The sequence below is a fragment of the Dreissena polymorpha genome, chromosome 5 (genome assembly GCF_020536995.1).
Source record: "Dreissena polymorpha isolate Duluth1 chromosome 5, UMN_Dpol_1.0, whole genome shotgun sequence".
Lineage (NCBI taxonomy): Eukaryota > Metazoa > Mollusca > Bivalvia > Myida > Dreissenidae > Dreissena > Dreissena polymorpha.
Genome location: NC_068359.1, coordinates 62735317 through 62801768, shown reverse-complemented (window position 1 = coordinate 62801768; position 66452 = coordinate 62735317). Strand labels below are relative to the sequence as shown.

Here is a 66452-nt window from a genome sequence, read left to right as displayed (position 1 = left end):
GGGATACCGCTCCCCATGGCATGTAGGAGGGCTGCGTAGGAGTTTGTTGGGCCAGAAATTGAAGATGCGGCTGCATAATCGTTCCTGTCACAATCGGTGTACCATGGAGTGTTGGGGAGGCTGCAGATGGGATATTTGCAGGTGATGTATTGGTCGCCATTTTGTGTACTTTGTCGGGGTGATCATTTGCGGAGTTTGGCGACGCCTCATCCTTAGAGCGTTTTTTCCCTGATTTTCCCATGACCACCGATCAGGGTCCGGTTTAATAAAAAACTACAAATCACGACTGTAGTCGCGCGACTGTGCAGTCGACCGACGGTTGTCGGCCGCCAACTGACAAATTGTCGCGTTCACGGAGAATTTTGCCGCGACTGTGGTCGCATGACTGTGTGGTCAGTCGACTGCGGTCGTTGTAGTTGCTATTTTTAGAAAATTATCACTTCCGCCATCAACATTTTTTTATTTATTGTGCGAAAACTCATATCACGAAAAGTAAATCTTAAATTTGTTAAAATAATATGATATTATTTGTTTAAACAGAATTCGCTTGCGGATTCTTCGTCTAAGGTGTGTTTGTAATAATATTCATTAAGTGTTCAATGTTCAAATACAAAATCTGACGCAATGAAATAAAATCTACTACTATGGTTCACGCGTCTCTGGACAATGGCCTTTCGCGTGTCAAAATTGCAGAACCTCAAACATACTTGCCAACGCAGTTTCAAGATGTTGGTACTAAAGACCGTACATTTATATGAATATTCACCATATACCAATATGAATTGGTGCGCTCGTCAAATCGGACGGAAGGAAGGATCGAATGAATAATGCTCGTAGATCGAGGAAAACGCGTGCAAAAACTGCATTGTGGAGTCTGGATGTCTACGGAAGTCTTTAAAACCAAATAACGGGTTTGCAATCAGCTCTGGAATTCACTAATGATTATGGACGTAATGCTGAGACATTTTTGTTAAAATGTTCTTTTATATCTGGCTTCTAAATCTGCCCAATAATTATTGCACTTAAAGTTTTGATACATTGCATTATCGTCTGCAAAATTCATATTAATGAGAATCTATCTAAATAAGGTTGATATTTCACTTTTATAGGATTGAACTTATGACACTTTATCTGGGCAATGATCGTTTTGTTAATTATTTATATTCCATTGTAAATTTCACTTCAACTTGATACACATACTCGAATTATATGTATGGGACTCTGCTAAATAAATCTAGGTACATGGTGCCGAGAAAATGGTATTTCGGGGAGTTCGTTCCTGCATATTTTATAATACTGTCAACATATCTGAGATTTGCTTTATTGATACCATGCTGTTTTGTCTAAAATAAACGGTATTTTTATACAGGATATATTTCACATCTGATCTGAAAAAAACGTCATGAATTCGTATTGTCGGTACTAGGAGATTAATCAAATGAATATTTGAAGCATCTGTCAGTATTACAAAAAAAAGTTTACTTACACTTATCTTGTCTGTATTTAAGATATTAGTCTAGTTATTGATGGCTCGCAACTGATCTAGTAATCTGAGTGTTTTTTAGCATTATTTTTGTGATTTAATTTTATTATTGATGTCTTTATCAATATATCATTTTATTTCTCAACCTACAAAAATGACGCAATGATTCATGAGGGAAAATACTTATCCTTTATTTGTTGATATTTGTTTCTGTTTTTCCCTTCATTCGTTGTAACCACAAATTCTTTCTTCTAAAAGCCATTATTCATTATTAATATTGATGTAGGTTATATGACTCATTCAATATTGTTATTACAAAATTAAATTGGTACTGTTTCTTATATATAAACACGAAGTGATGAAGCTATTGGTGGAGTAACATTAAAGTTGTGCACATGTAACTAAGTATCGACACCATTTTACTTTACACTTTACTGCATGTATAAATCATTTGTGCGTTAGTATAAGTTGTGCCGTTTTTTATACCATGATGTATTTTTACAATTTTAAAAGAATGCTATCAATATACATGTATGTTGTCATTCCATATAGTTCAGCATATATATGCGCCGTACTCTGTCAAAAGTGGGTTTAATGCATGTGCGTAAAGTGTCGTCCCAGATTAGCCTATGCAGTCCGCACAGGCTAATTAGGGACGATATTTTCTGATTTTATGATATTGTTCGTTTAAAGAAAGTGCCTCCTTAACAAAAGTCTATTTTAGGCACACAGTGTCGCCCCTGATTAGCCTGTGCGGACTACACAGGCTAATATTGGACGCTACTTTACGCACATGGATTAAACCCACTTTTTATAGAGAACGGACCATATGTAGAGTAATGCGTCAACGGGACACGTTGAATGTAAAATCAGTGCCTTCAACTGAATTCATCTCAACGTACGTGTACAATTTGCAAATTATAGGCCAAGATAAGTTCCAAAGAAAGTTGCCCGTAATGCGCAATTTATTAAATGATATTGGTGCACATAAACCCGGGATTATTTGCGCGTTGCCTTCCTGTGGGACTAACCTTTAACTTTCAGTGAACAGTTTGCACTCCTCTCTTGTATTAATACTACTCTTTATAAGCCGGGAGAAAAATAAATGACGCGACGTTTAGCATCATAAAACATATTTATCCCATTGTTATTAAGGTAAATCAATTAAGTGCATTTAATCTAAACTACTGTATATGTATTACTTTCCCTTGCTCGAGACATCCGTGTATTGGATGGGAAATACGCATATTGATGAAACAATATTGTATAAATTTCGGAAACGTATTCTAGATCTACAGCAAAGGTGTCTATGAGCTCCAATAGCTCTCTCCTTGGTACGCGAAATCGACGAAAAAGTTCATCATCATTGTACATGTCTAATGGATTTAACCTATCTCTAAAAACTCGCTCTCTTCGAAAATGTCTTCGCATTCGATGAACAAGTCGCATGGAGGCCGCCATGATTAAACTCGAAACTATCCGCGTTCATTTTGCACGGGTTTTGAATGCCGACAAAGCGTCAAGCGACGAGCAGTCGTGGTGTTAGGGGTAGACTGCGGTCGCTCGACAATATGTCGAACAACGCGCGGTCGATTGACGACCGTCGCTCTCCATTAAACACGGCTATCGTCGCACGACGATTATTCGTTGGTACAACCATAGTCGCCCGACCATGGTCGCTCTCATTAAACCGGACCCTGGGATAAATGGGATAAATATGTTTTATGATGCTAAACGTCGCGTCATTTATTTTTCTCCCGGCTTATAAAGAGTAGTATTAATACAAGAGAGGAGTGCAAACTGTTCACTGAAAGTTAAAGGTTAGTCCCACAGGAAGGCAACGCGCAAATAATCCCGGGTTTATGTGCACCAATATCATTTAATAAATTGCGCATTACGGGCAACTTTCTTTGGAACTTATCTTGGCCTATAATTTGCAAATTGTACACGTACGTTGAGATGAATTCAGTTGAAGGCACTGATTTTACATTCAACGTGTCCCGTTGACGCATTACTCTACATATGGTCCGTTCTCTGTAAAAAGTGGGTTTAATCCACGTGCGTAAAGTAGCGTCCACTATTAGCCTGTGTAGTCCGCACAGGCTAATCAGGGGCGACACTGTGTGCCTAAAATAGACTTTTGTTAAGGAGGCACTTTCTTCAAACGAACAATATAATAAAATCGGAAAATATCGTCCCTAATTAGCCTGTGCGGACTGCATAGGCTAATCTGGGACGACACTTTACGCACATGCATTAAACCCACTTTTGACAGAGTACGGCGAATATATATGCTGAACTATATGGAATGACAACATACATGTATATTGATAGCATTCTTTTAAAATTGTAAAAATACATCATGGTATAAAAAACGGCACAACTTATACTAACGCACAAATGATTTATACATGCAGTAAAGTGTAAAGTAAAATGGTGTCGATACTTAGTTACATGTGCACAACTTTAATGTTACTCCACCAATAGCTTCATCACTTCGTGTTTATATATAAGAAACAGTACCAATTTAATTTTGTAATAACAATATTGAATGAGTCATATAACCTACATCAATATTAATAATGAATAATGGCTTTTAGAAGAAAGAATTTGTGGTTACAACGAATGAAGGGAAAAACAGAAACAAATATCAACAAATAAAGGATAAGTATTTTCCCTCATGAATCATTGCGTCATTTTTGTAGGTTGAGAAATAAAATGATATATTGATAAAGACATCAATAATAAAATTAAATCACAAAAATAATGCTAAAAAACACTCAGATTACTAGATCAGTTGCGAGCCATCAATAACTAGACTAATATCTTAAATACAGACAAGATAAGTGTAAGTAAACTTTTTTTTGTAATACTGACAGATGCTTCAAATATTCATTTGATTAATCTCCTAGTACCGACAATACGAATTCATGACGTTTTTTTCAGATCAGATGTGAAATATATCCTGTATAAAAATACCGTTTATTTTAGACAAAACAGCATGGTATCAATAAAGCAAATCTCAGATATGTTGACAGTATTATAAAATATGCAGGAACGAACTCCCCGAAATACCATTTTCTCGGCACCATGTACCTAGATTTATTTAGCAGAGTCCCATACATATTATTCGAGTATGTGTATCAAGTTGAAGTGAAATTTACAATGGAATATAAATAATTAACAAAACGATCATTGCCCAGATAAAGTGTCATAAGTTCAATCCTATAAAAGTGAAATATCAACCTTATTTAGATAGATTCTCATTAATATGAATTTTGCAGACGATAATGCAATGTATCAAAACTTTAAGTGCAATAATTATTGGGCAGATTTAGAAGCCAGATATAAAAGAACATTTTAACAAAAAATGTCTCAGCATTACGTCCATAATCATTAGTGAATTCCAGAGCTGATTGCAAACCCGTTATTTGGTTTTAAAGACTTCCGTAGACGTCCAGACTCCACAATGCAGTTTTTGCACGCGTTTTCCTCGATCTACGAGCATTATTCATTCGATCCTTCCTTCCGTCCGATTTGACGAGCGCACCAATTCATATTGGTATATGGTGAATATTCATATAAATGTACGGTCTTTAGTACCAACATCTTGAAACTGCGTTGGCAAGTATGTTTGAGGTTCTGCAATTTTGACACGCGAAAGGCCATTGTCCAGAGACGCGTGAACCATAGTAGTAGAATTTATTTCATTGCGTCAGATTTTGTATTTGAGCATTGAACACTTAATGAATATTATTACAAACACACCTTTGACGAAGAATCCGCAAGCGAATTCTGTTTAAACAAATAATATCATATTATTTTAACAAATTTAAGATTTACTTTTCGTGATATGAGTTTTCGCACAATAAATAAAAAAATGTTGATGGCGGAAGTGATAATTTTCTAAAAATAGCGACTACAACGACCGCAGTCGACTGACCACACAGTCATGCGACCACAGTCGCGGCAAAATTCTCCGTGAACGCGACAATTTGTCAGTTGGCGGCCGACAACCGTCGGTCGACTGCACAGTCGCGCGACTACAGTCGTGATTTGTAGTTTTTTATTAAACCGGACCCAGGTATTGATTGTTCAATTAACACTCACTCAGTTCACGCACTGTAATCCTATTTACCCTCACAATAATGATAGGCTTATATCAGCAAGTCTTCGGCAATTATTTTTTTGTATAGATGTATGAAGATTTATAATCTCTAGGCTGGGATTCAATTTTGACCTGACATCTGTTCACCAAAACTGACACAGCTATTTATATGAATTAAAACCACGAAAATAGGATACTTTTGTAAAATTCTCTGTAAGTTTCTATTATGTTATTTTTATTTTTTAAGTTTCACATAGTTTTATTCAGACACATATTTTTCTCATATCCTGTGGAAGATTAAATCCAGATAATCGAATGAAAACCGGAGATTTATCCTGAAACTTCGAGAGCGAGAAAAACACGTCTGAACACTTTCAATGCTGTAACATAAATCCTTAGTAAAGAGTCATAACTCCTACATATTTCGTACTCTATTTAAGGCAAATGAGTGTTTCAATCATGCCTTTTTAAAAAGATCTGGGCATGTATTGGCGTTTTATCATTAATTGCTTTAAATTGATAAATGAAAATATTGAAAAAAGAAAGAAAAAAGCAATCATCAACTGAGCTCGAACCACTGACCATTGGAGTAAAATATCAGCATTTTAACCACTCGTCCGTCCGCGCTAATATTAATGTTGTGAGTAGAGTATACACTTTATATAAGAAATCATCGCTATGCCACAAATTATAACGATAACAACAGAAAACGCATATTTATTCAATCGTTTTTTTGTTTGTAAAGCTTTATACTTTTCAGGTTTTAAAATTGTCAAAAGACGCATAAAGTCGATGTTTTCGAGGATTGTAAATGTTCAGTATTACTGTTTCCTCGCAAATATCATAATTACAACGAAAGTTTAAAAATCTGAAACTTTTTTGTTTCAATTTCGTCAAATTACCAAAACGTGAAAATGTCCCTTTAAAGAACGCGAGTAATATGTAAATAGGTTTTCATGGTTGCCCTAGCATATTAGATAAAGGTGAACCTTCTTACGCTTGAGATCACAGGTATGTGGCTTACAGCTTCAGTTATTTAATTAAAGTGATACTATGCGCATTTTCACTGTTGAATTGAACGAAGGAACGAATCTGCACTAAAACTAAATTTAGATTAACATCGTACATAGAATCATTTCTGTCGTCAGTTGTCAAAACGAAAGTACGTTTGACATTCAAATGCATTATTTTTCTCTTTCCGGGATATTGTTTTAGTATGTTGATGCTGCATTTACAAATATAAGTGTATATGAAGTGAAAACACCAAAATTACACAACGGTTGCGATAGACACCTACAAACATAGCATATACTGTTAAATGCGCATAATATCACTTTAATGCAGCTGTTTATTGTTACTGTAATTGTTGTGAATTGCTATATTTATTGCACGCATAAGTGTTTAGCAGTTGACTAGCATGTGTTAATGTATTTCGTTCGGCAAAGTTCTAAAGCGACGATTATATTTTTTGTATCGAATGTATATTAAATTTGATAATGTGTTTTTTACATGTAAGATACCGTTTATATTTTAGTTTGTTTTCCGATTTTCATACAACAAAAGAAACACATAGTTTGATATCTATATAAATTATCGTATTAATACAGACATTTCATACATACCGCTAAATCTATTATACCTTTCGAATTAATAAAAATATCGATTGAATACATATATTTATTTAATATTAATGAAATAAACATATACAGTTTATAATAAAACACATATATCAGTTTATGATATCCTTTCCGATATATCTTTTCGAAGTATAGTATATGCGGTAATCCTTCGAATAAAAATATGTAGTCCCCTCCTGGTATTGCAGCACCATCTATGACCTCTCCGTGTCGGTCATTGAACCTTTTCGTTCCCTATTTTAAACTCATTCACTCATTCACTCATATAATATCACTTCATACATATTGTATTTCGTGACATCCAATAAAGCAAACGTAACGGTACACTGACTTCTTGTATTCATCTGATCGGTATATATTACAGTCAACCGGTTTAAAATAACAACACAGGTGTGATATGTCACGGGTTAAACGTAAATACAGGTACAATGATTTCGGAAGAAAGCCAACTCTACATTACCGTTATTTGTCAAGTACGTGTTTGTAATGTGTCAGGTAATGTAACGTGGAACGTGATTGGCTGGCTATTTTCTGCAGTGGATATTTAACCAATCCATGGCATAGGCATGTTTGAAATTCATGTAGTGAATTGTACAAAATGAAAGTAAAACATAGTGATATTGAAATTGCAGCAGTTCAAAACGAATTTCTAGCAAAAGTGCACTCTGAATTGGAATACTGTTCTATACAATTATAATCAGAAACTAGCCAAAGAATATGTACCAGCACGAGAGTTAAATTTCTAAGGAATATGGTAATTACAACTTGATTTATCAGTTTGCAGCGTTACACACCTGCGTCCAGCTTCCAAGTAAGGATTTTGTTAGCTTTACGAAATGAAACTTTTCGTCTTAATTTAATTAAAAGCTTGTATTTTCTTGTCACGTTTATTATTTTCTAAATGATAATTGTCTTAGCTGTTGTGATACTGTTTATTCGGTGTATTTATTGCTTTTGTGAGCGAATTTTTCGCTTTTCTCCAGATTAAGGTGTTATGTAGGAAATTTCATTAATTTATGCATTTCAAATATTTACAGTATAGTATGTAGGTAAGTTTTCTTAAAGCTCACTGCGTAAAAAATAAGTTACAATAAATAATATATTTTTGATAATTATTTTGGCTGAATAACCGAGTAATTACGGTTATTCATTTAACTAATGACACTGTGTTCTGTTATTAATTTGCAGAATGAAGATACATTCTGTATTGATTATTGTGGCTGTGACAACGCTAGTCTTGGATGTCAGCGCCCTTGAAGATGATCGCGCACGAGCATATTTGGAAGGTAAAATCGTGATATCTGAATTCAGTTTTTATCCCCACGCTTTTTGAAAAAAAGGTGGGGATATTGTGGTTATCTCCGCCGTCCGTCCGTCCGTCCGTCCGTCTATCCGTCCGTCCGTCCTGGCCACTATCTCCTCCTACACTAAAAGCACTAGAACCTTGAAACTTACACACATGGTAGCTATGAGGATATGTGCGACCCTGCACTATTTGGAATTTTGATCTGACCCCTGGGTCAAAAGTTATAGCGGTTGGGGTGGGGCCGCGTCAGAAATTATCACTCATTTTTTTAGGTTATTTTACATTTACTTCTTTATTTCTACACCGATTCACTTCAAATTGATACTGGACCTCTCTTATGACAATACGGTCAATCTCAACCATGCATGGCCCCATTCCCAACCCTGGGGCGCCCCGCCCACATAGGCCACACCCACCAAAAATTTCCATTTACTATAATTTTTTCATTTCTACACGGATTCACTTCAAATTGATACTGAACTTTTGTTATGACATTAGGGTCAATCTCAACTATGCATGGCCCCAATCCCAACCCTGGGGCGCCCCGCCCACATAGGCCACACCCACCAAAAAATTGCCTTTACTATAATTTTTTCATTTCTACACGGATTCACTTCAAATTGATACTGAACTTCTCTTATGACATTAGGGTCAATCTCAACTATGCATGGCCCCATAACCAACCCTGGGGCCCCACCCACATAGACCACACCCACCCAAAATTGCCTTTACTATAATTTCTTCATTTCTACACCGATTCACTTCAAATTGATATTGAACTTCTCTTATGACAATACAGTCAATCTCAACTATGCATGGCCCCATTACCAACCCTGGGGCGCCCCGCCCACATAGACCACACCCACCCAAAATTGCCTTTTACTATAATTTCTTCATTTCTACACCGATTCACTTCAAATTGATACTGAACCTCTCTTATGACAATACGGTCAATCTCAACTATGCATGGCCCCATTACCAACCCTGGGGCCCCGCCCACATAGACCACACCCGCCCAAAATTGCCTTTTACTATAATTTCTTCATTTCTACACCGATTCACTTCAAATTGATACTGAACTTCTCTTATGACAATACGGTCAATCTCAACTATGGCACAATTACCAACCCTGGGGCGCCCTGCCCACATATGTCACACCCACCCAAAATTGCCTTTTACTATAACTTCTTCATTTCTACACCAATTCACTTCTAATTGATGATGAACTTCTCTTATGACAATACGGTCAATCTCAGCTATGCATGGCCCCATTACCAACCCTGGGGCACACCTAGGTCAAACATTCGGCGTGGGGATACGCGTCGGCCTCTGCCGCGCCATTTCTAGTTTTCTTTATTTTGTGAAAGGGCATGGCCTTCCATAATGGGACAAAATATCGACAAAACTTAAAAGGGAAGAAATTCCTCAACGTGAGCTTGAATTAGAGGAAAATTGCAGAATGGAGGAGGCCTTTCTCTTGGAAGAAGGAGCTTATATAAGGCCATTGCTAAAAGGGGAAATTAGCCCTGGATGTGTTTGTTTTAAAACAACAACACTTTTTAATCTCTTTGTATTGTATTATGTAGTTCAACGTGTAGCTGTGTAATGAACGAAAGATACTCATCATTGAATTCGATAAGTCCGCAATCCCGATTTAATAACTTGTGTTTAAAAAGCAACAATCATCATGATAGCCGGCGTCATACAATTGCTTACGTTTTACAATCGTATCTCTGTTAACATCTTTTCCAGGATTTAACGGCTACAACAAAAGGGCGGAAAACCTCACTCACCTTGTCTGGCTCAAGTCCTGGGCCTACAATACTAACATCACTGAATACAACCTAAAACAAATGGTAGGTGGACTTGAATGACGTCTGGATAGGTACATGTGAGTTTCGTCAAGATGGGTACATGTGAGCGAAATCACCCTAGATACATGCGAGTGCCGTATTGGAAGGTATTTGTGCGTGTCGTCAAGGTATGTTCATGTGAGCGAATATAAGTAATGTTCTGTTCAGGTCATTGCTATTCCGCTCTGTCGTTCTAAAGCCGGAGTACGATTGTTGATAACTGTATTTTTCAGTTTAGTTACTGGACAGTACCACGCATACGGCCATATATTGCAGTCACACAATTTGATATTGTCATGCGACCGATAGGCCGCTGCATTTAGGTTGTAGTTCAGAATATTTTACGAGCATTGGAAAACGTTGTGTTAGAATTAAATCAACAGAAATAAATCGCTATGAACACTGAAATGGAGTTGTTTAAGTTTATTATCTTTCTAAGACTACGTGACCATTTAGGTCTTGATATTGTTATATAGTATATTCTTTGATGCTTAAAACCGTTCTATATTTTACAGATGATAGTGACAGTGCTGCGTTCCGATTTCAACAAAAAAGAAGCTTCAGAAGCAGCGAAGTTCAACCTTAGCGCAATGACCAACGCCAGTTTAATACGTCAGATAAACAAGATTCTAGATGTTGGAATTTCTGGTTATAATGACAGTGACGTCCTTCGCAAGGTGAATATTCATACAACTGATTTGTATGTCCCGGTAGGATGGCATATAGCAGTCGCACTGTCTGACCGTCCGCCCGTCAGTCCGTCCGGCATTCCATTCTCTGGACTTTTTTATGATACGCTTTCAGATATCGACATAAGTTATGGGCCGTGGACTTAAAAATTTCCTTTATAGTAACAGTTTTCCGTGTACGTTTACAAAATGCTTTTAGGCGATTACCAGACATGACTTACAGATGAAGTATGTGTTTCGTTCCGTTTTCCTGAGGTATTTAACGAAATGCTTATAAATATTTACCTTGTATTTTGTATGTTACTATACCTAACCTACATGACTTATAGATGAAGTGTGAGTTTCGTTCCGGTCCATTGATTTAAGGCGAAGTTATGGGTCTTGGACTTCTGTTTTTTTTTAAGTTTTTTTTAACGAAATGATTTTAGTTATTTAGTTTAATTTTGGTATGTGACTACCTATATGACTTATAGACAAAGTGTGAGTTTTGTTCCAGTCCTTGTGGTTTTGGTGAAGTTATGGGCCTTGGATATTTAAATTTTCTCTCAAATAGCTGTTGTGCGGCTTCATAGCGCACTATGGGGCATTATGTATCACAAACACCGGTCTTTTTCTGTATTTTACCATTCGTCTAACACTTAAGTCATATTATTGTTTTGTGAGTGTGTAAAATTCAATTCATTGTTTATTCAAATACTGATTGAAATTAGATGCTTTTGGTGTTGCGAAATAATACTTATAGCATTTTCGACAACTATCATTGTTCCCGCTGTTTACCGCGAGTGTCGCATATGGCGACAAAATCTAAACAAACTGGCAACATTTATTTACAAATTGCGACTGATCACGAGACAACGTTTGTTTGTGTTTTATGTACTGAATACAACACACCCGTCTGTATTGTGCAACCCTTTCATGCAACATGCACTGATTGTTCTCCGATAGCTCATCATCCTATTGTCATAAGATTAGATTGGCTCGGCGACAACTTATCTTTGACATCACATCATCATCTCCCCACTACGTAAGGAAAAATACACTAATTAAAATCCAACACGGTGTTGATTTTGACAATTTTGACTATTTGTGTAGTGTTTGAAAAGAAGTGAAGTTTCAACTTTAAATATTATAACAAATAGCAAAACAAAGCAGAACAGCATTGGTTTAGTGGTTTATTTTCATTTCAAAACGAGGCTGAACTTAAGGCTGTCTTTAATCAAGAAGGCATTTTTTCTGGATCTATTTCGGCGCATTAGAACACTGTCTGTTCCCAGTCATAACGCATTTAGGAATGAAATATGGACAGACAGTGTTAATATCCCCAACTACATATCTTATAGAAAGTTTGATACATTAACAAATCAAAACATATACTAACTGTTATCGACACGCCGATAGTGTAGAAAGATAGTTTTCGAGAAAATGAACGTGATGCAGTCCATAATGTTCAGAAATTTTGCTTGACAATAAATCATGTTTAAATTCAAACTCTTAAGAAAATGTCAATGAAAAACGCTTCTTTTGTTATAGTGGTATTATAAGATGTTATTTATTGGTATTTAGTGCCGTTTACTTTCATCGTTGTTGTGCCAGTGTGTATGATTTATTGCTGCAATTATAATATTTCCTTTCGAAACTCGTAAAAAATGTCTTAACATGGTTGGTTTAAAGATTGAACTCGTGATTAAACGACAAAGGGGGCATTTAACAATTTTGCTTTGATACAAGATGTCATTTGTTGTCTACAAAAATCATTTATTGCGAAAACCCGATCTTACTCGGAATTTTATGCACATTCTTTCTTGTTATTTTGTGATTTAGGACAATAAGTTCGAAAACCAAACCGGATTATGTTTGCACAAGCGTTTTTAATTAAGTGGCAAATTAGTATTTTTAACACTATTTGTTGCTGTTATATGTTTTTGGACAAAACATTTTAAAAATAAAACGGATGTCTTTTGCCCAAGTTCGTTTATTTTGACGTCATACTCTTAACGTAAATCGTAGCTCACTACTCGCGCTCCACTATGCCGAAGGTTATCGCGTTATTATAATTATATTTACATGAAATGGGCCTTTCGTTGTTGTTGTTTTAAGATAGCGGAAATTGAAGCGGAAATGATCGGGATCTACAGTACCGCGAAATGGTGCAAGACTCCCACTGAATGTCACCAGCTGGAGCCGGGTATGCCCTCTTGTATTGTGCTGTCTTTACTGAATATAATTTAGTTGTCAACACAGAGTTCAAGCCTCTATCAAGCTCTCAATCAACGAAAGTTTTGTAAAGTATTTCGTAAAATAAAGTTAACACCTAAACAATCAGTGTTTCTTATAGCAATAGCCACAATTTCAACGCTAGATGTGGTATGATTACTTAGATTTTTGTAGATATAAAATGCTCGTTTTTATTTATTTGTGACACATTAATGCCATTTTAATTTCCCGCGAATATATTTATTCATACGACACACGAGCACTAAAATGGTACCATGTTAGTGTTCATGTGTCGTATGAATAGATATCGTTGCGAGAAATTAAAATGGAATTAAATATGCAAAACAATAATGAAAACGAGCATTTGTATATACAAACATCTATTTTACCAGATTACATCTGGCATTGAATTTTCGGCAATGACCAATAGGAACACTGAACTTTTCGTTGATTTTGAGCGTTAAAGAGGCTTTAAATAACATAAACAAATAATATCTCAAACTCCCGTATCCAGTATCAACTTTAACAATTGGTAAATATTTAAGGCATTTAAAGAATTTGGAAGTAATACAATAATTATATTATTATTATTTTTAACTTTCCACAGTAAAATGATAATCTTAAAATTTTTGCGTTTACGTATTTCAAAAAGTAAATCCAACCTATTGTTTTCAAATTGTTCGATTTTCAGAAATTATTTTCCATATGTTATTTGTATTCCCCCGGATTGTATGATCGGGGGCATATTGTTATTGGCCTGTCTGTCTGTCATTCTGTCCCAAAACTTAAACCTTGGTTAAAGTTTTGCGATAATTTTTGCAATATTGAAGATAGCAACTTGATATTTGGCATGCATGTGTATCTCATGAAGCTGCACATTTGAGTGGTGAAAGGTCAAGGTCATCCTTCAAGGTCAACAGTCAAACAAGAGTTGTGTTTGTCAGAAAAACAATGCCCCCTATTGCGCCGCTTTGAAGCCATATATTTAACCTTTGACCCTGAAGGATGACCTTGACCTTGACCTTTCACCACTCAAAATGTGCAACTCCATGAGATACACATGCATTCCAAGTATCAAGTTGCTATCTTCAATATTGCAAAAGTTATCGCAAAAATTTAACCAAGGTTAAAGTTTTAGTTTAAAGTTTTGATGACAGACAGAAAGACAGACAGACAGACAGAATGACAGACAGACAGACAGGCCAAAAACAATATACACCCGATCATTCGATCCGGGGGCATAAAAATACAATATAAGGGAAGTAATAAGCTGTAAAAAGGGAAATAAACTCTAAACCTGCCAAATTATATATTGAAATATTATTTCAAAGCGGCGCAATAAGGGACATTGTGTTTCTGACAAACACATCTCTTGTTTATTTATAAATATGGGAAATTATTACACATTCGTCAAATTATTCTTTCTAATGTTCATGTTGTTATGTTTAAAGTTTTGTTTTTATGCCCCCGAAGGAGAGCATATAGTGATCGCACTGTCCGTCTGTCTGTCTGTCTGTCCGTCACACTTTGCGTTTAGGTTTCGTAAAATGCTCATAACTTCTATGTCGCTTCAGATGTAACATTCATATTTGGTATTCATGTGTATATGGACAAGGCCTTTCCAAACGCACACAAGTTTTGACCCCTTTGACATTGGCCCTGACCTTAGGGTCCGCTTTTAGGTTTCGAAAAATGCGTTAAGGTTTCGAAAAATGCTCATAATTTCTATCAAAGCGTTAATCGGGGGTATATGCCATCCTATGGAGACAGCTCTTGTTCATAATCATATAACTACAACTTTCAAATGCTAACGTTCTAATTGAACCGGTGCTATATACATGTAAGGTTTGACGGAGATCTTCACGAATAGCCGGAACTACGACGAACTGCGTGACGCCTGGAAGGGTTGGCGCGACGTAAGCGGAAAGATGATGCGCAGCAACTACCAGGAAATGGTCACGCTTATGAACAGGGCTATAAAGGCTGGAGGTTTGATCATACTACCGCTTTTTTGTCATATTGCGAAGCACTCCATGTTGCTAAAATACCGTTTTGATATGTGTAGAGTGTTTCTCCTGTTTGTTTTATAATACTGACAGTCGCATTCAATTTCACATTAGAAAATCGTTTATCTGATGATTAAAGTGATATTATGGGCATCTAACAGTTTATAGGTGTCTATCGCAACCGTTGTTTATTTTTGGTGTTTTCACTTCATATACACTTACATTTGTTAATGCAGCATCAACATACTAATACAATATCCCGGAAAGAGAAAAATAATGCATTTGAATATCAACCGTACTTACGTTTGACAACTGATCACGCATGTACGATGTGAACCTAAAGTTAGTTTTAGTGCAGATTCGTTCATACGACACAAAGACACATTTTGTTATACGGATCATTTCGGCTTAGAGGACTGGGTGATTCATGTAAAATATCGAATATAATTTTTTTTTAATAAACAACTGGTAGCAAAATGAGTTGCAGATAATTGGTCAGTAACCACATTTTAACCAACTCGTGCCACCTGTTGATTCTTTTCAGTTCAATTCAACAGTGAAAAATGCCCATAATATCACTTTAACATTTGTTACGTAAACAATAAAATTATAAAAATATATAAGAAAATAATAAGAAAAGTTTAAAAAAGTGCATTCGTTTTCTCTTGTTTTAGAGTATTTACATATAAAGCAGGCTCTTCATTTCGAAAGAGTATTGCATTGGGCAAAACATTGATTACAATGAACACCTCTACACGTAATAATTGACCAATCGTGGTTGGATTTAGATCTGTTACGATGCATTATAACGATCAAGAAATATTTTGAGTTTGTTTTAAATATACTTGCTTTCAGATGACATATTTATTTCAGGAAAGTACGCTGATATGGGCGCGTACTATCGTTCTGTGTACGAGGATCCCGAGTTCGAGAATGACGTTCGTAAACTGTTCGATCAGTTAGCACCATTGTATGACGAGTTGCACGCGTTCGTCCGCCGCAAGCTGAGAACGCATTATGGCGGAAAGCACTTCCCTTCATCCGGCCACATTCCAGCTCATCTGTTTGGTATAGTTGAATGTGTATTTACAGTTAAATTTTAGCGAGTGTTTCGTAAATCCAAAATATGGGATTTTTTCTTTAATTTAGCTTTGGTTTACGATTTCTTATTGTATTAATTTTTTAATTATATTTTTTAAGATCATCACTGAATTATGGCAATAGTTTAAGGGTTTGTTTTCTTAAAAGTTGATTTAGTGAATTAAGACAAGAAAGTACAATATAATCGCAACATTTTATGGATCATTTTTACATTTTTAAAACTTTGTCTGTAGCTTTCTACAATACAATCTTATACCAGAATCAGATCAACTTGCATCCTGAGTTTCCGCTTTAGGGGACATGTGGGCACAGAGCTGGTCCAACATTTACGATCTGTTGGAGCCATACCCAGGAAAGGGCAGCTACAACCTTACCAAGGCAATGATTAAACAGGTATAGGTTTCGATGCGTTCCGTATGATGTTCGTTACAATTAAGAATACAGCTCTTTTCTTTGTACAAAACATTTCTTCAAAAAAAATATTGACCGTTCAGAATTTTGGTGACACCACGTTATACATTAAGAAGCATTACAATTTTATTCATACAAAAACAGGCACGTTAAATGTTGTTGGATTTTTAATGCAGAAAGGTATTCAAACTAAATCAAAAACGCTGTATTACCTTTTTGTTGCAGAAATACAATGTGACCCACATGTTCAGGGTGGCGGAGGAATTCTTCGTTTCACTTGGTCTGAAGCCAATGCCTGACTCGTTCTGGACTAATTCTCAGCTGGTCAAAGCTGAAGACCGAGAAGTGGTCTGCGGCGGAGAGGCCGTTGATATGTTCAACGAAACTGACTTCAGGTATGTTTTACTAAACGTTTTTTTCAAATAAGACAAACATGTCTGATTTAATTAAATTGCAAGTTTTCAATGAAAATTAATGTTAAACTATTCCATTCAAACAGTTAACTATTTGATAAGCCCATCGAAGAGGCGCGGTAGGAGAAAACCCATATCAACAGAATAGCAGTTCATAACGTCGGTAATTATATTTATGTACGTTATTTATTTACATTTGTTATTCACAAGTATAAATGTTTTGTTCAACATTGATGGTCATACTCTTCATATAAGTCCGATAAAGTTAAACTTTCAACCGGATAACAGAAACGCAGTGTGGGCCAAACGCCCGTCTTTGGGCGAGGGATTGTTTCGCATATCTTTATTTGCTATTCGCTTGCGTTTAAAACATTGTGACCGTGTGGTTCTCATTTGTCTATTTTTGCAGGGTCAGAATGTGCACGATCGTGGCTGGAGACTATCTGAACACCATTCACCATGAGATGGGTCACGTGCAGTACTACCTCGAGTACCATCATCAGCCCTTCCTTTTCCGCAACAATCCGAACCCGGGTAACATTTAACTACTCTGATTGTTTCATTTGAGCATTATCGTGTACTACATCGAGTATAGCCATCAGCCATCTACCGCAATATCCCAAACCCGGGTAACATTTAACTCCTACGACTGTTGTATCCTATCAGTATCGTGCTAATGTCATGCGTCGAATAGTCAACTTAATTTACACAAACTATTCTATGTTAATGTTCGATTATTATTACAAAATTATAAACAAATTCCAAAAGTATTCAATACTTGTTATTAAAAAAACTACTAAAATATGACATATACAGTTGCAACCTCCCAGGGACTTATGCCCAAGTATAGTTTCCTCCGTATGAGACGCCAAGAGACCATATCTGAAATCATATGGGCCTTCTGCCTTGAATTCATTTGCAGCGTCTCAAAAGATGTCATCGCCTTTTTAAGCATCCATTCGATCCTGGTAGCTCTGTAATGAAGCTTTAAAACATGATTTTATTAACTGTTTCAATATTCTTCTCTGTATAGAATATATGATTCTGAAGAAGTAACTACGACCGCTTTCGTTTAATACGTTGCTCTCAATCGTGTTTGCTGGTCTTTATTTACACGTTAATGTTTTATTCCCGTTTTGGGTATCTAAAAATTGTTGATGAAAGCCGCCGCTGGTCTGTTACCCTTCCTTCTTCACGTCGGTAACGTTGCGTCAGGAACAGGCTATACAAAGAAAACGAAATCAACTAATTAGAAAGTCATAAATCCGTTCGTTACTCTACCCACGCAATCAACTCATTATGAGTCCCCACATTATTTCAATGTACAAAATAACAGCAAACACATTACTTAGCATCAATCAATAAAACTCCAATCTACACAATCAGAATAGTTTTATCTCCCCTTAGGGTCATCGAAACAACCTCGGTACCGGTATTTATTTTCTGGTTTGTATCTTACAAAATCCGCGCGGGAAACCATCGTCATACACGTTTATACCATCGTTCTTAAAGTTTATGACAAAGTCATCAAGGCAATTCATGCCTTTGCACATGTCATCTATCTATGGAAATTGTCTCATCGTTCTTGTATGATTAATCGTTTTTCGATTCAAATATACCCTTTCTCTCTCTCATTCGAAATAACAAAAGATATCTTTTTAAGGCTGCCCTCTGCAAATGTTTGCGTCCCTATTGGAAGCTCTCTTGTCCTCAACTCGTCATCATTTTATAACAGACAGAACGTTGAGTTAATGTTTTGGTTCTTCTGCGAGCTTCAGTCATTGTTGGGTGCGACCGAAGCGACATCTTCTCGCCCTCGCCTAGACGGACCCTTATGTCGAAGTCTTTTTCATTAACATAAACACTTTAAACTACGCTCACATTAGACTTCTTCAATGGTCGCTATCCAAACATCATGGGGTTTTTACCGACCTCGATATCTTATCATTCATTGAGCTACTTAAGCGCTTTATTTTCTGCAATATGCGGACATTTAAAATGCTTCTTTCCACGAATCTTCCTTTGCTGAAACACCCTGTATAGGATGATTCGATAGACACCGCACTGAGATGGCAATTTACCTGCGAATGATTGTCAATACATTACTGTACTTTCTATTGTTTATTTTAACGGCAGACGTATTTGTCTAGGACATAATTGCCCAAACACACATATGACGAAAAGACTGCGCGCGGGTTGAACATACATAACATGCCATGTGAAGCTATATATGTAAAATAATTGTAAGTTTAAACCGACATAGTCGGAATATAGAAAATGCTAACATAGCGTGCATGATTATTTTTGTCGCCCCTAGGGTTCGACGAAGGTGTTGCCGATATCGCCACTCTGTCTTTCTTGACTCCGGAGCATCTCAAGTTGATAGGCCTAATACAGGAGCTTCCAAACAGCGCAGGTACGGATTTGTCCTATAAATAAAACAAATACTAGTAAATGAACTTCCCCTTATATTACACCCTCCCGTATGCCATTTAGTATCTCATAAAGTTATGGCAGTTGTTATCCAATTAAAAATCGAATGTCGTTCGCACTGAACCAAAATGCGACTATGCACTTTTACATTTTAAGAAAAACAAATGCATTTTAATCAAATGATCGAATAAGAAATTTCGATTTGAATATTCTGCCGTTTTTCGAATATTTAAAGTATCGAATAATCGTTCCCATCTCTAATTTATAGTCACATCCAGTCAAAGGATCGTTAAATGCGCAATACGGCAACCCTACACAAATATATACATGTAGACTCATTTCGAAGACCAGCGTTGATACTGACTATGAAAATAGATGCATATGGTCATCTTATTGACACACAACAAGATAATTTTGTTACAAAACGCTGAAAAAAAGTTCGTGACAATGTGATACTGGAGAGAGGTATGTGATACCAAACGCGCAAACATATGGTCATGTGAACTTTAAGAGTGGATATTAAACGACCAAGCTAAATGGAAGCCACGATAACCATTGTATACAGAAAATGTATGTCACTAGACTCGTTGTAAATCACGCATGTCATCGCTTTCTTCTTGAACAGTAGAGACAATTACAGACACAGATTTAACAAATGAAAACATAAAGCGAGTGCATTTCATTACACTCTTCATAAATACTCCTGATGTTTCGATGATAATTTCTTACATTAGCACACTCTTACAGAGGGTGATATCAACTTCTTGATGCAGATGGCGCTTGAAAAGGTGGCTTTCTTGCCGTGGGGCTACCTCGTCGACCAATGGCGCTGGAGCGTGTTCCGGGGTGAGACGTCGCCTAAAAACTACAATAAGGCATGGTGGGATCTCAGGTAATTATGGAAGCCATATTCACCGGGTATTAATTCCATAATTATTAGAATCAAACGCGTTGGTAGATCGTTTTTAGCTCATCTATTTTTTGAAAAATAAGAGCTATTGTCATCACCTTGGCGTCGGCGTCGGCGTCTGCGTCGGCGTCCGGTTAAGTTTTGCGTTTAGGTCCACTTTTCTCATAAATAATCAATGCTATTGCATTCAAACTTGGTACACTTACTTATTATCATGAGGGGACTGGGCAGGCAAAGTAATGTAACTCTGACTGGCATTTTGGCAGAATTATGTGCCCTTTTTATACTTAGAAAATTGAAATTTGGTTAAGTTTTGTGTTTAAGTCCACTTTATTCCTAAAGTATCAAAGCTATTGCTTTCATACTTGCAACACTTACTAACTATCATAAGGGGACTGTGCAGGCAAAGTTATGTTACTCTGACTGGCATTTTGACGGAATTATGGGCCCTTTATACTTAGAAAATTGAAAATTTGGTTAAGTTTTGTGTTTTGGTCCGCTTTACCCCTAAAGTACACAAATATTGCTTTCATACTTGGAACACTCGCAAACTATCATAAGGGGACAGTAAAGGACAAGTTGCATAACTCTGGTTGTCATTTTTACGGAATTATGGCCCTTTTTTTGACTAAGGAACTTCATGCTATCATGAGTGTACTGTACCTTGCAAGTAGAATTTTACCTTGACCTTTGAATGACCTTGACTCTCAAGGTCAAGTTATTAAATTTAGTTAAATTGCCATAACTTCTTTATTTATGCTTAGATTTGATCGATACTTTGACAAAACAACTCTTCCCTGACATACCACAATAGACTCCACCCAAACCATCCCCCACGCCCCCCGAATCCCTCCCCCAATTTTTTTTAAAGATCATCTATAAATGACCACCACACCCTCACACTGTACCCCGCCCCATCCCTCCACCCCCCGAAAAAAAATGTTCTTTTTTGAAACATGTTTTTTTTTGCATTTTTTTCCATTTTTGGAAGATAATGTCATAAATGACCACACCCCCACACTATACACCCTCTCCACTCCGCCCTTCCCTCCTTTGTGATTGAAATTGAGATAGGTCCCTTCACCTTTAAAATGAAAAATAGATGAGCGGTCTGCACCCGCAAGGCGGTGCTCTTGTTTCTATTTCGTTGTTGTCATTTTCAGACATACATGTGTAGTTATAATGCACTTAAAACCGTTTTTAATGCAGTTTAAAAATTACCCGGAGCTTCGGTTTGAATGCAAAAATGAAACAACTAAATGGTTATATGAAAACTTGTTTTATCTTTGCAAAATGTTAGTATGCTAAAACTGATCAAATTAATGTAATATCACTATTTTTGTATATATTTTTTTTAAAGATCATCTATAAATGACCACCACACCCTCACACTATACCCCGCCCCAACCCCCCCCCCCCCCCGAAAAAAAAAGTTCTTTTTTGAAACATGTTTTTTTTTGCATTTTTTTCCATTTTTGGAAGATAATGTCATAAATGACCACAGCCCCACACTATACACCCTCTCCACTCCGCCCTTCCCTCCTTTGTGATTGAAATTGATTTGGGTCCTTTAAAAAGAAAAATAGATGAGCGGTCTGCACCCGAAAGGCGGTGCTTTTGTTTCTATTTCGTTGTTGTCATTTTCAGACATACATGTGTAGTTATAATGCACTTAAAACAGTTTTTAATGCAGTTTAAAAATTACCCGGAGCTCCGGTTTGAATGCAAAAATGAAACAACTAAATGGTTATATGAAAACTTGTTTTATCTTTGCAAAATGTTAGTATGCTAAAACTGGTCAAATTAATGTAATATCACTGTTTTTGTATAAACTGTATTAGCACACTTCTAAGGATAATGTAAAAATTATTGCAGATGTAAATACCAGGGCATTTCGCCACCAGTTGCTCGGTCTGAGCAGGATTTCGACCCTGGTGCAAAGACCCACATCGCCGATAACACGCAATATATAAGGTATTAATTAATCCTAAAATAAATATGTTTAATGGTTGCACATATAAAAGCCGAATGTTCCATAGGTTTGTAAATTTCAAAATGTTTTTTAGCTATCCATCTAATGAGAATAATATAAGATCCATCGGGCTAAGCTTCTGTTAGACCGTGAGTTAGTATTGGAAGTCATCTCTGCAATAATAAAGACACTGTTCTGCAAACACATTTCGCAAACGTCGATTCAAATCTATTTACAATAATTCATAAATAGAACTTTCCCGGACTAAAAAAAACAACATAAATCGGCACAAATAAATATGATCAGTTTTGTCTATAAAGTGTAGTTATATTCAATAATAATGTGATTTTGAAAGATTTGTTACCAAATGGGTCAGCGTTGTTTGTACCGGCATATTAGTGTCTCTTTCTAGAAGTTATCTCCGATTCTTCTAAGCTCTGACAATATTGAGAACTGGAACACCCAGTTAAACGCGTATCACATTGTGTTAGCAAATATATGTTTGACTGTAAAAAAAGTCTCAAAACTTTACGACGTCTCACTACCAACTTACCAAACCACTTTGCATTACATTATATCGTGCACAACCAATATCCCTTTATCATAAATAAAACAATGATCGTATATTTACGAACTACGTTACCAGTATCGTAGGAATATTAATTTGTACCCATGATTTCTTAGACAAATAAAAACATTATTTGACATACATGTACTTAAAAACGGCTGAGTTGCCTACATGCTACTCGGACGGTACATTTATCTCGCCACAGTTACTTCGTGAGTTCCTTGCTACAGTTCCAGTTTCACCACGCGCTCTGTCAGTTGATGAACAACACGCGTCCCCTCCACCGGTGCGACATCTACAATAGCAAGACTGCGGGTGACAGACTCAAGTGAGTATTACACTTCGGACTAATTATGCAGGTAAGGTGTATCAATTGCTTTCGGGACAGTGCCGCATTGGGATCAGGTAACGGTGTTAATATATCATCCCAGGGTAGAAACGATGCGTAGATCAATCGCAATTTATTTTGTATTCGCAAAATGTTCGGCTGTTAGCATCGCCATTTGATTACGAGTCGTTAATCCAGAATTTTAAACAGCCTTTTCGTACTTGCTATTTCCATTTGTGGATGTAGTAAAATACACATTGACATGAAAAAAGATCAATTAATAGAATGTTATACAACATGTTTTCGTGAAAAATGTAACATTGATGATTTTAATATATAGTGACCACATTATGTCAACACGAATTTTGAATAATTGCGACAAGTATTGAATTATTTTTTAATGCTTTCCGATGGTTTATAGAGAAATATCAGTGAAATAAAACTGATATTTCACTGTTTCAAACAGTGAAAAATAATAGTGAAAAGTTATCGATAATTTTCATTCTTTTACCGGAACAATTTATATATTTTTTTTAGTTTCCCCAATCAAAGGCAAATTTTACAAAGGATGCATAGATATTTATAAAAACATACTGAAGAGCTTACTTTTAAAATACATGGGGGCGCCCAACGGGGAATTATATTGTCCGGGATGGCAAACATACAAAATAATCATTTGTAAGCATACAATAACAAAGAAAATGTTGGATTTGGTGGAATATCGATTTTAATTCACTCGTGGTCATAAGAAAAATATTTTCACTCGTGGCTGCGTCACGAGTGAAAAAATCATTTTCTATGATCACTCGTGATTTATAATCGATATTCAACTAAATCCAAAAAATATCCTCTATCTTTCCGAAGGTTTATAGAGAAATATTAGTGAATTAAAACTGACTGATAATTTACTCTCAGTTGAATTATCCGAAGGGATATTAAATAATTATAACTCTCTGATTATACTCCTTTAATTGACGTTTCGGCATAATGCCTTTATCAAAACAATGGAAATAATATGTTAACTACATTTTTACGTCTTTTGACTGCACAATTTAAATAACAAAGAAAAATGTTTTTAAACGTCAAATGACGTTGTACATGATGACGTCATAAATGGCGTTATATAAAATGGCGCCAAAAAATGTAAAACTTCGCCAAAAATGAAATGACGTTAAACACTCACATATTGTGTCTTAATCTTATGTTAAATGTGTGCTTTATATATTTAAGAAATTGATATTTTACAATAAAACAATCATCATCATATGTTATTATAATCTACCTAAACTTATTATCATAAATTAAATAGGGTAAACTTATTTAATGACTAATTATTTCAATCCATATCTATGTAAATTATTATAATGATATTTGATTCAATAATCATACATACTTGCTATTCTATATATCATATACACATAATGGACAAGATAAATTGCATAAAGTACTATTATTTTTACATTCATTTATGTTGATGATTAATATAAAATGTTTTTCACATATATTTTTTACAAGATAGTTTCCCGTAGCAGGACATCAAGTTGATTTTTTGTATTTAGTCCATTTGGTGATTGCGTTTGAAACTTCTTTATGAATTCCAATTCTTTAATAAGTCTGTAATAATGGGAACTGTCTCTTATTTGTGTTAACACTGATACACCCATATCCTGCACTCTGTGGCCCGCACCATTGAAATGTTCTGAGATTGGTTTATTTCTTCGTAGCCGCACGTCAGCCTCGTGTTCTTTGGCACGTTTCTTTAATGATCTGCTTGTCTCTCCGACGTATACCATCTTTTGGCATTTAATACAAAATATACCATACACCAAGTTATAAATGTTACAGTTCTGTTTTATTGCTTCGTTTGGAATTTCACTTTTCGAGTTGTTATGAAAACCTTTTTTAACATTTTACAGACTATACAATTAGTCTTACACGATTGTGGTATTAGTTGAAAACGTTTGTTTATCTCTTTATTTGTTTTTCCATGAACTAAAATGTCACCGATATTCCTATCTCGTCTGTATGCAACTATTGGTACGTCTGGGAATATATTTTTCATTCTGTCTGATTTATATAGTTTGTCGGTATGTTTTCGAATTATTGAGTGGATATTTGGAAGGTTGTTAGAATAAGTTAAAGCTAGTGGTACTCTCTTGTTGGCTGTTTTATTTGTTTCTTTCTTCTTTAGTAAGTCTTTCCTATTTAAATTATCAACTCGGGATAATTCATGTTTAACAAATTTATTTGGATATCCTCTTTTCTGTAGATTCTGTTTTAGTTCTTTTTTCCGATGTCTGTATTTGTTTTCGTTAGAACATATTCTTTTAAACGTATTCCTAATCCATAAGGTATTGCTTTCTTCACATTTGTTGGATGGTCTGAGTCATATTGGACATATTGATGCTTATCGGTTGGCTTTGAGTATAAATCAGTTGTTATTTTATTATCTTCTAGTTGAATTTTTGTGTCTAAGAAGTCTATCTGTGTTGTGTTCCATCTTAATTCTACTTTGATGTTTTCATGTATTTTGTTCGCATAGTCGAAAAATTTCAGGAGTTCGTCAATTCCATGTGTCCATAGTCCAAACCCCTCATCTATGAAACGTTTATAGAATATTGGTTGTTTATTGTATTCAGATAATTGTTCCTCCCATTTTCTCATGTAACAACAGGCATAATTTCTCCCAAGTTTTGATCCAATAGCTACTCCCTCTTTTTGTCTGTATTCTTGTCCACAATATTCGATCACATTATTTTCTAAAACAGTTTCAATCATTTCAATCACCGCTTCAGTGTTGATGGTCTTAGTTACTTAGTTAGTACGTCTCTAGGCCCTCTTTCTTTGGAATCGATGGGTATAACTTGACAACATCAAAACAGTATAAGATAATTCCTTCTGGCAATGGTGTAGTTATTTCCCTCTCTCTGAAAAAATGCTGTGGTGTCTCTTATATAGCTTGGTGTTTTTATAACATAGGTTTCTAGTTCCTTTTCTATTACCTCTGCCATTCTTTCAGTACTTGTTCCGATGCCATTTACGATTGTTCTATACGGGTTGCCTTTTTTTAATGTATTTTTGGATTTCCTTTGAGTTTCCCTCTTGATGGATATTTGGGTATCAAGTATTGTTGTAAGTTCTTTGAGATACTGCCGTTTTTAAATAGTTTATTTGCTAGTTGCTTCACCTTTTTGTTTGCATTTTCAAGTCCATTCCAATTAGTTTTTTCATATGATGTGCTGTCATTAAGTTCATTCCTGAGTAGTTCTACATATTCATTTGCGTCTGTTATCACTATTCCAGAACCTTTGTCTGCAGGCCTTATTATTATACTGGAATCATTTAGTAACGTGTGCAATGCTTGTTTTTCTTGATTTTTGATATTTGACTGTCCATTTTCTTTTATGCCATTTAGAATATCATTTTTAACTGCTTCTATATAAGCATCTAGCCACTTTTCTCTACCAGGTTCAGGAGTAAAACGGCTTTCTTTATATCATATTCCTCCTTTTCATTTTTCCTTTCTTGATTTTCATCACTATGGAAATACTCTGCGAGTCGCATCCGTCTCTCCCATTCTGCTAGGTCACTGTGTTTTTAGACGGTACAAAAGATATTCCTTCGGATAATAGACTTGTTTCTGCTTCTGTTAACTTTCTTGAAGACAGATTTGTAACAGTGTCAAGACTATTATTATTTGTTTTAATTGTGTCTTTTTTTGCTGGTTTATTTTCACCCTTGTTTTTAGTTCTTTTATCGTTTGATTTAAGTTTTTGTGTATCAGAATCTTGCGTTTTTCTATTTTTCTTATCTTGATAGTTCATTTTATGTCCTCTTTCTTCAAAATTGCAACAGGACTACATTGTAAACCAATCTATTTGAACTTACCTATTCATTCTCTCATATTCAGGAAGGTATTGATGTTTGTTTTGGTCCAATTTTATATGAAGTAAAGTGAAATGCTGCATTCTTAATCTTAGGAATATTTTTTGTTTTGTTTTAACCCCATTAAGTGGTTGGAAAAGTAGTTTACTTGTAATATTTTGGTCGTCAGCAAATATGCATATTTCACTTAAAAATAGGGTTGCTGCTGCATATATTTTGGCTTCAGTTGCCCACGATTCAACTCTTCCGTCACTAAATGAATGATTTTCTATATGCTTTGTGATACTTCTATCTACGTATTCTTTGTAAACATCTTTTAAGTCCTTCATATGGTTATTAATTTTTTGTCTAACTATTTCGTGCTTGTTGTCATTATTATATATTTCTTTTGCAATACATCTGTAGAAACAGTTCCCAGAGTGGAACTTTCTTGAAAATTGTCTATTGTTACCAATGAAGATAAAAAGTCTAACTTACAGTTAAACAGCTTGTAGAATTTTTCATTCTTTTTCTGTGTAAGTTCAGCTAGCTTCCGTTTTGAAGACAGTTTATGGTCCTCATTGTTTAAATCTTCCACACATATATCACTTCTTAGTTTGTTAATTTTCTCTTCACAAGCTACCAATGTAAGTTCCATGAGCTTCACCGACGCATCTTGTTTGACTTTTTCACACTTGTTTAGTATTTCATCGCTACAGTCTATATGAATATTTCAGTTGATCTTGAATCTTTCTGGTACAATCCCATGCCTTACACACTTTGATGTAAAATCTTAATGTGACACATAACGTAAGTATTTTTCCATCTCTTGGCTATAGCAACACCTACTCCATTTTGTTTTTCGGAGTTAAAAAACATATAAGCTCAGTTGAATTATCCGAAGAGATATTAAATAATTATAACTCTCTGATTATACTCCTTTAATTGACGTTTCGGCATAATGCCTTTATCAAAACAATGGAAACAAGGGACAAAATTGTCACAAAACCAGGTTTTCATTTTGAAAAAAAATCTGATAAAGGGTGAAAACTCAAACTGAACTTTTGAAATGAACAAACAAAATTAACCCCCTTTGTAAGTTTGTTTTTTAAAAAAATCTATTTTTAGTCGTGGCGACCTTGACATTGGAGATATTGACGTGATTCTTTCGTGCGACACACCGTCCCATGATGGTGAACAAATGTGCCAAATGATTTAAAAATCTCACAATGAATGACATAGTTATGGCCATGAAAAGCTCATTTATGGCCATTTTTGACCTTTGAACTCAAAGTGTGACCTTGACCTTGGAGATATCGACGTAATTATTTCGCGCGACACACCGTCCAATGATGGTGAACAAATGTGCCAAATGATTTTAAAATCTGACAATGAACGACATAGTTATGGCCCATTTTATATAACGCCATTTATGACGTCATCATGTACAACGTCATTTGACGTTTAAAAACATTTTTCTTTGTTATTTAAATTTGGGCAGTCAAAAGACGTAAAAATGTAGTTAACATATTATTTCCATTGTTTTGATAAAGGCATTATGCCGAAACGTCAATTAAAGGAGTATAATCAGAGAGTGATAATTTACTGTTTCAAACAGTGAAAAATTACTTAATTAGCCCAGTTATTCTCCACTTAAACTCTTTATAATGTATATAAACCGTGAAAAAGCATAAAATAAAAAGAAAATTTGTTCGATTCGGTGGAATATTGATTTTAATTCACTCGTGACCATAGAAAACATATATGATCACTCGTGAATTGAAATCGATATTCCACCGAATCCAACAAATATCCTCTATTTATTATGTGTTTATGTCTTTGTAAAAAATAGATCATTTATACTACCTCTGCAACACATGTTCTCTCATTTTAAAGCATTTAAAACAATACACATTTGCAGGTCCGTGCTTCAGATGGGGGCCTCTGTACACTGGGAAGAGGCGTTATTCAAGCTGACGAAGGGGACGATCGGAGAGACCAGAAAGCTCAGTGCGGCCCCTATTCTTGCGTACTTTGAGCCGCTCCGGGTATGCATACACCGTGACTATAAATACAATGCACTTGAAACATCAATGATTATGTTTTTAAAGTTTTCGTCATTGCGCAGTGTCTGTTTGGTATGCAATCCTTTCCAAATAAATATTCAAATTTGTCTTGTGTGAACTATCAAAAACAATAATTTTAGAGGTGAACTGAATTTGTGTGGTCTTAAATATTAATAATTTTAATTATTTCTCAAACCATAAATATCTAGATGATGTTTAACAAAGAAATATTCTCTGTAGTATCGAATTATTAATACATGTACATGTATAACATATTGGTGTTAGAGAAATATCAACGCATTTAATATGTTATAATTATTTGTGTGACAAACAGACAATTTAATCAAAATACAGGCATACGAAGAGTGTGTGTGTGTGTGTTCGTAACAACATGCAATTCGCTCTTGCAGATTTGGTTAAAAGAAGAAAACCGAAAAGCAAACGAGACAGCATCTTGGGACAAAAACAACTGCCCACCCGGTTCCTTTGTGACGGTTCTCAGCGGCGTTCGCTCCCTGGCTTCCACTGGTTCCCTTACCATGTTGCTCATGGCTAGCATCGTTCTATCTTGGTTGGCGATACCGTGGCTCTATAATATGCGTTCTTTGAAAGGCTACAAAAAATTAAGTGCTTTTAATTCTGGTTGAAGTCCGTGCTTTGATTTTCTGGTCAAAGAGGTTTTCTGCCCTTCCGGAACTAGAAAGCATACGATGCACAGCAGCTGTCTAACAGTGGTTACCTTCCTTGTCGGTACAAGCGGACAAAAAGCGCAGCCCACTTGCAGTGTTGTTCCAAACTGTAAAGATTATTTTAGACTATAATACGTACATCGGGTTTTATAGAAAAAAGACTTTTATTGACATAATGACAAAATGAAATTAAAGGTTTGTTCGATATATGATTTTTTCGGGCGATTTAACCCGATAAATAGACAAAGATTATTATTCAATTATACTGTTTCATAGTCCAAAAGATTGATTACTAAGAATATTTTTTAATTCATGTTTGTTTTACATCAATTTCAATATATTGTCTACCTAACTGGATGCACAAATGGGCAACATATGTCATAGTCAGACTCGCCTCGGAGAAAAGGACAACATTTTTGTTTGTTTACAATCAATACATGATTGCAATTGCGTTAAGGTTGTTTCAATGACATATCTTGACAATATTATATGGTAAATTGGTATTGGTCTTCATATTGGATGATAAAATTCACTTGTCAAATAAATGTACATCGCTCTATGTAATCATTGTAATGGCTTAGAAGTATTTAAGCATACCTATCTTGGCCACAGACAGTAGAAAATCTAACATAGGAGAGACCTACCTTGGTCACAGACTGGAGAGACGAGTTCATTTTGTTGTTAAGTCGTAATTTGGCAACCGCCCTAACCGGGTGGGCGGATTGCGTCATGTCCTGGAAGTTAGATTAGTTGAATTAATATATTTTTGATTAGAAAGCCTTGTGTTAACAACGAAATAAAGAACAAAGAACTATTTTGCGAGTTTTTATGTTTGCATCATTATGCGAAAATAAATACTTATGGACGTTCTTGCTCACGATTTGTTTGGTAACTTAGCTTACGAGTTATATTTTATTAACTCGAACAAAATAAGTAATGGAATGATTGCTTGTTGTATTTTTTTGCATTTGTTTACTACAATATTTATTTTAAACAAGAGCACCTCATAGCGGGTGCCAACGCTCGGCTGTTGATGCTGTTTTGAATAAATGAAAGATTGTCAGAAGTTTTATATTAGATGTCACATTGACCTTGACCTTTGACCTATTGACAAAAAATGGGTGCGGCGTGTATAACTCATCAAGGTTCATCTACATATGAAGGTTAAAAGTTGTAGGTGGAAGCACTTTGATTTTAAGATTTTAGCACGACGCGGACAGCTGACGCCGGACGACGAGCTGGCTATGACAATAACTCGTTTTTTTTTCCGAAAACAACCGAGCTTAAAATTATTTTATAACATTTAAACATAAACTCATTATTTTATTTTTTGTTAAGCCAACATTTGTAACATGCTAATGTTTAGGAAAAAAACATTAAAAACAACCTAGCATTAAAACAAAAAAATATTCTCTGTGTTACATATGTCAACACAGTTAATGATCGAATACCCGCGAAATAAAGTAATAGGCAATACAAGTTTACGTTTTGCACCACTGAATTCGTGTCAGTCGTTTCGATCTACTTACTTTGAACTTCAAAAACGAATGTACTTCAAATGTAATTGTATGTTCTTTGTACTGTTAAAATTCGGTTCTTTTCTGTTTTTCTGACCGCTTTTACCTTTTAATACCTTTACAATATCGAATGCTTTAGGATAAAACATTTTAAACGCATCTTAAGGTTGTATGTATTAAAAGACAACAATAAAGTACTCAGTGTTACCGTATTAACGTAACGGACAATTTAAGCCTTGCTTGTACCTGCACAAGCAAGTCAACGAAATTTTAGTTTAACACTTTCATATACTGTTATTTCAGTCCAAAAGTCAATCATGTAAAATGTTCATGCACTCTGTAAGGTAATATGCAGCTATTATGTTAAGATGTTCGGTTAAGCAACACAAACGATAAACTTGTCAGTATCGGTGAAACACAAAAACTGTGTCGGAGTTCAAGCAAGCTAGTTTGTTTATTTGATATAAGAAATAATTAAATATCTTTACATATCGGCATCTGCCGGTATGTATCTTCCTTTGTTCTGCATTGTTCATGCAAGACGGCATACTACCTTCTCGTAATTATAAAGAGATTCCAAATACAAGCTCGCCATCAGGTTTTGGAATCAATACCCGCCCCGCCTCATGTTAGCTTGGTTGGCGGTAACAATACCGGACAGAGGCTAGTTTCCTCCGGGCACTCCGTCTTTCTGCCGCGACACAAAACCACTCAAAGGTTTAATTTATCTCATAAAAATAAAGAGCTGGACATTTCTGCTATAATTTAAATCCGTCAAAACGTTCATGTGCCTAGTACATTATTTAGGTATGGGAGCTGTGGCTCACTCCTGGTCCACCCTCTTAACAGTCTCAGCCGCGGCAAGATATCATACACTTCTAAGCACTCACATATTGAACAGTATGTGGGCTAACCGGCTAGCGCAGTGATTTTAACACGCCTTTTTTATATAGGTGACCCGGTGTCAATACCGAGTACCGAAAGCATGTGAGTGATGTTGGTGTTCGCCATATCGGACAGGTGTGGATCTGGGCTTTTTAGTGGCCACCAAACGAAAGGTCAGATTGAGTTTCTTCCGGCTTCTCCGACAATCCTCCCCCACAGCACTAGACAACACCCTTAATCGATTATCTCTCAAAAAATATAAATAAGCTACACATTGCAGCTAAAGTTCTACATTCATCCAAACTATGGTGAGTCTAGCAATCCTATTAGGTAGGAGTGCTGCTATTACACAGATAGTGGAGCCTTAGACGCAGCAGGACCTCATTAACACTTCGAATTACAATCAACGAACTGTAAGTTTATTTCCTGGCTTCGTTAAATAAACTTATTACAAATATAACAAAGTTAGACCGTCATTCGTTTTTATCGACATTCGAGCCTAAAAGCAGAATTCCTAACCCCAAATTACCCGGGTCGCTTTAAAATACTATCATTGATCCAATAAACCATATCAAGTTGCTGGTTGAATACCCAGGTTATGATGTTACAAAACAGACCTGGATACGCATATAACGATACTTGACTACTTGACTTACTTGCTTACTACACCAGGAGTAATTTTCTGAAGCATATAACCTCGAGGTCAATAACCTTTAACGAGAAGATCTTTTGTCATAGCTTAAAGGTCATATTGTAAATAGTGCTCGAGGACAACGAGTTTTTAAACGCTCGATATAAACACTTAATTGTTTTAAACCAATCAATTTATAAATTGCTCATCATAAAGCGCGGTACCCTCGGGGGCATTAAAATTAAACGTTCGTAAAAATGCCTGGAGCCATAACCTTTAACAGAACACTAGGACAATGCGCTAAATTATACTTAATGTTATACACCGTAGAAGTATTTAGATTCTTTCTTTATTATAGTCTCAATTACATACAATACAACAATACAAACATTCACTTATATATATACAATAGACAATTGTATGTAACCTTTCTAAATAAGAAATATCAGAGACTTTTGCATTCTAATCATATAAAACCATATATATATATGTATAAAATCACCAGCGTTCCAACTCTGTACAAAACAGTTCTATATTACATGATAAACCTAAGAGGCTGTTACTAATCCTAAACATCGTAAAAATAATTAATAAAAAAAAAAAAATGAGTTCAAATACGAGCACTGCTGCGCAATAAAGAAATTGTTAGAAAATCGAGTACATGTATCACCCCGATCAGATCGTAGATGACCTGATTAGTAACAACTTCTTAGAAGCCTCTAAAATACATTATTGTTACTTAAAAACAGCGAAAAGACATTATTTATGTATGTATGTAAATTAACTTTTAAATAATTAATAAATCTCGAGCGAGAGAGTTTGATTCACGAGCCGTTAACAGTAAATATTGTTCAAGTGTTAAAACTGCTTCAGTCCCATTTAACTTTTTTCAAATGAGTTTGTTAAAAAATCTTCGCTTGGAAAAGAAACATTTTAATATATTCTATAAATTGTTGTAAATTATTGTTCTAAGACACACGATACTTGAATTATTATATGTGAGCCGTGCTCTGTGCGAAGGGGGTTTAATGCCTGTGCGTAAAGTATCATCACAGTTTAGGCGGAAAGTGTCATCCCTGATGCCTGTGCGGACTGCAGAGGCTAATCTTGGACGACACTTTACGCACATGCATTAAACCACCTTTGCCCAGAGCTTGGCTAATATTCATTACTCGTTTTAAATTATTTGCAAATGTATTGCAATTATTAGCAAATTAACAACTTCTCATTCTTTACTTTTGGAACCGAGTTGAAACAAAATTATTGTTGACTATTCAGTTCATAGCTAATCCGCATAATAGAAGTACTTCTGTACGTCAATGTACTCTTATTGTGTCAAGTTACAAAAAGCGGGACAGGTTTTGATCATCGAGCGGTTAAAATACATTTTACCTTCGTTTTAAAGTGTAATACACACATTAGGCACTTTTAAACAACATTAATGCGCGCACATGATCTTTGGGAAAATGCTGCACTTGGAAAAGATAAATTTGTTGTGACGAATAAATATTTGTCAACATTGATCGTAGACATCATGCACACACGAATGTTACATTATTTTATGATTTATTCCTTTATCTACTTGTTATGAATTATCAACAAATGAACAACAATTTGGAGTAAGCATTCTTTTTTAAACGAGCTTCAACAAAGTAACTGTTTTCAATCTTGAGAGTATGGCTTATATTATCAAAAGAAGAGTGCGCTATAAGCTAAATCATGACTTATCTCAATAGTAGCGCGCTTCAGTTTTTCCGTTAAATCAAATTTAAAAAGGTTAATGATTGTAAAATTTGCTGCCATATTTTACTCAAGACCCATATTTAAGATACATGTATATATATTAGAAAAATAAATAATTTCTACAAATTCTTAAATTTATGTCGTGTTTCATGCATTGCCTAGTGTGTTTGTTAACTATGGAATTTTTAGGCAAACACAATATTTGTCAAGTATGAGAACATGTCTTTTTAAGAAGGCGATTTATATGTCAACAGGTTTTGATTTATGGCCCATGATGACTTGTATAAAGGTTAACCCCACAAGACCAGTCATAAACCAGAGGCATACGCCTGAGATCACAGGTATGTGGATTAGAGCTTCAGTTATTTAATTTATGTAGTTATTTTTTGTGATTGTAATTGTGTGTTTTTTTAATTAAGTGATTGCACGCATACATGTAAGTATTTTAGAAACATTCTAGCATTTGTTGATTTAATTCGTTCGGAAACATTCGCTCGTTAAAAAGTATTTTTTGCATCGAATAAATGTTGATGCTGTAAATGTGTTTTGTTTTATTTAACGTTTTTAAATGTTTTTTTTTAAATTTTATATCCTTATTAATTATCGTATGAATACAAACATTGCGTACATACCAACAAATCTACTATGCTTGTCGATATCATAAAAAATATCGACTGGATACATATTTTTATTCAATATAAATAATATAAACATTTACAATTAATAATAAAATAATAAATAATAATTATAATAAAATACACATATATCTGTTTATGGTATGCATTCCGATACATGCTTTCCGATATTTAGTATTGTAGTATATGTGGTAATCCAGTAAATATGTACACCTCTAATGGTATTGCAGGCCCACATGCGACCTTCCAGTACCGGTCATTGAACCTTTTCGTTCTCTATTTTAAACTTATACATCAGATGACATTTCTATCAATTCATATAAATAAAGTATTCTATGAAAAAAACTGCACTTTGTTTGAGAAAGATTTCTAATCAAAACCAAATTAATTATTTTATATTTAATCATTACGCTTAAAATTTCATTTGTATAGCCTATTTATTTATAACAAATTTTTATACTTTAAGTAAGATTTATCAGCTGTCACAGTGTTTATAAGTAACGCATTACTCTCAGTTGTTTGCTAATACGTAACCCAATTGCAAAGTTTATGGAATTTGATCACTTTCCGCTATCATTATTATAGTAACGTCGAAAAATAGATTGAATTACATGTGTATTGAATATATGAAAACAAGCTCCTTTAGAGACAAATATAGGAATTGAAAGGCTCATTAGAGTACCTAACCATGTTTGTTATTATGAATACTCGTTTTTTTCAATTTTACTATTGAAATTCGTTGCTACTGCTTCCTTTTTTGCTTTCGCTGGAAGAGTTTAGTATTATTAACATGTATAGGATACTCGCTACTAATGACCTCTAGAAATAATGTTCATAACATTATTCCGACTTAAAATTTAAAAGTTCGAACGTAATGCCCCTTTTCTCATCCGTCCTTTTCACAGTCAAATAAGATCAAATTAAATGTAGAATATTGATTAATAAGCGGAAATAATGATCCAACTACCGCGTGAATTATTTTACCGAAACGGAAAAATAATGCATATGTATATACATACATTTTGTTACCATGTGATTATTTTGTATAATATGTGTTGCTTTATTGCTTAATCTCATTTGTAGGATCATATGTAAATACACGATGTTTTGTGTATAGTTATGATATCACTGTTACATACATGCATATGCTGAATTTGTGTATTCTGGTCTGGAGGCCCTAAAATACGAATAAACTATATTGTATTGTATTGTAATTAATATACAGTTATTCATATTAAATATGTATACATACTGTTTTCTAAGTTAAAAAGACATAAACATGTTTTCTTCGGGTTGTGTTATCCTAAAATCTGTTGACACCAACGTTCGAACGTTATGCTTATTTGCTCTTCCGTCTTTTTTACAGTCAAATAACATAGAATGTAGACAAATATTCAATATACGGTTATTCATATTAAATATGTATGCATATTGTTTTCTAAGTTAAAATGCATAAATGTTTTTTCTACGAGTTGTGTTATCCTAAAATAATGTTGACACCAACTTATACTCAGATGTGTATACATATCGATAATGATAATAACTTATACTCAGATGTGTATACATATCGATAATGATAATAACTTATACTCAGATGTGTATACATATCGATAATGATAATAACTTATACTCAGATGTGTATACTTATAAATAATGATAAATAATGATAATGATAACCTTATTCCGATTTAAAATTTAAATATTCGAACGTAATGCTCCTTTTCTTATCCGTCCTTTTTACAGTCATATAAGATAAAATGTAGAAAATTATTTAATATACGGTTATTCATATTAAATATGTATACATATTGTATTTTTCTGAGTAAAAAAGACATAATGTTGGGAAGCTGTTTTTAATATAATGCATCGGAATTCTATGAGGGAATATCCTTTCATATTCCCTTTTTTCGTTGCAAAATGAAGAAAAACAGGTGTTTTTTTCTCACTTTTATTGCACACAAATTTAACCTTGAATCAAAATGCATGAACAGGAATTATCAAACTTGTATATTTCCTAAAAAAAAGTGCGTAAATTTACGAACATTTTTAATGCAAAAAGAACACATTTGACATCAACTAAGAAATTATTCGTAAATTTACGAACATTTTAAGGGAGAAAAATCAGTAGTTTTTTTCATTGCTTGTCACCATGTGGCATAAATTTATGAACTTCTTTTTTTTCTTAAATATATGATTAACAAAACCATTATTCGTAAATTTACGCACTATTAAAAATGTTCAGAAATACATGGTGAATTCATAGATTCTTACCAAAACCAGACTTTTAACAAAACCATACTTCGTAAATTTACGCACTATTTAACATTTTCATTGGTAAATTCATAAATAAAACCATACTTCGTAAATTCACGCACTGTTAAAAATTTTCAGACATAATTGGTAAATTCATATTCTTAGCAATACCATACTTCGTAAATTTACGAACTAGTAAAACTTTTCAGAAATACTTCATCAATTCATATATTCTCAACCAAATCTTACTTCGTAAATTTACGCACTATTAACAATTTTCCGAAATATGATGTCAATTCATATTTTCTTAACAAAACCATACTTTGTAAATTTACGCACTATTATATATTTTCAGAAATACTTTGTAAATTCATAGATTCTTAACCAAAAAATACTTCGTAAATTTACGCACTATTAAAAAAAAAAAAACAGTCATAGATTCTTAACAAAACCATACTTCGTAAATTTACGCACTATTAAAAACTTTCAGAAATACTTGGTAAATTCATAGATTCTGAACAAAAACATACTTCGTAAATTTACGCACTATTAAAAACTTTCAGAAATACTTGGTGAATTCATAGATTCATAACAAAACATACTTCGTAAATTTACGCACTATTAAAAACTTTCAGAAATACTTGGTGAATTCATAGATTCTTAACAAAACATACTTCGTAAATTTACGCACTATTAAAAAATGTCAGTATTTTGTGAATTCATAGATTCTTAACAAAAACATACTTCGTAAATTTACGCACTATTTAACATTTTCAGAAATACTTGGTAAATTCAAAACCATACTTCCTAAAATTACGCACTATTAAAACTTTTCAGACATAATTCATATTCTTAATAATACCATACTTCGTCAATTTACGAACTAGTAAAACTTTTCAGAAATACTTTGTCAATTCATATATCCTTAACAAAACCATACTTCGTAAATTTACGCACTACTATTTTTTTTCAGAATTACTTTATCAATTCATATATTCTCAGGAAAATCTTACTTCGTAAATTTACGCACTATTAACAATTTTCAGAAAAATACCAGGTCAATTCATATATTCTTAACAAAACCATACTTCGTAAATTTACGCACTATTATATTTTTCAGAAATACCCCGTACTTTGTCAATTCATATATTCTCAACAAAATCATATTTCGTAAATTTATGCTGCATTAACAATTTTCAGAAATACAAAGTCATGTACTTGGTCAGTTCATATATTCTGCAGTGTTTTTTTTTATGGCAATTTCGGGGCCGATATTCGGCCCGATTCCCCTCAAAAAAGAGTATATATTTTCCCCCCATTTTGTAGAAAAAATCCCCTCCAAAATGAAAAAAAAAAAAAATCCTTTTTTTTTTTTTTAAATAACTGTCTTATGATAAATATACAGGGCTCAACATTTATGGTTGTTCTATTGCCCCTGGCAAGTAAAAGTTGGGTCTGGGCAAGTTATTTTATAATCTAGTTGTCCGACCGGAAAAGTGCCAAAAAGAACAAAGAGCATTTAATTTATACTTCAATTGCTGTAACCATTTTGTTAAATGTTCAAAAATAAAAAAGGTTTTGTGGTTTATCATTTTGGTTTATTAAACAATATGAGGTTTACAGTTGATGTGATATTACATGTTTGGGCAAGTTGCTTTACGTTCAGTGCAAGTAGATTTTGGAAGTACTGGCCCGGTAGGGCAAGTTGGTTTTTCGATTAATGTTGAGCCCTGATATATCTCAAATTTATTTCATAAACAACTAATTAAGTATATAACTATAATTAATATGATTTTGAATTATTATAAAGAGTTATATTAAGTTAGTTTTTCCCAAATCAGTTAATTTAACATGAATTGCATTTTTTTCCCAAAATGGCCAGGGAAAGGCCTGATGTATCTACATTTGTATATTGTGTCAATATTCGTTGATCAAAAACATTCCAATTTGGTCCATTTTATTGATAAAAAATGCTCACATTTTCCATTTTATCGATTTAAAAAATCCCAATTAGACTCAAAATGGCAAGGAAAACAAAGACTGTGCATGAAGGCTGAACTGTCTGAAACTAATGTTGAAAAAATCATTGGTATATATTTAAGAAAAAGGGCAAAGACATTCAGCTGTGAATATTACATTCATGCATTCATGTGTATTCATATAATAAATATCATAACATATAAGAGTAAATTTTTAATTTTCCCCTTTTCCTGAAAAACGACGTGTTTTTCCCCTTTGGACGGGCCCCGCCACCATTCCCCTTTAGGTGAAAAAAAACACTGAATTCTTAACATACGTTGTACATTTACACACTATTATATATTTTCAGAAATACTCGGTACTTGGCAAATTCATAGCAAAACCAGACTTCCTAAATTTATGCATTGTTAAACAATTTCAGAAATACTTGGTGAATTCATAGATTCTTAACAAAACCAGACTTTGTAAATTTACGCACTTAAAAAAAAACCAGAAATACTTGTATAATTCATAGATTCTTAACATAACCATATTTCGTAAATTTACGCACTATACATTTTTTTCAGAAATACTTGATAAATTCATAGATGTCATCATTGTTGGTATTTATACGAACATTTTCAGGGAAAAGGTCTTTTTTTGTTGCATTAACAATCAACATTTTTGATATTTCGTATTAATACGAACTATTATTAACTGTCATCTTTGTTCGTATTAAAACGAACATTTTCACAAACAAAGTCATTTTATGCATTAAAAATCAACATTTTTGATACTTGTATTAATACAGCTATTATAAATTGTCATCATTTTACATATTAATACAAACATTTCCACGGATAAAAAGTCAGTTTTGTCACTAAATATAGTCAGTCGCGAGAGAGCCTAGTCTTTTTTTAAGGAGAAATTTGCACAGATTTTCTCCCATATTAGTGTCAGATACTGTTGGATTGTTTGTGGATTTCTTGATGAATTCTTGAACTAGATTGTCAGGTTTTACAACAGGCAAAGTTTGCAATTTGAATTTAATGTCTGGTGCAACATGACTTTCTGACCCATCAGAGCCTTCGACATCATGCTCTTGTAGTACCTTTACTTCTGCAGCGTCGGCTTCAAAAGCTTTTTGCTGAGAAAGAACTTGAAGATTCGCTTCTGATTCAGCCTTTTGTTTCAAAAGAGCTGCTTCTTGTTGAGTATGTTTCAGTTTTATCTTGGCAGATTCGGCTTCTGCTTGTTTCAATGCGATGAGTTCACTCCTACGGCTAGAGGATCTCGAACTGTGTGTCTTCACACCACCATGGACAGAGTTTGGCTTCATGCTGGACATGACTTTTTTTAATATTGATAGTTTATTTTGGTCAATCTTTTCCAGCGCATGTAACTTTGCTTTTTCCTGTAGCGACACATCTGTAGTGAGAGCCGATAATTCTTTAAGACTTGCTTCACTTTTCACATTTTTTTAAGTACACTTCAAATTCGTCTTTAACTTTTACGTAACTTTCATAGGTAATTGCTGTTCAATCAGGTTAATTTCACCAACACTACTCTCATAAGTTAAACTACTTACTATGCACAAACTTTCAGTCACTTTGCGCCATGAAGCAGAACAGCGCTTCCTAAAGTCATCAATTCTCTCTTCATAAAGAACCCTTCCTTTTGCAGAAAACGAACGTACATGCTGTGTTGACATACAATAAACTTTCTTAAGCCTGTTGAAATACAGACGAGACTTTAGTGCGACCAATTTTGAACGTGGATTTAGTTCGATGTCCAGTACCAGTCATCTCCATCTGCTACTAGCAAAGTGTAGGTCAATTTACTTTTCTGTTCTGGAAACAGATAGCGGACCGATCGTGTCGAAAAAGAACACTGTATGTGGTGGTATTCAGTATTTATTCTTAGATTCAACTCGATGTATGTGGTAAATTGCTGCAATAAAACAAAATAAAAGATGTTCAGTTCTGCAGTAAAGAACAATGAAAATGATGTATTGTAATCAAAAAATATTTTAAATGACTGAAAAAAGGTAAAACGTATAGCCTATATCTAAGTTATAAACAATGACATAGTTACGAAAGCAAAGCTTTGGAAATTACCCTTACATATAGGACATATAGCCTCAACTGGGTCGAAAGGGTAGGTACGACGTAATTTGGGTACGAATAGCATTTACTGAGAAAACCTGAATGAATGAATATACCTCATAAATAATTACTGCCTTAACAAAATACAAGTTATATAGCATTGATAACATGTGGAAACTTACATCATGCGGGGCAATTGACTGGTATAAACGTCTTAAGAAAATGCCGAAATAGCAATATCGGCAAACGCCTCGATTTAAAATTCGTAGGTGAACAAACACTGATATATCCAAGGGAAGTAAGCAGCGCAATATTATACGGTTACATATGATCGATATAGCCAGCACACAGGTTTTGTTAAAAATGTATACAAATTGCTAGAATAATTAGTTTGTTTCTCATTGATTGTGTTTTGTTGTTTGACAAAACATTTTTAAAAGGATAAAAAACAAAACAAAGAAATGTTCATTTACATAGAAAAACAAATTTTGCTTTCGTGTTCGCTGGGTCGTCTGCACTGAGGAAGGTATAGCGTCCATGATCTTAATTTATGGAAGACATAATTGTAAATATCTTTGATCTTCATCAGTTTTTTTGCCAAAAATTATATACATGTACTTAAATTAGTATTGAATTCAGTATTTATGAAGATGGCTGGTCTTCTGATAAACAAGAATTGTAATCATGCCTTCTTGTATAAATTAATCATGTTAAAATTGCCAGAAACCAGCTTTTTATGGCTTTGTACTTTTAAATAAAATCTACCAATTAATCGCTACTTACAAATAATGTTTGAAATTAGCAGGAAATTATTTTCAGTGCGCAAATATTATGATTATGCATTTAAGAAGTGCAAGACATATATTGAAGTATAAAGAATAGGCGGTGTGCGGTAAAAATGCCATAGGTAAAAATGCCATAGGTAAAAATGCCAGAGGTAAAGTGGTAAAAATGCCATAGGTAAAAATGCCAGACGTTATATAGTAAAACAGATTTTTGAGCAATATTTTTTAAGGATATTGAGTATTGTACGGAAACATTTTTTTTAATTGAACATGTTGTTAATGGTTGGAAATTTGTGTTTCTTTGATGAATCGGTCATTCAAGAAAACTTATTAAATTCATTGTAAAAGGATATTGAGTATTGTACGGAAACATTTTTTAAATTAAACATGTTGTTTGAGAATAATGTGTCAGTAATACATGTATTCTAAAGATTCACATGCTTTTTTAAGAAATGAAAGATTCAAATGTGTCTTATTTATATTGTATCTGTGTCTTAAATGTGTCTTATTTATATGTGACTACGTGCTTATTTTTTGAAGAAATGAAAGATTCATATGTGTCATATTTGTATTTTATTCATGTCTTAAATGTGTCTTATTTAAGACTACATGCTATACCGCCAGTGCGATGCAATAGATCTTATTTCTTAATCTCCACTTTCACACTTAGCGCTGTCTTTAATTAGGCTACCTCTATTTCAAGGACAGATTACTGAAAACTAAATAAAAAGTACAACGGTGATGTTGATCCATGTTGATGTTGATTCTAGCTCGATCATATTTAAGTAAATAATATTAGTTCGGAATTATACAATTGCGTATGATATGGTTAGAATATATCGACATTTATTAACATTTATTAACTGTACTGATATCCATATCAAATAATGATTTTACCTGTATTATTTGCCATTGAAAGCGTATTTAAAATAATAATGGTAAAAAAAACGGACGCTTGCAATAATTGTCGTTAAATATTTCAAACGGTATAAATATAAGACAATGGTAGAGCGTTTACTATTTATTGAAGTATTTTTAAGGTACACAACAATTTAGAAATAAATGAAATCAGTTATTTTGGCAGTAAATCCAATTTTTCCAGTACAGTAGCCAGGTGCCTGTGTATTGAGCTAATAAGAAAGCGGTTACTAGATTTACCGAAAGCGCGCGCTTTCGGTATCGGTAGATTATTTGTAGTATTTATCGAACTAATTTACAGTTGCGCACTACGGTACGTTTAAACAAGTTATTGGAAGCGTTTGAGATCGCAATACTTGTTAACATCCGTAAAGGATTAATATGATGATACATTATTTTTTTTTTTCTCAAAAATATTTTTTATTAATTTGCATGTGTATGTGTTTCAGGTGAAAGGAAATGGGCTTCCTGTTACCTATGCACTCCAACCACCCGACTTAAAAGCAGTACATAGAATAGCTAGTTTTTTTCAGTCTTTCAGTTAACGGATTAATTGAGTTGCGTTCTGAGAAAACTGGGCATATTGCATGTGCGTAAAGTGTCATACCAGATTAGCTTGTGCAGTCCGCACAGGCTAATCTGGGACGACACTTTCCGCACATGCAATATGCCCAGTTTTCTCAAAACGCGACTCAATTAATGGATGTCAAAAATTATATAACCGGTTAATTGTTTAAAAACATGTTGCATCCCTCACAGTAGTGATTGTTTAGTTATAAAAAGAGTATTTCTGTTATGAAATGAATAAAATAAATAAACGTGTGTTATTTTATTTGTCGTCACTCTTGTGCACAATAATACAAAGTCAACCATTCACTTGCATTGAATGAGATACTTAACACCTGAAAAAAACCCAGCCCGAGCACACTCTTTCTCAAGCACAAGAACAATTGACACATACAGTGTGTAATGCGCTAAAGAAATTATATTCCACCTTCCACAAGTAATTAGCGCCGTCTTTAATAATCGAGACCTATATTTAAAGAGCAGATTACTGAGAACTTAATAAGAAAAAGCCGAATAATTAGAAGCATACGGTTATAGCACATATATATTGTTGTTTCCAAAAGCTCACATTTTGAAGCGGCAATGTGTTTCATTTTGATGTGACATTAAATCTCAAAGGAAACTCAAGATGACACATGTGTATAAGCAGGTTGCTAATACACTTTTTATCATATGGATTACAATTGTCAAATACAAATTAAGGGTATACGGTTTGAAAAGTAGCGCCGTTCACGATTTAACTGAATACGACACTGAAGTTATTTTATGGAAAAAAACCATCTCAAACACAGTGATCATTGATTTTCGACCATTTTATTCAACAAAAAATGTGTTTCCTTCACAGTTTATTTATGGAACGCTTGAAGGCGCTATTATTATTGCGGACGGTTAACAAATTCAGTTATCATGTAGTTATGAACGGCATAAGACACACATTTGTAGCACAGTAGCAGGCTGATGTATTTATTGAACGTGAATAAAATCATGAACTAAAATGTTTTGAAATGATAAATTTGCCCAGAATAACTGCATAACGTTATTCATGTAGCGGCCAAGTGCATGAATCTGCGCTCGACCGCTGTTGGGATAGCTTAAATACGATAGTTTAAATCGAATTCATTTAATAAAGTACAAACATTTTATTTCGGAGCAATTGTGTAGTTGTGCTCCCCATTGAGACCGGGAGGTCGCGGGTTCAATTTTTGAGGAGCGTTTGTAAGATATTTGGTGTGGTGGTAGTGCTACATCAAACTGAATGTGAGTAAGAAACGTGTTTCTTGTAAATAAAATCAATTTAAACGGACTTGTCCACGGATTGTCGTATTTTGGAAACAATCTCACTAAATATAATAGCAACATAAGTTTAGTTGAATACACAATATTGTTGTTCACCGGATTCTAACCCGGTTCCTTTAGAAGCAAAATCTACCTCGCTTCCAAGCAGCCTTTCCAGATTATGTGCAAAGCATAACCGCTCTACTAACACGACGAATTTGCAACTTAGCATTATAAACGGATTATTATTCTACCGATTTCGAATGATGATTATCCGTTAATGAACCAATTTACACGTGTCCGGTTTTTGTTTTTTTCGTAAATCGTTTCGTAAATTTCAATAACAAAACGTTATGTTCCAAGAATAGTAATGAAATGTAAAATGTGCAACTTTAATAAATCATATCAGTGACAGTGAGAAACAGATACGCCCGACTAGCGCACATCATTTGTCAGGCTTCCTACCACAAAACGAAACCATGAATGATTACTTAGACAATGTCGTAATCTTGTGCAGGCTTCTAACCTCAAAGCAAAACAACGAATGATAAATTAGGCAATGTCGTGCAGGATGCACGTTTTTGTTCAGCAGTTCGTTCTTCCCTGGTGCACTTGAAAATAGCTACGAAATTAAACATTTGTCCATAACAACCTGTTAAAAATAAAATTTGATTAATATGTTTTTGTGGTCTGTCTGTTTACATCTAAACGTTATTACAAAATATTTACCGCGAAACATGTTTTGCAAAGGGTGATGTTGATGCAAAGCGAATTTCTGCATTGTACATCAAGAAAAAAATATATATTGCCATTGAAGCGTGAAGCTTTCTCAGAAGCATGTTACGCGCTCTGTCAATATTGTAAACATCACGTTTATAGTTAGCGACGTAAATGCACTGGCACAAATAAGTAAATGATTGATGCAAAATTACTAAAACTTTAAGTGTGAATTTAAACATTTGTCATTATTTCGAAAGAGCGTTTTATTTTTAATTTGAAGTTTGGTAAACAAGGAGGACGTGGCTTTTCTTAGAAGACTTGACGCGATGCTAGTGTATTTTTGATACTTGCTTTGCAACTGAATATCATTGTTGGGTTATCAAGTGAAAAAAGGATGCAACTCTCGTTTGGTGATTGGATATCGGTTCTCAGTCACAACAGACAAGATTCCTTATGGTTGAATGTTTCTATCTTAACCGAGTGAGGATATTACCAGTGAGGCCCAGTTTGTACGAGAATGGTTAACAGTAATGTTATTCAACTGATCATTTAAATGGTGTTTAAAATACTATTTTCATGTTAAACCGAGTAAAGTGTCAAAACGTTTTTAATCATTCTAATATAACATTCGATATACAGTGGAAATCTTCCAAATTTTCTATTATATATATAATGCACCTTCATTGGAAGGCGCACGTCAAATAAATTCCATTTTAACAGAAAAAATGTGAAGTTGTCAAACCACAGATAAAAACCGTTGGTTTTACAAGTGGACGTACCTGTATCACGGTCAAAAATTACTTACAGGTTAATTAACTTAATTGAGATATAAAATATTCCCACACTTAAATAGGAAACAATCGACAATTAAACGAAGTGTGAACAAGTTTGCATGTACATTTTTATTTTTTTGTTTGCATTACTCAATATTTGCAGTTATAAGTTGATTGCAGATATTATCTGTTCAGGTTAAGAACAGTACACTGTCCAAGTCTTAATATATGTATCAGGCACACATTTCAGCCATTTACATAATATTCAATATCGGTTGTAAATAATATCATATAAAACAATCAAGGTATATAAGTTTTAATATTTTTTTTTAAAAAGTATTCAAACTGTGATCTATGAAATGAAAAATGTTAAAAATTATTTAGTTAGATTATTTAGATAAGTTATTTAAGAAAAGATGTGAACATATTTCAGGTGGTCACATTCTATAAAAAAAATTAAGTTGGAGACACAAAACATTAAGAGATTGTGTCAAAACAGGTACAATACTCGATGCGAATAAACAAAATTAAAGAATTAAAGTCGAATCTCGTTGGCTTGTAATCAATTCGCTCGAATTTCCGATTGACTCAAAGTCTCCTCGAAGTACCATTTGCTTTTATTGTAATACATACAATTTTTTGGTCGTTTTTCTAGGATTCGCAAGGGTCATATTTTCTGATGACTCGAAGCGCTTCCGTAGTCCCGGTTACAATTTGTACACTACATTTTGTTATTTTATTTTATTTCAGTCTCATCCATTTACATTTACAACATAGTATATACAAGATATAAAAACACATATATTACAACAACTGTAAATGGCCATTCAAATTTGAATTATAAGAGACAATAAAAATCCAATATAATACAATGAACACATTTATGGTAAAACATAGTGCATGTATTCTGTGAGTGAATGAGTGAGTATCATTGTGTGAATAAGAGTGGTAAGAGTGGGATTAAGGTAGAGTACGAGTGAGTGAGTGAGTGAGTGAGTGAGTGAGTGAGTGAGTGAGTGAGTGAGTGAGTGAGTGAGTGAGTGAGTGAGTGAGTGAGTGAGTGAGTGAGTGAGTGAGTGAGTGAGTGAGTGAGTGAGTGAGTGAAGATGTGTGGCTGTTGAGTATAAGTTAGTAATGGCAGTAGAGGGTTTATTGAGCTATAATAAATTAAAGTCTTGTTTGTTTGGATCGAAGTCGCTTCGAGTCTTTTGAAGTTTAAATCGTTTAGACGAGCTTGGTTAATGTCACGCGATAATTGATTGTACAGTCGTTATAGTACTATATAATGGACAGAACAGAACATATCTATGACATAGACTCTTGGTATACAAGGATGTTATTTCGAAGAAACAGTATCTTAACAATTTGTGCAAAACCGCTACGTTACAATTTCATGCGCTTTAATTAATTCATGAATACCACACAAACAGTGTTCTTGATAAACTGAACAGAACGATTAACGATAAGCTTGTTATGCTTAAGTCAAATAAATATTCTGTTCTGTTCTGTTCTTGATAAACTAGCGAATAAATATCGTTGTTTAATCTTTCTGTGGTGAGTTCATGTTGTTATTTGGTCACTGTTATTTTTAATATGTTAATTTGCCTTTGATAACTGTTTTTTTATTAGTGGCCTTTAATATTTGTCAATTAAATAATAATTAATATCAAATATATTTTACTAAAAATGGAAATAAGTTTACAGGGTCGCGTTATATAAATTCGGATTTTTCATATAATTGGGAACGTAATTGTTAGAATAATCGGACACAGTAATGTTTATATCATACTTGATTATTTTAACAAAGCTGAGTTGTTGTGTTTTTGCAATTGTACTCAAACAAAAAAACGAGTTGAGAATTGTAACTTGAGAGAAATAAACACTATCCAAAAAAAAAAAAATCTTAAGCAAATTGTACCAAAATTGTCAATAAATTGGTAATTAATCAGAGAAATCCAATTCATTAGCATTTTTTACCAATTCATTTAACGAATAAGCAATAAACTGGCTTCTTCAGTGAAAGCCCTAACCCTATATGTTGTCAACTCATTATATAGTCCCGATTTCTGTACACTTTATTTGAGAAAGAAAATACATTGAGTACTCTTTATTGCCAATCCATTGTAACAGAAAAAAGTTTAGTACGATTTTTTGCCAATTCACTATATATAAAAAGACAAGCACTTTTTATTGCCAATTCATTATAGATAAAAAATAGAGCATTATTTATTGCCAATTCATTATAAAATTAAATAGAAATAAATCGAGCACTATTTCTTGCCTATTCATTATAGATAGAAAAAATGGAGCAATATATATTTATTGCCTATTCTTTATACTTCAATATATGTCTTGCACTTATTTAATGCATAATCATAATATTTGCGCACTTAAAATCATTTCCTGCTAATTTCAAACATTATTTGTAAGTAGCGATTAATTGGTAGATTTTATTTAAAAGTACAAAGCCATAAAAAGCTGGTTTCTGGCAATTTTAACATGATTAATTTATACAAGAAGGCCTGATTACAATTCTTGTTTATCAGAAGACCAGCCATCTTCATAAATACTGAATTCAATACTAATTTAAGTACATGTATATAATTTTTGGCAAAAAACTGATAAGGATCAAAGATATTTACAATTTTGTCTTCCATAAGTTAAGGTCATGGACGCTATAGTGCAGACGACCCAGCGAACACGAAAGCAAAATTTGTTTTTCTATGTCATTTCTTTGTTTTGTTTTTTATCCTTTTAAAAATGTATTGTCAAACAACAAAACACAATCAATGAGAAACAAACTTATTATTCTAGCAATTTGTATACATTTTTTACAAAACCTTTGTGCTGGCTATATCGATCATATGTAACCGTATAATATTGCGCTGCTTACTTCCCTTGGATATATCAGTATTTGTTCACCTACGAATTTTAAATCGAGGCGTTTGCCGATATTGCTATTTCGACATTTTCTTAAGACGTTTATACCGGTTAATAGCCCCGCATAGTGTAAGTTTCCACATGTTATCAATGCTCTATAACTTGTATTTTGTTAAGGCAGTAATTATTTATGAGGTATATTCATTCATTGACAGGTTTTCTCAGTAAATGCTATTCGTACCCAAATTACGTCGTACCTACCCTTTCGACCCAGATGAGGCTATATGTTAGGGTAATTTCCAAAGCTTTTCTTTCGTAACTATGTCATTGTTTATTACTTAGGTATAGGCTATACTTTTTACCTTTTTTCAGTCATTTAAAGTATTTTTTGATTACAATACATCATTTTCATTGTTCTTTACTGCAGAACTGAACATCTTTTATTTTGTTTTAATTTATTGCAGCAATTTACCACATACAGCAGGGGTCTCGCTAGTGGGCGAAGTGGGCGATTTGCTCGCCAAGGGAATATTAATGTCGCTCATTAATTTAGTGAAGGCGACATAACTTCTCCACCTTTTAATTATTTGTTTGTGCCACACATTGACCAATAAAATCAATTTGATGTTGAGAATTGGACACAGGAGAATTCTCAGTCAGAAGTTGCCCCATTTACAGGTCATGCAAACTTGAACATTCAAATGCACAGTCGGGAGCTATTAGAGTTCTTAAAATTGTTCATAGGTGAAGCCTTGATTAATTGCCTTGTGCTGGCTACCAATAACTATACTTCAGCAAAGTTAAATGGCCCATTAAAACAATACAAAGGAATGATCAAATGGGAAGAGTTAACCTAGCACACTGGCAATAAATATAGGGCTCATTTATGGGTAAGATTTGGAATCTGTGCTGTAAAATGAGACTTTAAATGAATTTTTATTTTAAAAAATTGTAGCACAATAAAAATTCGATTTAATCTTGATTTTCTTAAAATTTACAAGGAAGTAAGAAGATTATGAATATTACTGGTTTTGTTAAACTTGAAGTTTTATTTGATAAACCTGTACAGGAAAAAAATAATAAAAATTACCAGAATAATTTACAATCAATTACAAATAAGAAAAATGTAGGTTTCATACACTTGACATCTCTTATTATAAATGAAATGCAGCCTTTTGAATTCCATCACCCATTTCAGCCTCTATTATTGAAATAGCTTATCAGTCATCACATAAATAGCATGTTAAGTGTTAAATATATAACTTTAACTCTGTTAAATACATCAATAACACAAATGAACACTTAAGTGAGTGTGTGTTTGTATTTGTAAATGTTGTACCCAAAAGTGTGAAATAAGATTGTTTTTGATTAATGATAATTGGCAAATTTAATGAGGGGTATATGACAAGTAAAGAGTTGATTGAAAGCTGAACGGAAATACTTCTCCTTTAATTTGCCGCAAAATACATGTAAAATGAAGACCTATGAAGCAACTGTACAGAAGTGACAGCTCCCGAAATTTTGAGCTAAGCTTGACCATTGGATGCAAAAGTACCATTTCTCCCCGAAAAGTTGCCACTTCTCCCTATTTTGGCCTTTGGGAGAAGTGACTTCTCCCTAAAATTTGAACCTAGCTAGACCCCTGATACATCGAGTTGAATCTAAGAATAAATACTGAATACCACCACATACAGTATTCTTTTTCGACACGATCGGTCCGCTATCTGTTTCCAGAACAGAAAAGTAAATTGACCTACACTTTGCTAGTAGCAGATGGAGATGACTGGTACTAGACATCGAACTAAATCCACGTTCAAAATTGGTCGCACTAAAGTCTCATCTGTATTTCAACTGGCTTAAGAAAGTTTATTGTATGTCAACACGGCATGTACGTCCGTTTTCTGCAAAAGGAAGGGCTCTTTATGAAGAGAGAATTGATGACTTTAGGAAGCGCTGTTCTGCTTCATGGCGCAAAGTGACTGAAAGTTTGTGCATAGTAAGTAGTTTAACTTATGAGAGTAATGTTGGTGAAATTAACCTGATTGAACAGCAATTACCTATGAAAGTTACGTAAAAGTTAAAGACGAATTTGAAGTGTACTTAAAAAATGTGAAATGTGAAGCAAGTCTTAAAGAATTATCGCGGCTCTCACTACAGACGTGTCGCTACAGGAAAAAGCAAAGGTACATGCGCTGGAAAAGATTGACCAAAATAAACAATCAATATTAAAAAAAGTCATATCCAGCATGAAGCCAAACTATTTCCATGGTGGTGTGAAGACACACAGTTAGAGATCCTCTAGCCGTAGGAGTGAACTCATCGCATTGAAACAAGCAGAAGCCGAATCTGCCAAGATAAAACTGAAATATACTCAACAAGAAGCAGCTCTTTTGAAACAAAAGGCAGAATCAGAAGCCAATCTTCAAGTTCTTTCTCAGCAAAAAGCTTTTGAAGCCGACGCTGCAGAAGTAAAGGTACTACAAGAGCATGATGTCGAAGGCTCTGATGGGTCAGAAAGTCATGTTGCACCAGACATTAAATTCAAATTGCAAACTTTGCCTGTTGTAAAACCTGACAATCTAGTTCAAGAAATCCACAAACAATCCAACAGTATCTGACACTAATATGGGAGAAAATCTGTGCAAATTTCTCCTTAAAAAAGACTAGGCTCTCTCGCGACTGACTATATTTAGTGACAAAACTGACTTTTTATCCCTGGAAATGTTTGTATGAATATGTAAAATGATGACAATTTATAATAGCTGTATTAATACAAGTATCAAAAATGTTGATTTTTAATGCAAAAAATGACTTTTTTTGTGAAAATGTTCGTTTTAATACGAACAAAGATGACAGTTAATAATAGTTCGTATTAATACGAAATATCAAAAATGTTGATTGTTAATGCAAAAAAAAAAGACCTTTTCCCTGAAAATGTTCGTATAAATCACAACAATGATGACATCTATGAATTTATCAAGTATTTCTGAAAAAAATGTATAGTGCGTAAATTTACGAAATATGGTTATGTTAAGAATCTATGAATTAAACAAGTATTTCTGTTGTTTTTTTAAATGCGTAAATTTACGAAGTCTGGTTTTGTTAAGAATCTATGAATTCACCAAGTATTTCTGAAATTGTTTAATAATGCGTAAATTTAGGAAGTCTGGTTTTGCTATGAATTTGCCAAGTACCGAGTATTTCTGAAAATATATAATAGTGTGTAAATGTTCGATTTATGTTAAGAATATATGAACTGACCATGTACATGACTTTGTATTTCTGAAAATTTTTAATGCAGCATAGATTTAGGAAATATGATTTTGTTGAGAATAAATGAATTGACAAAGTACGGGGTATTTCTGAAAAAATATAATAGTGCGTAAATTTACGAAGTATGGTTTTGTTAAGAATATATGAATTGACCTGGTATTTCTGAAAATTGTTAATAGTGCGTAAATTTACGAAGTAAGGTTTTCCTGAGAATATATGAATTGATGAAGTAATTCAGAAAAAAATAGTAGTGCGTAAATTTACGAAGTATGGTTTTGTTAAGGATATATGAATTGACAAAGTATTTCTGAAAAGTTTTACAAGTTCGTAAATTTACGAAGTATGGTATTATTAAGAATATGAATTTACCAATTATGTCTGAAAAGTTTTAATAGTGCGTAAATTTACGAAGTATGGTTTTATGTAGAAGAATATGAATATACCAAGTATTTCTGAAAATGTTAAATAGTGCGTAAATTTACGAAGTATGTTTTTGTTAAGAATCTATGAATTCACCAAATACTGAAATTTTTTAATAGTGCGTAAATTTACGAAGTATGTTTTGTTAAGAATCTATGAATTCACCAAGTATTTCTGAAAGTTTTTAATAGTGCGTAAATTTACGAAGTATGTTTTGTTATGAATCTATGAATTCACCAAGTATTTCTGAAAGCTTTTAAAAGTGCGTAAATTTACGAAGTATGTTTTTGTACAGAATCTTGAATTTAACAAGTATTTCTGAAAGTTTTTAATAGTGCGTAAATTTACGAAGTATGGTTTTGTTAAGAATCTATGACTGTTTTTTTTTTAATAGTGCGTAAATTTACGAAGTATTTTTTGGTTAAGAATCTATGAATTTACAAAGTATTTCTGAAAATATATAATAGTGCGTAAATTTACGAAGTATGGTTTTGTTAAGAAAATATGAATTGACCTCATATTTCGGAAAATTGTTAATAGTGCGTAAATTTACGAAGTAAGATTTGGTTGAGAATATATGAATTGATGAAGTATTTCTGAAAAGATTTACTAGTTCGTAAGTTTACGAAGTATGGTATTGCTAAGAATATGAATTTACCAATAATGTCTGAAAAATTGTAATAGTGCGTAAATTTACGAAGTATGGTTTTATTTATGAATTTACCAATGACAATGTTAAATAGTGCGTAAATTTACGAAGTATGGTTTTGTTAAAAGTCTAGTTTTGGTAAGAATCTATGAATTCACCAAGTATTTCTGAACATTTTTAATAGTGCGTGAATTTACGAATAATGGTTTTGTTAATCATATATTTCTTTAAAAAAAAGAAGTTCATAAATTTATGCCACATGGTGACAAGCAATGAAAAAAACTACTGATTTTTCTCCCTTAAAATGTTCGTAAATTTACGAATAATTTCTTAGTTGATGTCAAATGTGTTCTTTTTGCATTAAAAATGTTCGTAAATTTACGCACTTTTTTAGGAAATATACAAGTTTGATAATTCCTGTTCATGCATTTTGATTCAATGTTAAATTTGTATGCAATAAAAGTGAGAAAAAAACACCTGTTTTTCTTCATTTTGCAAAGAAAAAAGGGAATATCAAAGGATATTCCCTCATAGAATTCCGATGCGTTTAATAACAATGCCTGTTGCGAATATATAATAGTGTGTAGTTATACAATTTGAAAGTAAACATTTGATTCAGTAATACAGACTATATCCCCGCGTCCCTGGTATAGTGTGCAACATAAGGAATCCTTGATAAATACTACCTTGACGTTTGCAAAATTCAGTGAACAGTAACTGTACGTAAATACGCTCACATAAGAAACTTCTTCTCAGACAGGGGTCGTCGTAAAAAGAAACAAAATTATTAATATGTCATAGCCTTTTATGATGTCATTAAATAGCACGTTCCAGATGCGGTAAGGCTTATGAAAAACCTGATGTTTGAAATAATAGTTTTGTTATATTTTTCAATAACACATCATTCAACAGATTGATGTGATTATTGTATCAGCAATCTGCACAATTCAATGTTTTATTCAATTCAATTCAATGTTTTATTAGAGTCTCATTCGCAATACATATATAATTAAAATACATATAAAAGCACAGTTACATGTATGCGACCAATCATAATATGATTTATAAGAGACTATATAATTACATACATATATACATTAACAATTATTGACTAACAAATGAATTCCACATCGTTAACACTTACTTCTATTAAAATAAGTTATTGTAGCTAAGACTATGTGGTTTTATTTACACTTGTCAATATTGTTCATACATTAAAATACCATTTGTTTTTGTTTTTTAAAACCTAGACTAGTCTATAAACTATTTTACAAATGTACAGCATAAAACTTAAGTATATACAATTCATTTTGAATATAGAATATTCCCTCTTTCTTTTAGAATACTAAAGCAGGATTTGGCTGATATATAAAGCAACCGCTCATCTGTAAATATGTATTTAAGTTTCTCAGTATCTGACATGTTGTGACAATGTGGAGTTTCAATTAAAATGTCCATTAGACTTTTCCTGATATTCACATATAAAGGACAATGAAAAAGTACATGTATCTCATCCTCCACTATGTTTTTACAGTGGAAACATGTTCGATTACCCAATTCAATATTTTCATATCGACCAGTTTCTAATCTCAGCGGTGCCACACCGCATCGAAACTAATGCACTTCTATACAAAAATGGTATGTTGTCTTTAACATAAGCTTCTGTTCTGAATTCTGTTTTAAATAATTTATACAGTCTCAATTTATTATGACCAACACCTCTAGTTCCAGTATTACTATTGACTGCACTTCTCCATTTGACAATTTCTTTTTCAAAAATCCTAGATTCTAAATCATTAACAATATATTTAATATTGTTAATAGGTATATCAACTAAATCAGACATGTTTACATCTATCAGACATGACTTTATTCTAAAATAGCTATTTTTAACATTTCTTGATTTAGACCACAGGTACATTTTCTTATTTATTCTGGAATCATTCATATTTACATTTCTAAAATGTTGTCTAATAACAGCTTCCCATTGCTTTACAATTGGTGGTTTCCAACCCATTTCTCCCAGAACAGCCGCATTAGGGGTGTATTTACCGACACCTAAATGATACCGCATTGCCCGATTCTGGACAGCATTAATACATGAGTAAGGTTTATCGCCCCATATTGGTGCACTATAGCTGATAATAGGCCAAACCCAAAAAGCTTGGTGAAAGTGGAATATTGGAAACCTCCAAATGCTTTACTTTTCGAAATAATTAAACCGAATGCTCTAGAAGCAGACATAGCCACATTTTTTGCTATTTCATGGTAATCTAAAAATTCATTTAGAACAACGCCAAGATATCTATAACAATGTACAATTTCCAAAGGTTGACCATCAGTGTTAAAATTAAAATCAGTTTTCATAAAACTCTTGGGTCTAAAATGCACAATTTTTGATTTTTCACAATTGATATTCATCTTATTATGTAAACACCATGAAGATAAACAATCTAATAAAATTTGAAGGTCTTTAGCATTATCTGCAAGTAGAACAACATCATCTGCAAATAATAAAATGCATACTCTTTCATCCCCTAGGTCAATACCAACTTCTAATGTATTTAACATGGAAACCAAATCATTTATGTAGAGATTGAACAGCATGGGGGACAACGGGCACCCCTGCTTCAAGCCACACTTGACGTCAAACCACTCGGTATCAAAGCCATTTACCCTCACACAACACTTTACGTCCTTGTATATAGACAGTATAGCTTGAAGCAAGCGGCCCTGGAGTCCCTCATGCTTTAACTTTTCAAACAGTAGAGTTCTATTGATCATGTCGTACGCTTTACGGAAATCTATAAAAGCTGCAAATGTTGATAATTTTTTAAGTTTAAGCACATGTCTAGTTTCATGTTCAACGATATTCATAGTAATTATATTAATATGATGAAGACATTTGTTGTTGTTTTTGTACAGAGAAAACTAATGAACCGAGTTGCAGCTGGTGATTTTATTGTAGTGTTAAATATGTGCTTTAACTGTTAATGCATTCACATAAGCAGAAATACATACGTATTGAAAAATAAAAAAAAATAATTACATATACGCAATGAGATGGAGGTTGGCTATACAAACATTAAGGGAATGCAATTTCTATAATACTAACGCAAGAGAGTAATGGATAGCATGCACCTAATCTAAAAAGATGTAATCAGTCGTTCGATCGTTTTGTGAAAATTTTCAAAATATCCGGAATGCTATAATTTTTTGTATGGTGATTAATGGATCTGTATGTGAAATAAATATAAAACAAAAAAGGGAGGTCACCGTGAATAATTTTGAGATAACGACGGTTTTTAAATGCCATGTGCGTTTGAAAAAAGGTCATTTTAGCGGGACATAAAATTGGAGGTACGTTAAAATGTTTGTGTGTAATACATTTAAAATGGCATAGTAATATTGAGATTGTATTAGATTAGCAACTGTAACATTTGTATTATCATACTGAACACTCTTAAAACCAAAAATATTGGAAATCGTAAAAAATAATGAGAAATAAGTATGACTAGTTTTTTGTTTGTTTTGAATTTTTTATTGCACAGTTCAAAATAGATAACATGCAATACAGATACATATTTCTGTTGATGTAATATTCATATTCATTTTAGGTTCTCAATAATTAAAGGAAACTAGCTTAGCATTAAAATGAAGTAAAGAAATTGATAGGTCACCGTGGATATTTTTTTGCTACAGACATTTTAATATGGACTTAATTTTAAAAATATACATGTAATGACTAATATTGTAATAGTAATTAAAACATATCTATATCATAACTGCTCCATACCAATCAAATTATCAACTGAAATGTGATACACGTAGAAATATTTATAATGTACATTGTTATGAAAATATTTCAGATGTAACAAATGAAAAAACAATGGTGATATTCAAAAAACATCTTAAATTACCCCACCCACCTGTTACCCATGTTGTGGGTTGTAAATTGAACATATGTATTATTTTAAAATTATTATTTTAGAACTGTGAGATGTGTATTTAAAGACAAGAGGGCCATGATGGCCTTGTATCGCTCCACTGCTGAAAAAAAGGCTGAAACAAATATTCTACGCATGTGCAAATACTAAATATAGGCCCTATTTTAGCACATGTACACTTTTGTGACCACCTGGGCTGGGTCAAATTTAACCCCAGGCGCATAATTTGAATAAACTTTGTAGAGGACTACTATATCTCACTACATACAAAATGTGGTAGTCCTAGAGTTAAGGACAAGAATATTTTTTAAGTTTTCACAAAATAAGCAAGATATAAGCGTATATAATGTTCAATTTTGTGACCCGCGGGTCAGGGTCAAATTTGACCCAAAGGGCATAATTTGAACAAACTTAGTGGAAGACTATAAGATGTTCCTGCATACCAAATTTGGTAGCCGTATTCCGAATGGTTTTCGACATGATTTTTAAAGATTTCACAAAAAGGCGCTTTATAAGCGTTTTTAAATTTTGTGACCCCCGCGGCAGGGTCAAAGTTGACCCCAGAGGCATTATTTGAACAAATTTGGTAGAAGTTTATTAGATGTCACTACATACCAAATTTGGTAGCCCTAGGCCCAATGGATATGGACAATAGTATGTTAAAGTTTTCACAAAATAAGCACTTTATAAGCATATGTTCAGTTTTGTGACCCCCGGGGCAGTTTCAAATTTGACTCAAGGGGCATAATTTGAACAAACTCGGTAGAGAACTATTACATGTCACTACATACCAAATTTGGTAGCCCTATGCCATACTGTTATGAACAAGAAGATTTTTTAAGTTTTCACAAAAAGGCCTTATATAAGCATTAGTTTCATAATTTTATAAGACCTAGAGATCTACATACACACAAATAATAATTAATTTAAGCCCTTTATTTTCAAAACCAATACGTATTTGACGAATTAAGAATATTTATGTTTTGTAAACTTGCAAAATTTCATTTTTATTACCGGTATTAATAAATATGGCTCCAGGAAGAAAATAAACTTATGTCACTTTAAAATATACATGTTTAACTAAGGACAACCAATGAACCATTCACATTCTACTGTAATTGTGTTTACTGAGTCAGACAGTAAATGATTAATCAGACAAAATATGAAGGAAAAATATAGCAAATACAATATAAAAAAATGTACGCATGTAAACTAAACAGGAATTACATGTTCTGTGAGAGAACTATCTGAATGTATTCAAAAGAATCAGTAGTTTAGACAATAAATCATGATATAATGCACCAATGTACCAAAAAGACAAAATAGTCTTACCCAATGCAAGCTTTGTGTTCATGTCATAAACTCTGTCATGTTTCCGTCCAGTAGCCACATTATTTATTTCACCACAATTGCTACACTGTATTTCCAAAACACACGCCTGTCCGAAATCCCTGCTTCCTACTGTGTTAAGTAAATTCATGGGCACTTGGCAAGAACTGCATGCTGAAAGCGATTCGGCCAATGTGTCGAGTTCAACGACACGTCTACTAATTTTCCAACTGGCATCGCTGTTGTCACATGTGGTCACGCTTACCGACGATCCGATAGAAAAATCGTCAAAATAACAGTGGTCAAATCTTGATTGTCGGTGGAAATAGTATTTCTATTGAAATCCATATTGTTCTTTGGAATGTTTAAAAAAAAACTTTTAAGTTTCTTTTTGTATTCCGAATTATATCCAAATTAGACATTTTAAATGAAAATTATTAAGCCAAGTATCTGATTCTCATTGTTGACAAATTATCGTTTCGTTATCAATAGACGCTTGTTTTTGCACAGAAAAATACATCTACAGCGTAAGCAAGCGTTTCATCGATGTCGATCACGAAGTGACGTCAAGCAATCGAACGCTTGGTTTCATTGCAGTAAATCTCGAAAATATGTAAATGCCGAAAATTTATAGGCGCATAATCAAAACAGTAAAACTAGAATTTTCACTCGTTTATTCCAACCTAATCTTTTGAAACCGTGACAATATATAAAGGTTTTTTTATTTTCACGATATAGAGAATCAATTACCGTAAAGTGGAAACGATCGAACATCCTTAAAACAAATTAAGAAATTATATAAAAAAATATTTGAAGGTAAGGTGAAGAAACTTTTTAACGACTAGGAAGCAACAGAAGAATTAATTATATCATTTCATTTTAACATTCCAAAACAGATACAGTTTTATCAATTTAATTTCCAGTAGGCACAAAACTTGTGTTTAATATGGAATATTGTATTGATATGCTTATTGCTTTAATGATAGATAAACGTGTGCATGAAAAGATTACGGGCCCTTGGATCCAGCATGCATATGCAATCGATTTCATGATAATGGTATAACCATAAGTTACTTAAACCAAGTGATTCAAACGCAGTGTTTATGTCATTATGCAAACACAATCTGCTATAAATATAAAGCATCATCAGTAGTTATTACATTAAAAACTATATTTATGAAAGTGTAGTGTGATATCATGATATACACAAATATGTAAGGAATTGTTCTTTATTCATGAAGGACATTGGGAAGCGACCAAGTTCACCTAGTACAGCAGAATATGTTGTTTGTTGACGAACTCAAAGTTTTTGCTGGAAATATCTGTACTTCATTTTTTTAATCTTGGACAAATTTTTAATTCCGGACACTTTGCAGCAATGAGTGATTATTCGTGCCGAAATTGGGTCGAAAAGTAACAATTCAGTTTTAAAACCTTATTTGATTCTGCTGAATAATGAAAGAATATTATTATCCGCCTTGAGATCCTGATCACTCCATGCTTAAATTGCACGTTTTAGGGAACAGTAACAGAATCATTTAGCACAGACGTAAGCTCAATAAAATATTCCCATAGTTTCACCATTGATGTCCCAGTGATTATTTCAAGAATAAAATTCTGCGAAATCCGAACCTTAACCCATTTATGCATAGCGTCTAGAAAAAAAAGGTCTTCGTAAACAGCAAAGACCCAGATGAGACGCCGCATCATTCGGCGTCTCATCAGGGTCTGCGCTGTTTGCTTTAAGGAATTTCTGTAAGCAATATTCTAAATATAGAAATAAATATGCTAGACATCCCTAATTTTGGGAATTAATTGATACAATGCACAAGGATGGGAGAGTCCACTAGGTATACATGTGTTAACGTTCCCGATATTAATCTTGAGACCCCTTTGTAAAAAATATCCATTATTTGGTGTTGTATAATACTTGGGCAGCGGAAATTGTCAAACATTGGCAAACAGTAACATAAAACAAACGTTTAATTATTATTAATGCATAGCTTTGTGTAAATCAAATATTCGCCAATGTCGTTTACAAACAAAATAAATAAATGTGCAAACAATAAATTGTTTTCCTTGACCCATAATGATATAGTAAAAAGGTCTGAGTATGACATATCATAGAGGCATCACGATTATTTATACAATAAACGAAATATCTAACCGTGTTTGCACCAATAATTATTTCGGTTTCTCAGGTTAAAACTATATTAGCCCAAATATTACTACAGTTATCCCTCTATATTGTGTCAGATAAGATTTACTACCGTTTTTAAACAACGGAACAATTGTGCTTTTAGTCTAAGACTAAGGATATCCGCTGTTATCAAATGAATGATTACGATTTTAACCATTTATGGAACAAAACATTATTAAAATTCAATAAAAATTATCGCAACGTTGCAGTCAATATAAAGAAGTGAAACTCCCGCTGCTTGAGAAGTATTGCACTCTCATTTTAATAAAATTGTGTGGCTCTTTATTAAAGGCAAGTGACCAATTGTCAAAACAGTACGAAACAGCACAATACAAAACAACATACACACAGCGTTTTTATTTTGAAAAAAAAAATCAATTTAATAACTTTGTCAGTCGTTAATGGACCACACGGAGTCCATATTGCTACAAGCTGACTCATAATAATCGTTCTATTTAATTCAATTTTAATTTACGCTTAAGAAATTTGTAAAAAAATGATTTAAAATTCCTATGCGTTATGTTCGTTTGATTATAATAACTGCCTTTGAATGTCTTTAAATATTTACACCATTTTCGAGAATCGGATCTATTCCTGTCTTGAAGGTGGCATTTTCTATGTTATTGTGATTATACTAAGCTTTTCTCGTACATAACATCACCGCCTCCATATTCAACTTATACATAAATTTAACGAATAGTTACTGTATCATTTTGCATGTAATAAAACAATCGTTTCTCTCTTTAAATGTGCTTTGTTTGTTAAACATTAGCGTTAAATTTCAAATTCGTTCAATTACATTCGCCAATGGCTCGCTTACGAACAATATATATATATATATATATATATATATATATATACTTATTTATTTGTCTTGATTTGTATTTATTTGTTTATTTTGTTATTGATTTACTGATTTATTGATAAATTAATTAATTAAATAATTAATTAATTAATTAATTAATTATTTAATCAATTAATTAATTAATTAATAAAATATGTTTTTATTTTTTTTATTTATCTAACTAGTTATCTATTTATATATGTATTTAATTATTATATTGTATATAGTACAAATTAAATATTAGTTTTGAAGATTAAACCAATAGTGAAGAATAGAGAGGACAACACATTTTACAATCAAACGTTATAAAATAAATATGTAAATTGTAGATTCAGTAGAGAAACGATTTGTAATTTGAAACAAACCCCAACCTGCAATTGTTTGGAAAGTAACTTTACTAGTATTTGTTTTTGTTATTATCTTGTAGTTGTTATTTTATAATCATTATTTTTTACTTCATATCCGATCAAACAAGCATACTTACAGATAAATCACTCTGCACGGTCGTACTTTGATTCTCATTTGAACGGTTAGTTCCCATTATAATCGCATTTTTGTTCACGCACGATTACACATATAAATTTAATGTATGTTCTTGCTTATAATTTCCGTTTGCTAAACTCAAAAAAAAACTCTTGTTTATTCACGTGTTACACATTCGATACGATACACTTAAAAATTTGCTAAATGTTAGTGAATGCCAGTCGGCGGTCTCTTCTGCGTTCACTTTAAAAATCTCAATGCTTTCTCTGTTCGTTGTGTCTGTGTATCTTTAATTATACTTTGCAAAACTCAGTGAACGGACACTGTTCACCAACACGCACACAAGTGAAAGCGATACGCAGATTGACATATAAATCAAACCTGATGATAGAAATTCGTATGCTGTGACAATTTCTATAACAAATTATTACAAAGATTATAATGGTTATTTTTATCAACAATCTAACAGTACTCAGGTTAATGTTGAAATACAATCAATCCAATACTGTTAATCGGATGAAGACGCATGTTTGTGTTATTTTGCCAAGGGGACAATTACCAAACGAAATGCACTCAGTGAATTTATTATACATTATCTTCACGTGATATTTGCATTCGGTTACTAACGCATAACAGGTTAAGCCGATTGTTTTCATGATCCACAATACATGCATTAGGCAAATAAAAATAATATTTTAAATATTTTAGATATTTTATTGATTTAATTATTTTTATTTTGTATTATGTTTTTTATTTTTAGTATAGTAAGATGAATGTTGGCTAAAATACGCAATTCTAATTGTCATACGGGCAATTTCGGAAAGTTATTCATATCATGCTACAGATGATATAACTATTGTGTTTAATGATAACAAAAACAATCACAGGAAATGTTAGAACAATTTACAAACGACTGTAAAGCAAAAGAATAATTAGTTATATGTATCACTTTCTCATTACAAAATAGATGCATTTCAATACTTAACGGACACGTTTTACTGACTTTGACGACATCATTTTTTTAAGTCAAAAGTATTACATAACAGCTTCATGTTGTTTTCGGATGTGAGGTCTATATGAATTGGACAAAATATAGGAATATTTCTCAATTAAACCAATAGAGCACACTTTACGCTTGCGCCCTTTGACGTTTATATTAATAAATCTTCATCATTTTAGTTCTTAATTATGCGCACAAAATCGCAATCTATACAATTCAATATTCAGTATTGTTATTAACTTTAAAAGTTTGCATGAAGGGTTCAAAAGTCATTTGTATATACTTATAATATGCAAGCCTAATTTAAGACTGTACACATTTAAAACATGTTAGAATATAACAATCATGGACTCTTGTAGCCAGCATATAAATGTTCTCGATTACGTGATACTGATTAAACCACAAATTACCGAAACATAGTTAATCAAACGGACATTGAAGAGCATTAGGCCGACTAAATTTGCTATAAATATTTATGAACGCATCATCATTTGTAAATGCATTAAATACTCTTTTAATGAAAGTATTCTGTTATGGCATTATTGTCTACCAAAATTGTAGCATTTGTTCTTAAAACATAAAGCACAATGGGAAATGACCGCATTCTCCTAGTACAGCAGCTTTTGATATTTAAGACGAACCCCTAAGTATTTCCTTGAATAATGTATGGTGCAATTTGTCAATATTGGGCGTATCGTAATTTCTCAAAAATTCGCAGTCATACGTGATTATTGGTGTTATCGTAGAGTCGAAAAGAAACATTTTTTTTTAAAGATTGTGTACCTTTTTTAATAATGCTGAATTGTGAAATGATTGGATTTTATGATTTCAGAGACTGCTTTGTCCGTGCTTCAACCACACCTTTAAGCGAACAGTGATCGAAACAGTAAACATTATGTGAAAAACTATATAATTCCCTAAAAGCTCTATTGTCCGATTGTTAAAAAAGAGTGATACATTGAACATGGAATAGTATCGTCACCTTAGTGTAAAACAGTGATAAGTCCATATTTCAAAATTTTACAGGAGAGTAAAAAAACTGATTGTTATAAAAAATTGAGCTTTGATTTTAACACTGTTAACATTTTCATACAGTTTTTAAACTAAAACTATATAAGATAAAATGTATTTCAGTATATTGCTACCAAGTAATATTATATTTGATGAATTTGCACATAACTTCATTTGACACTGAGATATTTTTAGTGCGATACTGTAACAAGTGTACTTATTACTATATTGCACTGGACATTCGTTGTGCAATAACTGAATAAGGTAAGTTATTATGGTTTAAAATCAAACAATTTACTGAATTTCTTGTCAAATTAAGAATGAAATGTTTAAGGATATTGAAGACAAAATAATGTTTACACCAATTTTGATGTAGGAAGCAAAATTATGAGCACAGGGGTTCTGTCATGCATTGCATTATGAAGATTTTTAAGATGAAATGAATATTTTTTTCATTTTTAAAGAAACATCTTGCATATTAATGAAAAAAAACTCATGCATTGTTTGAAAATTTATTAATCAACTTTAAACAATAATATTACACTTGTATTTCATTTAACATAATAATATTTGTAACATCAATCATCGAAATTTAATTTGTAAACTTCAGAAAAATAATTTCATTGGAACAGGCACAAATTGAGGAGTATGACAACATCATCATACATTGATACAGTATACTTCGGCTAATATTATTTAATATGAGTTAAATACAATTGGTCAAATGTGAATGACAAAAAGTTAACCAATGAGACAAACACGACATCTTTTACTACATGGCTTTTTCTTCTATATTGATGAATCATTACAATTTCATAGCTTCTGAGTGACCTAGGCTGAAAATGACAGTACTAACATCTTGAATTTTACTGTCACACTCACAGTATATAAGTATTGATATATAAAAATGCTACTGATAAGCCCACATACACTTTTAATAAAACTGGAGAATTTTGTTGCACTTTTTTACTTTAAGTAGATAAAAGTTCAAGTTTTGTTCTTAAATTTTGTTGCAAAATACCATGATATCTTACAAAACACTACAGGAAAAAATACCCAGCATAAATTTGATCATTATTGTAGCTGAGAGTAAAACAACTGTAACAATTTGGTTATCACTCACAGGGCAAATCTTTGTAGAATGAATCACTAGACTGTTATATTTAGCGTGAGGAATGGTCTGCTTGTAACCAGGCCTGAAAGTCCTTTCAGGCAAGGCAATTGCAAATATTGTGAGCGGCAATATCCTTTTTCCACGCTAAGTAAAGAAACAGGGATTTCGAGAAAAGTACTAAGACAGGCCACTGCAAAGGCATTGATGGCTAATCCAAAGAGAAAAAAGGTCCTGGAAAGAGAAAGAATCAAAAAGGAGGTGATCAACTTCATGGAGCGACACGAGTTCTGTGCTGAAAACCCAAATACCAAGGTAAAAAAATCGTTTTTTGTTGCCTGCATCCTGACTATATACTTTTGACAAAGCTGATAACTTGAAATACATGTTCATGGAGCAAACATAAAAATTTCGCTATGAAATTTAAAAGCATTCGCTCTGTAGGAATTGATATTTCACCAAACCCAGAAACGGTCAGCAAGAAAGTA

The 66452-nt window shown here is 33.3% G+C and overlaps 1 protein-coding gene across 3 annotated transcripts; it reads left to right on the top strand.

Annotated features, from left to right (window-relative positions):
* Positions 1-6521: 6521 nt before the first annotated feature.
* Positions 6522-30865, top strand: LOC127882468 (angiotensin-converting enzyme-like). Of its 3 annotated transcripts, XM_052431120.1 has the most exons (17): positions 6542-6602; positions 8006-8039; positions 8417-8514; positions 10287-10390; positions 10903-11064; positions 13174-13261; positions 15136-15279; positions 16170-16364; positions 16693-16790; positions 17034-17203; positions 17631-17755; positions 19539-19637; positions 20402-20546; positions 22440-22538; positions 23310-23432; positions 29218-29344; positions 29773-30865. In XM_052431120.1, the coding sequence occupies exons 3-17, from the start codon at positions 8418-8420 to the stop codon at positions 30007-30009; spliced, it is 2013 nt and encodes a 670-aa protein (XP_052287080.1). In that variant the 5' UTR covers positions 6542-6602; positions 8006-8039; position 8417; the 3' UTR covers positions 30010-30865. The 3 variants fall into 3 exon arrangements, with proteins under 3 accessions (XP_052287079.1, XP_052287080.1, XP_052287078.1); XM_052431119.1 differs by lacking the exon at positions 8006-8039 and having other exon boundaries at positions 6522-6602; XM_052431118.1 differs by lacking the exons at positions 6542-6602; positions 8006-8039 and adding an exon at positions 7706-7982.
* Positions 30866-66452: the final 35587 nt, after the last annotated feature.

Bases quoted from the DNA above. Each gene is read 5' to 3' on its own strand.
- LOC127882468 (XM_052431119.1), top strand. From the start codon at position 8,418: ATGAAGATACATTCTGTATTGATTATTGTGGCTGTGACAACGCTAGTC. The intron at 17,204-17,630 runs GTATGTTTTACT...CTATTTTTGCAG, and splicing joins TTCAACGAAACTGACTTCAG to GGTCAGAATGTGCACGATCG. The intron at 20,547-22,439 runs GTAATTATGGAA...AAATTATTGCAG, and splicing joins AAGGCATGGTGGGATCTCAG to ATGTAAATACCAGGGCATTT.